The 67747-nt window shown below is 56.7% G+C and overlaps 4 protein-coding genes across 11 annotated transcripts; 3 read left to right on the top strand and 1 right to left on the bottom strand.

The window, feature by feature from the left end:
- Positions 1 to 11102: 11102 nt before the first annotated feature.
- ASB6 (ankyrin repeat and SOCS box containing 6) lies at positions 11103 to 16478 on the top strand. 3 transcript variants are annotated; one of them, XM_019971000.2, is made up of 6 exons: positions 11104 to 11360; positions 12414 to 12595; positions 13570 to 13676; positions 13772 to 13880; positions 14816 to 14902; positions 15129 to 16478. In XM_019971000.2, the coding sequence occupies exons 1-6, from the start codon at positions 11248 to 11250 to the stop codon at positions 15668 to 15670; spliced, it is 1140 nt and encodes a 379-aa protein (XP_019826559.1). In that variant the 5' UTR covers positions 11104 to 11247; the 3' UTR covers positions 15671 to 16478. The 3 variants fall into 3 exon arrangements, with proteins under 3 accessions (XP_070655511.1, XP_019826559.1, XP_019826558.1); XM_019970999.2 differs by having other exon boundaries at positions 11106 to 11360; positions 15003 to 16478; XM_070799410.1 differs by lacking the exon at positions 13772 to 13880 and having other exon boundaries at positions 11103 to 11360; positions 15003 to 15326.
- Positions 16479 to 17677: 1199 nt separating this feature from the next.
- On the top strand, positions 17678 to 18643 carry LOC139185962 (uncharacterized). Its single transcript, XM_070799841.1, has 4 exons — positions 17678 to 17706; positions 17768 to 17873; positions 17985 to 18163; positions 18325 to 18643. The coding sequence occupies exons 1-4, from the start codon at positions 17678 to 17680 to the stop codon at positions 18641 to 18643; spliced, it is 633 nt and encodes a 210-aa protein (XP_070655942.1).
- A 199-nt stretch (positions 18644 to 18842) lies between these two features.
- Positions 18843 to 31004, bottom strand: NTMT1 (N-terminal Xaa-Pro-Lys N-methyltransferase 1). 5 transcript variants are annotated; one of them, XM_070799411.1, is made up of 5 exons: positions 26362 to 26515; positions 21266 to 21430; positions 20920 to 21133; positions 19957 to 20209; positions 18843 to 19232 (listed from the first exon to the last, which is right to left on the bottom strand). In XM_070799411.1, the coding sequence occupies exons 3-5, from the start codon at positions 21079 to 21081 to the stop codon at positions 18976 to 18978; spliced, it is 672 nt and encodes a 223-aa protein (XP_070655512.1). In that variant the 5' UTR covers positions 21082 to 21133; positions 21266 to 21430; positions 26362 to 26515; the 3' UTR covers positions 18843 to 18975. The 5 variants fall into 5 exon arrangements, with proteins under 5 accessions (XP_070655512.1, XP_070655513.1, XP_019826555.1 ...); XM_070799412.1 differs by lacking the exons at positions 21266 to 21430; positions 26362 to 26515 and adding an exon at positions 30909 to 31004; XM_019970996.2 differs by lacking the exon at positions 21266 to 21430 and having other exon boundaries at positions 26362 to 26519.
- C11H9orf50 (chromosome 11 C9orf50 homolog) lies at positions 30183 to 37325 on the top strand. Of its 2 annotated transcripts, none has more exons than XM_070799409.1 (7): positions 30183 to 31012; positions 31322 to 31415; positions 31518 to 31631; positions 34441 to 34601; positions 36302 to 36467; positions 36621 to 36741; positions 37093 to 37325. In XM_070799409.1, the coding sequence occupies exons 1-7, from the start codon at positions 30493 to 30495 to the stop codon at positions 37195 to 37197; spliced, it is 1281 nt and encodes a 426-aa protein (XP_070655510.1). In that variant the 5' UTR covers positions 30183 to 30492; the 3' UTR covers positions 37198 to 37325. The 2 variants fall into 2 exon arrangements, with proteins under 2 accessions (XP_070655510.1, XP_070655509.1); XM_070799408.1 differs by having other exon boundaries at positions 30195 to 31012; positions 36621 to 36777.
- The last annotated feature ends 30422 nt before the right edge of the window (positions 37326 to 67747 follow it).

Here is a 67747-nt window from a genome sequence, read left to right as displayed (position 1 = left end):
TGGTCAGGCCTAACCTGTGCCCCGTGCCTGCCCCCCAGAGCACACTCCACTTATTACGGCGGCCACATCACCACCGCCATTACCCCCAGACCTAGAGCGGGCTTGCCTGGTGGCTCAGCAGTAAAGAATCCGCCTGCCAATGCAGGAGCCACAGGTTCCATCCCTGGGTCAGGAAGATCCCCTGGAGAAAGAAATGGCAACCCACTCCAGTATTCTTGCCTGGGAAATCCCATGGACAGAGGAGCCTGGCCGGCTATAGTCCCTGGGGTCACAAAGAACCGGACGTGACTTAGTAACTACCAACAAAAACTACAGGCCTAGAGCAGAGCCCGAGGGCAGGACCAGGCCTGTTTCCCCCCAGCCCCCACCCCACCACTTCCACCCAGCCTCAGCTCACAAGCTGGTGCATCCAAATGCAGGGCTTAGTACCTCTATCAACACATTTTCATTGATTGCCTTCCAGTACTGGGAGTCGGCTGGAGCACGGGGGATAGAGTGGTGACCCAGAGAGCCTGGTCCTGCAGAGACGTCAATAAGCCAATCTCAGTAGAGAAGTAAACAGATTAGAGCTCCGCGGGGGAGAGGGCTGCGGGAGGGCACCGGGGAGGGCTTCCCCAAGGAAGCTGTGTTAAACTGACTCTTGAAGCCTGCCTGGAGAATCCCACGGACAGAGGAGCCTGGCGGACTACAGTCCATGGGGTTGCAAAGAGTCAGGTACAACTGAGTGACTAACACTTTCCACTTTGCAGGTGACAGGGGACAGAATCTAGGGGCAGCCAGGTGGGAGACCCGGCACTTGCGAAGGACCCCCACAGCCTCCAACCATACCTGTTCCAAGCATCCTTTTTGTTCTTGCTCTGCCTTGCTTTCCCCTCCCAGCCAAGGGCTTGAGTGACCATTTTCAACTGCCCTGCACACACCAAGGTCATGAGGCATCCATTCCACAAGCAGGTGCCACCCTCCTCCCTGTGCCCTTTCTGGGCTGAACCTGGGACCATGGCGGGGACCAGGGTGCCCTGTGGGCTCACAACCTGCAGATGAAGCATGAAGATGCATACTGAACTCAGGGCTGAACTTCAGCCATCCTGGGCAGGGATGGGAAGGTGGGATCCGGGAAAGGACCCCAGGCTGTGCAGGCTAGTGGGGAGGTATTGGGTTTTAGGGGAGAAAGAGAATTAGCCCAGAGGTTGTCTGCCCAGAGTAGAGACCCAGCCCTGGCAGGGGACTCTGGGGCCTGGGGGTGGGGGGTGGCAGGCTTGGTGGAGTCCACGGGCAGGGTTTCTAACATGCAGGCATCTGGCTGAGAGGGAACTAGGTTAGTGTCAGATGGCTCAGCCACTGGGGTCAAAGCTGGGAAGCTGACCACCCATTCCCCTGCCCGTGAACACCCACACTGGCCTAGCTCGGGGCTGCAGCCTGGGATCTGGAGAGTCCTGCTCCACAGGGGTAAGAGACAGACCCCAAGGCCTCTGACCTCACCCCCTCTCTCAGTCAGCTCCTGCCCAGGAAAGCCTAAGCCTGTGCCCAGCACTAGCTGCCCAGAAAAGGAATCCCAATCACTGTGACCCATGCAACACATCTGGGCAGAATCCAGAAAAGCCTGGGATCAAACCCCTGTACTGCCAGCCGTGTGCTCTGCGACCCTAGGCAAGTCACTTCTCTCTCATCTGTACCTACACCTCTGGAGGATTCACCCACCATGCATTTCAAGCCGGGCGGGGCCTTGATAAATGCTGGCTTGAGGAGGGACCCTTGGCTGAGCGTGTGGATTTCTGGGATTTTCTGGAACCTACTCTCTTGGTCTGCGAAGTAGACCTTGACCTCTGGTCACTGCTGACTCCCCTGAGGCCAAATCCCAGGGAACAACTCCCCCGCTGCCCCCAGGCCTCTTCTGCCCTGGCTCTCTCGTCCCGCCTCTGCCTCGGTGTTCAGCCAGCTCTTCTGTCTCTGTGCCTCCTCCATGGTTTCACTGTCTTTGGTTTCCCTCCATCTTTGTCTGCCAGGAACTGTGTCCCGGAGGAACCAATACTCCAGGGCTTTTCTGTGTTCCCTTTTCCAAAGATGGGGAGAGGGAGGCAGGGAATGAGAGAGAAAGAGAGAGAAGAGAGGAGGGAAAAAAAAAAAAATCAAAGCCCACATATTGGTTCCAGATGTGGCTCTCTCTCCCAGCCCTCTCCAGCAATTTAATTAAATTCCCCCAGACAGCCAGGAGGGTTTCTTAATGATCAAATTTCCCGGCTCCCCTCCTAGAACGGGCCCTCTCTGTCTCCCTGACGGATGGCCGACGGGACTCTTCCTGCCGTCAGCTTTGCCAAGCAGGGTCCGTGGTGGTGGAGTGGGGTGGGGTGGGGGGCTTCCCCGGAGCACAAAGGACCCTGCTCTGCGCCCCACTCTGTCTCCCTCCATCCCCAAGGGCTCTGAGCCCTCCCGAGCCTTCGCTTGGCAGAGCCTCCCACTCAGCTGAGCTGCAAGGGGTGGAGGGGTCTGAGTGGTCCTTGCCCTGAGCTCCGCCTCTGGGCCGGCCTGCCAGGAACTGAGGCCAAGTGGGTGACAGTGGGAGTCAGATGGGGAGTCTGGATGAATCAAGACTCTGGGCTCACAGATCAGCGAGGCACAGGGCAGGCTCAGACCTCCTGGGCACCCTCCCCAACCCATTTTGGCAAGGGGATAGACCAAGGCTCATCGAGGGCAAGGCCTGGGCTGAGATTACACATACCTGCCTTCCAGGGATGGAGAAGGCAATGGCACCCCGCTCCAGTACTCTTGCCTGGAAAATCCCATGGATGGAGGAGCCTGGTAGGCTGCAATCCATGGGGTCGCTAAGAGTCAGACATGACTGAGCAACTTCATTTTCACTTTTCACTTTCATGCATTGGAGAAGGAAATGGCAACCCACTCCAGTGTTCTTGCCTGGAGAATCCTAGGGACGAGGGAGCCTGGTGGGCCGCCGTCTATGGGGTCACACAAAGTCGGACACGACTGAAGTGACTTAGCAGCAGCAGCAGCAGCCTTCCAGGGACAGAGAGGCAGACACAGACAGACTAGCATTTAGGTGGAGACGATGTGCCCGGAGGAGGCCTGGGATGCTTCCCGCATGTGGAGTTCAGTGTCCTCAGTAGCACCCCTGACTTCTGGAGCAGGAAGGAATCTAGGTGAGCCTCGAAACCACCATTTTTTGTGCCCATGAAGCAGTTAAGTTGAGAACAAGCCAGGCCAGACCCCAGGCCCCAGACCTCCTCCCATCTCGAGGTGGGGGTCCTGAGGGGCTCTGCGTGGACTGAACGTTTGTATTCCCCACCCCACAAATTCATACGTGGATGCCCTAACCTCCAATGTGATGGCGTTAGCAAGTGTGACTGTTGGAAGGCGTTAGCTTAGATGAGGCCATGAGGGTGGAACTCCCGCAATAGGATTAGTGCCCTTGAGGTCATCCCCCACAGGGGATGGCGGCCGCCTACAAGCAGGAAGAAGCGGCCTTGGAATGAAACCTACCTTGCTGGTGTCTTGATCTTGAGCTTCTCAGCCTCCAGAACTACGAGAAATGAATGTCTATGGTTGGAGCCACCTAACCTATGGTACTTTGTGCGGCAGCCCGAGCTAAGACAGGCTGCAGGTACCTTCTCTCCCTGTTCTCCTTCTGATCCCTAAGGACTCATCTCTTCTGGAAGAGGCTGGGGGGTCAGGTGAGGCCTCGGATGTGGGCACACATGATGGCAGAGAAAGGGGAGGGGTCCCTCAACATCCCCTCTGCAGCTCTGGGCTGCCCATCTCAGAGCTTCGTCAGGGGCTAGCCCAGCCCACAACTGGCTCTCACAGGCCCCACATCAGGACCACCTGGCAATGTCTGGATGCGGAATGTGGTGGGGACATGTCAGGGAGGAGGCTGCCCTTGGAGCAGGGGCTGCAGCCAGCAGGGCCGGATTTCCTGGAGGGGGCGGGTGCTGGGGAAAAAGTGGGGAGAAGATGGGGGCAGAGATGTCCCTAGGGGTTGGGGAGTCTTGAAAATGCTCCTGAGTGCTTCCTAGTAGAGACACAGAACGAGGGAGGGGACAGGGCAGTCTTTTCCCGGACCAGCCCAGATCCTTCCGGCCACTCCTGCTCCCGGTCCTCTGGTCCCTCAGCTGCCCCCTGAGTCCCACAGAGGGCCAGGCCCTTAAGCGTGGGGACTGCAGCCAAGCAGGCTGGGCCGCTTGTGAGGGTTGCGGGGGGTCAGGGTGGGGTCAGGTGTCGGGGAGGGGAAAGGAGACAGGAGTTTGTGGGGGGCGCACACAGGAGAAAGCCCAGGGTGGCGGCGGCGGCCCCATGGCCGCACCAGAGGGGGTCTGCCCAGTCCACCTCTCTGCCGGGACTGCCAGGCCTGTGGCTGGCAGCCCCACCAAGGAGAGGAGGGAGACTAGTCCTTGTGTGGACTGCTGTGTTCTCCAAGTGGTGGCTCAGACGGTATAGAATCTGCCTGCAATGCAGGAGACCCAGGTTCAATCCCTGGGTCCGGAAAATCCCCTGGAGAAGGAAAGGGCAACCTGCTCAAGTATTCCTGGTGGAGAATCCCATGGACAGAGGAGCCTGGCGGGCTACATACAGTCCATGGGGTTGTAAAGAGTTGCACAGGAGGAGAAGAGGACGACAGAGGATGAGATGGCTGGATGGCATCACTGACTCGATGGACGTGAGTCTGAGTGAACTCCGGGAGTTGGTGATGGACAGGGAGGCCTGGCGTGCTGTGATTCATGGGGTCGCCAAGAGTCGGACACGACTGAGCGACTGAACTGAACTGAACTGAGCGACTAATACCAAGTATCTTACTTTAAGGAAACTCTGCCAAATCAAAAAAGAGAGAGAAATAAAAGGGGAGGGGAGTAGTTTTACCAATTTCCCCCTCCAGGGCCTTATAAGGGACAGACCTGGCTGCCAACAGGGAGCACCGGGAAGGTGGGGTGCTGGGCTGGGGCCGTGACATTGGCCCTCCTGCAGCCTCAGCCCTGAGTGTGTGTGTGTGCACATATGTGAATGCGTGTGCATGACTGTGTCTCAGCAAGTGTTTGCATGTGAGAATGTCTTGCGAGTGTGAATGCAGTGTCACACGCACGTGTGGGTGTGTAAGGATGCCTGTGTGTGAAAGTGTGCGTGAACATGTGTGAGCGTGTAAAAGGGTGAGCAGGAGTGGGGGGGGGAGGGGAGCGGGAGGGAGTGCGGGGGACCATGGCTGGGCAGGGGGTGGGTTTCCAGGGAGATGCCGAGGGCCAGGCTCGGGCTCGAGTCCTGGGGAGCTGCTTGCTGGCTAGCTGGCCTGGAGCTGGTCAGTCCTCTCTGCAGGCCTTGGTCTCCCGACTATGACCCAGGAGTATTGCTACCGCTTCTTTCCTGGGGTGTTCTGACCAGTCGATGAGACATCCATGTGAAGTGAAGTGAAAGTTGCTCAGTCATGTCTGACTCTCTGAGACCCCAAGGACTACACAGTCCATGGAATTCTCCAGGCCAGAATACTGGAGTGGATAGTCGTTCCCTTCTCCAGGGGATCTTCCCAATCCAGGGACTGAACCCAGAACCCACACTGCGGATTCTTTACCAGCTGAGCCACTAGGGAAGCCCAAGAATACTTCCCAAGAATACTGAAGTGGGTAGCCTTTCCCTTCTCCAGGGGGTCTTCCCAAGCCACGGACTGAACTCAGGTCTCCCGATTCTTTACCAGCTGAGCCACAAGGGAAGCTGTGCAGAGCTTCTAATCTGATGCACGGGCCCAGGACGCCCTCCACCAGAGGCTGCCGCTGTACCAATGCATCATCCATGAAGTCAACCTGGGCCCTGTGGTACCAGAGGACTAGGGAGGGCAGCCAGGGGAGGGCGGCGGCCAGGGGAGCCGGGGGCATTCGGGAGGGCCTCAGGGGAGGTGACCTCTGTGCTGGGAAGGATGTCCCTAGGTGAAGTTGGGAGAAAGTTTTTTTAATTAATTAATTTATTTGGCTGTGCTGGGTCCCAGTCGCAGGATGTGGAATCTCCGATCTTCAGCTCCGATATGTGAACCCTTGGTTCAAGTGGGATCTAGTTCCCCGACTAAGGACCGGACCCAGGCCCCCTGCACAGAGTCCCGGTTTCTGGACCACCAGGGGAGTCCCAGGAGGAGAGAAGTTTTTGTGGACAGACCTTGCTCTGGTGCTCTATGGTCTTCCCTTCAACCCCAGGAGTAAGAGTGCTCAGGGCCAGATCCTGCCTCTGGCTGGTTTAGCATTTTGAGTCTCAGGTAAGACACAGTCCTTGGTAAGAAGGTGGAAAATCACAGAAGCCCAAAGAAGATCAAAGTTTCCCTGATCCCGGCCCCTAGAAATAATCACTGTTAACATCTCAGTATGGGACCACTGAGAATTACTCCCGGGACTTCCCTGGTGATCCAATGGTTAAGATTCTGTGTTTCTAATGCAGGGGCTGTGGGTTTGATCCCTGGCTGGGGAACAAGGATCCCAGATGCCATGCAGCACGACCAAAAACTTAAAAATAAATAGAAGAATTAGTCCTTCCCATGCGCACATGTACACACACACACTTTTTCCCAAGTGGGATCAGACAGCACCTACCGTTCTGTAACTTACTTTGCTGAGCTTCTGTAGAGCAGAATCGAGCATGTGGTAAGTCCCATATGTCAGCTGTTTTCACTGTTAGTGTTGAAAAGCTGGAGAGACTACACTTCTCTCCTTATTTTGGTCACCCTTTTTCATCCTTCGTGACATGGCTGTGCATGTCCTTTGACCATTCTTCTCTTAGGGTTTTCGTTTTCTTCTTGTTGATTTTCAACAGTTCTTTATATATGAAGGTTATCCCCCTCTGTGCGTTAGGTACTCAGAGTGACTCCCAAACTCCCTGGGGAGGAGGAGGCAGGGACAGACCCTGCTAGGGTCTGAGCACTGGGTGCTTGGCCCCAGGCCCACCGCCTGCTAAGAAGCCTGGAGTTGGGTGGCGGGAAGTGGCTGGACCGGCAGGATAGTGAGAGGCAGGCAAAAAAAGAGAAGGTTCAGAGCTGAAACGAGAGGCTCTGAGTGACAGAGCCTTAATGGGAGGCAGATGGAGGAAACAGGATTGCCCTTGCTGACGGGAAGGAGGTCATGGGTCACGGAGCTTTCTAAAGATAGGAGTCTGGGAGACGGGCAGGCGACAGGGCCTGTTCCATGGTGTGGTGCCCAGGGGCTGGGACAGAGCAGAGGTCAGCCCCTCCCTTCTGCATGTCCAGACCCTCTCAGGCCCAGAAGCAGAGGAGATGCAGGCACCCGACCCCTGGAGGCCAGGTATATGGAAGAGACCCCCAAACTTGGGTTAATGACCCAGCCCAGCTGTGCAACATTGGACAAGCACTCAAACCTCTCTGAGCCTCAGTTTCCTTGTTGAAAAGGGTGTAATACCAACACCTACTTATTGCTGTTCAGTCTCTAAGTCACATCTGACTCTTTGAAACCTCATGGGCTGCAGCACGCCAGGCTTCCCTGTCCTTCACTATCTCCCAGCATTTGTTGAAATTCATATCCATTGAGTCAGTGATGCCATCCAATCATCTCATCCTCTGTCACCCCCTTCAGGAGGGTATATTAAGATAAGTATGTCAAACGTTACTATAGAATGGGCTCAGTAAATAAAAGTTAACTTGGGATTGTTACTGTTCTAATCACTAGACAATTGTTCTTTTAGAGCCCATTGGCGACATCAAGGATCTCTTCATTGGCTCCAACTCTGTCAGAGCCAAAGGCCTTTGAGTTACAGGGGGGGAAACTGAGGCCTGGCGTCCAGAAGGGCCATGCCTGGGGTCATCCACTGGAGTGGCTGTGTATCCTCCAAGGAGATATTTTAAATCCTAATCCTGAGGAACCTATGACCGTGGTCTTATTTGGAAATAAGGTTTTTGCAAATGTAATCAAGTTAAAGTGAATTCATACTGGATTAGGGTGGGCCCTCAATCCAGTGACTGGTGCCATTTAGAAAGGACAGGGAGATCTGGACACAGACACAGATGTAGGAAAGAAAGCCACATGAAGACAGAGGCAGGCAGAGATCAATTCAGTCCAGTCACTCGGTCGTGTCCGACTCTTCGAGAACCCATGGATGGCAGCACGTCAGGCCTCCCTGTCCATCACCAACTCCCGGAGTTTACTCAAATTCATGTCCATTGAGTCAGTGATGCCATCCAACCATCTCATCCTCTGTTGTCCCCTTCTCCTCCTGCCTTCAATCTTTCCCAGCATCAGGGTCTTTTCCAATGAGTCAGGTCTTTGCATCAGGTGGCCAGAGTATTGGTTTCAGCTTCAACATCAGTCCTTCCAATGAATAGTCAGGACTGATTTCCTTTAGGATGGACTGGTTGGATCTCCTTGCAGTCCAATGGACTCTCAAGAGTCTTCTTCAACACCACAGTTCAAAAGCATCAATTCTTTGGCACTCAGCTTTCTTTATAGTCCAACTCTCACATCCATACATGACCACTGGAAAAACCATAGCCTTGACTAGATGGACCTTTGTTGGCAAAGTAGTATCTCTGCTTTTGAATATGCTGTCTAGGCTGGTCATAACTTTTCTTCCAAGGAGTAAGCATCTTTTAATTTCATGGCTGCAGTCACCATCTGCAGTGATTCTGGAGCCCCCAAAAATAAAGTCTGTCACTGTTTCCACTGTTTCCCCATCTATTTGCAATGAATTTATGGGACCTGATGCCATGATCTTAGTTTTCTTAATGTTGAGCTTTAAGCCAACTTTTTCACTCTCCTCTTTCACTTTCATCAAGAGGCTCTTTAGTTCTTCACTTTCTGCCATAAGGGTGGTGTCATCTGCCTATCTGAGGTTATTGATATTTCTCTCAGCAATCTTGATTCCAACTTGTGCTTCCTCCAGCCCAGCATTTCTCATGATGTACTCTGCATGTAAGTTAAATAAGCAGGGTGACAATGTACAGCCTTGATGTACTCCTTTACCTATTTGGAACCAGTCTGTTGTTCCATGTCCAGGCAGAGACCAACACAAGCCATGCCCAGAGATGCTAAAAACCTTCTCTATTGTCTTCAGAGGGAGCATGGTCCTGCTGACACTTTGAGGTCAGAGTTCTGGCTCCCAGGACTGAGAGAGAACAGATTTCTGTTGTTTTAAGCCACCCAGTTCCTGGTGCTTTGTTCTCACAGTCTCAAGGAATGAATGAAGCCAGGGTTGAGGCTGGCCTTGGGCCAGGCTGTGTCCACCCCTCCCAGTTCTGCCCTGGACCCTATAGAATGGTCTAGAAGATGGGCCGCCTGTCGTTACTGACCACGTGCTCTAGCCTTCTCCAGGCCCCTTAGGCCCCTCACCTGTGCCATGGAGCAAGTGACTCGGGATCACTGTGAAACCCGGGGGTCACCTGGGGGTGCCTGTGCCATTCAGGGCCCCGGGATCAATTGACGGGTGGGGTGTGAATCCTTCAAAAAGGGGCAGGCATTCCCAGACCCCCAAGGGAACTCCTGCGGAGACTGAGGTACACCAGAGCAAGGGTCCCATCCAGAGGGATCTTGTTGCCAGGTAGGAATTTGGGCCCAAGTGTCCAGTCTTCTGCTTTTACAAGACAAGCTGGAAATCTCCGCTTCTGTGTGAGTAAAATAAATTTCCCAGTTTCACTTAAGGAGAAGATACTTCTTCCTGGAGTGAGAACCAAGGCAGACGTGTGCTGGAAATGAGGGACTTTGTAGTCTGGAGCCCCTTCTGGCAAGCTTGCCGCGTGTGTGTGTGTGTGTGTGTGTGTGTGTGTGTTAGTCGCTTAGTCGTGTCCAACTTTTTGTGACCCCATGGACTGTAGTCAGCCAGGCTCCTCTGTCCGTGGAATTCTCCAGGCAAGAATACTGGAGTGGGTTGTCATTTCCTCTTCCAGGGGATCTTCCTGACCCAGGGATTGAACCCAGGTTTCCTGAATTACAGGCCGATTCCCTGCTGATCCCCCTACCACTTTTCTTGCCCCTTTAGGCAATGGAGGGGGAAGCAAAATTAGGTCTTCTGAGACCTGATGGGGATTTTAAAGGTTCATCCCTTGATCTGCACAACAACCTTATAAACTGAAGAATTATAAGCAAGCAATTGTCCAGCCCTTGCTGCATACTGGACCCTGCTGGGTCCCCATAGCTGGACCTGGAAGGCTTTGGATTGGGTTTTTCTTGGTGGACGGGGTCGGGGCGGGATTGGGGAGCCCTACTCTACCCATTTTTTAATGTTTAATCGTAGGCACATGGGATTGTCTTTAAATTCATCTCTAAACGTTTTCCACTTCCTTCAACAAGACTTGTCCCTGACACGTGTCAGGTGGGAGAGACTCCCAAGCCCACGTGGTGGAGGGTGGGGGGCGATGAGAGACCAAGGCTGCCACCTGAGCGGCTGGGACTGGTGCACCCCTGCACGACGGGCTTTCCAGAATCACGAAGACATCAGGGCTCCACCGTGGGCCTCAAGGTTGTGGACGTTTGAATGCGAGGCCCAAGGCCTGACGCTACTCCCTAGAAAAGTGGCCCCAGCCTTGGGCTCCTTCCTGTTAGATTCGACTGACAGTAACAGAGCTCTTGACCCAAGATCTTGCGTGGGTTTGATTATCCCCATTTTACAGATGAAGAAAGTGAAGTTCATTGAGTCCATCAAGGCAGAAAGTGGAAGAAGCCCCAGTAGGCTGCAAGGGCTAAGGAATCGTCCTCATCGCCCGTCGGGGTGGGTGTAGTTCAGTCAGAGTGGGGAGAAGGTGAAAGCCAGGCCCAACCGTGGTCCGACCCAACTCCCACCCAAGTCGGGGGCACCGGGGGTCCAGCCTTCCTGGGAGCTGGGAAAGGATCCGCCCGGTGTGTACTCGCTCAATGGGCGGAGCTCGGACGGCGCCCAGCGGCCGCGAGCGGGATAGCAAGGCGGAGCCGGGTCGGGCCGGGAAAGGAGTTTGCGGGCCTAGGGCTGGGATCGGACTTGGCTGCGGGTCTGCGCCCTCCAGTCCTGCGGGCTGCCCCCACAAGACACCCCGAGCTTGCTCACCCAATCGCACCACGATCCTCCGAACCCGCAGAGGGCGCTGTCGCCGCCGCCCGGTCCCTTCCCCGGGGCCTGAGCGGGCCGGAAGCGCGCGGATGACTTCCGGCGCGTAGCCCCGGGTTGGGCGGTGCACCGAGCCGGGCGCGGGGCGGGGGACTGGACCTAGCGAGTGGCCGAACCTGGTCAGGACTGCGGGCCCCGCGACGCACCCCAGTCGGCGTCTCCGCCTCGGTGGAAGGTGCGGCCGCCGCCATGCCGTTCCTGCATGGCTTCCGGAGGATTATCTTCGAGTACCAGCCGCTCGTGGATGCTATCCTGGGCTCCTTGGGCATCCAGGACCCCGAGCGGCAGGAGCCCCTGGACGGGTAACTCGCGCCCTCCCCCGCCTCAGACCGGCGCGGCACCCCTTTCCTTGTCGCCATAAATATGGCGGGCGGTGTCCTCATCTGTCAGATGAGACCGAGGGCGGGCGGGGATGGGTGGAGGCGGCCGCGGCCCGCTCAGGGAGGGCCGTGGGGCTGGGTGGCGGCAGGGCCTCTGCCTCAGCGCCCCACCCTGCGCCCTGCCTGTCCTGTGCCCTCTGCCTGGAGTTGCAGAGGGGCAGGGTGTAATCGGTAAACGCGGCGCGGGATGAGCTTTCTGTAGCCCCGAGTTTCCCGTTTGGTATAGACAGGCGCGGGTCTGTCATACATGAACCTGTGGGAAGGCTGTTCAGAAAGCATCGTTTAGAGGCTACATTGGCGAGCTAAAACCCTCAGCCTTCGTGGTGATCGTGCTCCCAGAGAGGAGAGGCTGACAGTGATTAAAGTGGTATATACTGCCTTACGTGGAGCGGAGAAAAGAGCCGAGGAGAGGGGGATCGGGGGTGTGTTTCGGGCATCAGTTGGAATTGGCGAGGGGGGTAGGCGGGTTGGGGCTGTGGAGCAAAGGGCTTTCTGGGTCCCTCTGCCTTCGGTGGACCGAACGTCTCTGAGTGTGATCGGGCTTCGGGAGGTCTGCTGACCGCCCTGGCTGCGGGATGGCCTGAGCTGGGGTGCAGCACCTTCTGCAGCCCCGGGTCAGTCGGTGTCTGGTTCTTGCCCTTGGCCGCAAGGGTTCCCTTCAGTGCTGACAGCGCAGGTGTATGAGGCTTTGTACCCAAGCCAGGGGCCAGGTTGTATGGGTAACTTGGAAGGAGGTTGATGACAGCCCCAATCCTTTCTCAGCAAACCTGAGGAGTCTGCTCCATTGAAAAGATCTTGCTTGGTCCTTTCTCCCACCCTTTTCGGAAGAGACTTTCTGCCCCATGGAGCCAGGGCCCTGCCTGGGGTGGGGGTGGGGGCGAAGTGGGGGGTGACTGCAGGAGACCAAAGGCCACCTACCCGCAGGGTGCCAAGCCAGCTTGTCCCACCCTCAGCTGGTCCTCTCTCCTGCCCCAGGCCCAGTTATGCCACCAGCGAGGAGAGCCGCATCCTTGTTCTCACCGAGCTGCTGGAAAGAAAAGCCCACTCTCCATTTTACCAGGAAGGCGTGAGCAACGCCCTGCTGAAGATGGCCGAGCTGGGGCTGACACGCGCAGCCGCCGTGCTCCTGCGGAATGGAGCCAACCTCAACTTTGAAGGTCCTCCGGAGCCTGGAGGGCTGGGGTGGACAGATGGCTTAGGTGTGGCCTGGGCGGGGGTGGGGGGTGGGGGGTGGGTGGGTGGTCAAGCCTCCAGGCTCTGCCCTCATCTGTCTCAGGGGTGATGCCCGAGGAAGCCCGCACTGGGTGGCCTCCCAGCCTGCAGGTTTCCCAGAGGCCCTTAACCGCCTCTGCTCGGAGCAGGTTTGTCACTGCTCCTGTCAGGCGATTGACTTAGCAAACTTTCCTCCAGCTCCCAGTTAAGTCCTTGCTTCCATTAATGCGAAAATGGGGCTGCTGGCGCTGTGCCCAGAGCTAAGGGAAAGTAATTTTCTGCCGCTGGTTCTGAGCCACGGGGAGAGGGGGGAAACAGATAACACACTGGGCATAAATCACAGACTGACGGTGTTGGTGTCCGGCTGGTGTGCCCGGGAGGTGCTGAGGGAGCCATCTTCCTTCCCTCTTTGTTTTGCCCTGGGTGGGGGGCTGGGGCGGGAGACAAGGTCAGCCAGGAGACACTCGGGACTGACTTGTTCCCAAATGGGGGTTTTTGTGCTGATACAGGACGTGCCAGGCGTATCTTTCCTCCCTTTTGGAGGACAGGCTCAGAGGCTGCTGGGCTCCTGGGAGGTCAAGGAGCTGGGGGAGGCATTCTGTAGTCAGTCACTTGGGAGACCCAGCTTTGAGCATTTGTGGGTGTTCCTCCCCACAGTTTTATTTTAGGTCCTATTTTGCAAAAGGGACTAAAACCCAGATTAAGTACTTGTCCGTTCATTGGAATGCCTCCCCAGTACCCGAACTTAGGCCTGACTCCGAGCACCCTAGCATCCGACGAGGACAGCTGTGTCCTGACCTCTTATGGTGCCAGGAGCCCTTGGGTTGGAGTGTTGGGGCTGGGCTGCCAGGCTGGTCCTGGGATCCTGTGAGAATGTGCTGATGGGCAGGACTGATGTGAGCTGTGTCTGCGCCTTCAGACCCCGTCACCTACTACACGGCACTGCATATCGCCGTCCTGCGAAACCAGCCTGACATGGTGGAGCTGCTGGTGCGCCACGGGGCCGACATCAACCGGAGGGACCGGGTAAGAGCCAGCCCTGCTCTGAAGGAGGGATGTGGCTGGGGCCCTGAGCCGCTCACAGGCCCCAGGGCCAACCTGGCTGTGCTTTCTCGGCTCAGATCCACGAGAGCAGCCCCCTGGACCTAGCCAGCGAGGAGCCGGAGCGCCTGCCCTGCCTGCAACGCCTCCTGGACCTCGGAGCAGACGTCAATGCGGCCGACAAGCATGGTGGGTGCTCCTGGAGAAAAGCAGGATGGGCTGGGGCAGGATAGACTGCCTCGTGAGGTAACCCCGGGCGTGCGGGGGTGACGGCTCGTTAGGCAGGCTGGAGGCAGCCCGTCTGATGGCAGAGCATGGCTGGTGCGCGCTGGTGTCTTCTGCTGACTCACAGAGGCTCGGGAGGCAGTGCATCTTGGCCCCACGAGGACGTCTGCAGGAGCTGGACCTGTGTGCTCAGCTCCTGAGTGATGGGGCTTCCTTCCACCCAGGCTGGGTCTCAGGTAGCATTTCAGGGTCCAGAAAAATCCTCCTTCTCCTGGCCCTTCTGGTCCGGTGTTTGTGTCGGTGGAGAGAAAACGGCCAGAAACTTGTCACCCTCAGCCGTGGCTGAGAGGTCAGTTTGGTGTTTTGTTTTTGGCTGTGCCAGGTCTTTGTTGGTATGTGGACGTCTGTCTAGTTGGCGAGTGGGGGCGACTTTCCGGTTGCGGTGTGCAGGCTTTCCATTTCGGAGGCTTCTCTTGTGGAACACTGGCCCTAGAGCATGTGGACTCAGGAGCTGTGGCTCCTGGGCTCTCCAGCACGGTCTTAGTTGCTCTTCGGATATGGGATCTTCCAGACCAGGGATCAAACCTGTGTCTCCTGCACTGAGGTGGATTCTTTACCACTGAGCCACCAGTTTTGGTGTTTTTTTTTTTCATTTGGCTGCACCGGGTCTGAGTTGTTGCACATGGGATCTAGTTCCCTGACCCGGGACCAAACCCAGACCCCCAGCACTGGGTGCACAGAGTCCTAGTCACTAGGCCACAGGGAAATCCCCCAGGTCAGTTGTTTTTAGCCTTCAGTATCTGGACCTGAGGGTATTTCCTCTCCCACCCCCAGGCCGTCCAGCCTGACCTCTGCTTCCCCAGCCCTCACTCCCCGCCTCACCAGCTCTCCCCCTCTAGGTAAGACGGCCCTGCTCCACGCTCTGGCCAGCAGTGACGGGGTGCAGGTCCACAACACCGAGAACATCCGGCTCCTGCTGGAAGGAGGTGAGCCCTGCCCTTCCACGCGGCTCCCCCTGGCCCGTGAGGCGCGGCTCCGCTGGCCGAAGGCCTCCTCCCACCTTCTTCCCCATCCTGGCTCTCCTAGGGGCGGACGTCAAGGCCACGACCAAAGACGGGGACACAGTGTTCACCTGCATCATCTTCCTGCTGGGCGAGACGGTGGGAGGCGACAAAGAGGAGGCCCAGCTGATCAATCGCTTTTGCTTCCAAGTCACGCAGCTGCTGCTGGCCCACGGCGCCGACCCCAGCGAGTGCCCGGCCCACGAGTCCCTCACGCACATCTGCCTCAAGAGCTTCAAGCTCCACTTCCCCCTGCTGCGCTTCCTGCTGGAGTCGGGAGCCGCCTACAACTGCTCCCTGCACGGCGCGTCCTGCTGGTCCGGCTTCCACATCGTCTTCGAGAGGCTCTGCTCCCACCCGGGCTGCGCGGAGGACGAGAGCCACGCGGACCTGCTGCGCAAGGCCGAGACCGTGCTGGACCTCATGGTGACCAGCTCCCAGAAGCTGCGGCTGCCCGAGAGCTTCGACATCCACCCCGTGGGCAGCCTGGCGGACAAGATCCAGGCCCTGCACTCCTCCCTGAGGCAGCTGGAGAGCTACCCGCCGCCCCTCAAGCACCTGTGCCGCGTGTGCATCCGCCTCTGCCTTCAGCCGTGGCCCGTGGACGCCAAGGTCAAGGCCCTGCCTCTGCCCGACAGGCTCAAGTGGTACCTCCTCAGCGAGCACAGTGGCGCCGTCGAGGACGACCTCTGACCGTCCGGGCTGCGGGGCGGGGTCTGGGCAGCCCCGTCGGCCTGTGGGTGATTCAAGTACCAGGGCAGCCCGAGGGGAGGGCCTTGGATCCGCCTGTCAGAAGGTGCAGGGTGGAGCCAGGTGGCCGCAAGCGCTCCAGCGGGGGAAGGCCTCTCTCTGCAGGGAGACTGCCCCCGCTTCCCCTGGGAGCGACTCCAAGCCTCGGCCCACAGTGGAACCAGGGACAGGGTTTAGGACAAGCACAGACCCTCCTGATGGGAGGGAGTGCCAAGCACTGAGAGAAGCAAGGGGGCTCCACGCCTGCGCCCTCCTGAGGAAGCCGGCCCGGCCCGCGTGGAGACGCCCGGAGGGGCCTGTGGGGTGCAGCCCAGCCGAGACCCTTGACTCTTCACTCAAGATTCTGTCAAAAACATAAGTGCTTCGGGGCAGGTAGGGAGAGAGCAGAGCTAACTCTGGCCAGCTTCTATAGCTCTGGGGCAAGCCACCCAGCACCCCGCCTACCAAGGGGCAGGGCTGTGCTCTGGTGGCAGCTGTTTGTGCCAAACCTGGGGTTTGGGGACCAAGCCTTCTAAAAAGCAATCATGCATGACCATGGGCTGTCTTTCTGAAATGTCTTATGTCGTGAGGGCTCATCTGATGGGAAAAGCTACCAAGGCTGAAAGCCAACCTCCGCCCTGTGTTGAGCCCTCACCAGGCCGCCTGCGGGTCCCACAGGGTGGTTATTGTGAATTGTGTAACCGCCTTGGAGATAAGCTGAGGGGACTAAAGGATATATTTATAAATTAAACTGATTTCTCTTGGCCTTAAAGGTCCTTGTGTAACATTCACACATATACGCCCACCACCTTCCCTGAATTCAGGGTAAAGGATCCCACAGCAGCCGGGAGGGAGGGGCGGCAGGTACAAGATGCTGCGCTTAGAGCAGTTTGCAAACCGCTCCACATGGTTGTCCCAGTAAAGACAAGTACCACTCCAGACAGGCGAGGGCCTCTCCAATATAGGCTTCACCCTTTTATTTTTGACTGAAAATGCCCCCCAAGGAGGAGCCACAGGCACAGCCAGGAGTGACACCCTGGCCTCTCCCCTTGCCGCAGGCTGCAGTGACCATCAAGTTAGGACGCCAGGGCCCCATCCCCACCAGCACCAGGAACGTGGACACGGCCCCATCCCCACCAGCACCAGGAACGTGGACACGGCCCCATCCCCACCAGCACCAGGAACGTGGACACGCCCCCATCCCCACCAGCACCAGGAACGTGGACACGCCCCCATCCCCACCAGCACCAGGAACGTGGACATGCCCCCATCCCCACCAGCACCAGGAACGTGGACATGCCCCCATCCCCACCAGCACCAGGACCGTGGACATGCCCCCATCCCCACCAGCACCAGGAATGTGGACACGCCCCCATCCCCCACGAGCACCAGGACCGTGGACACGCCCCCATCCGCCACCAGCACCAGGACCGTGGACACACCCCTATCCCCCACGAGCACCAGGAACGTGGACACGCCCCCATCCGCCACCAGCACCAGGAACGTGGACACGCCCCAGCCCCCACGAGCACCAGAAACGTGGACATGCCCCATCCCCACCAGCACCAGGAACGAGGACACGCCCCAGCCCCCACGAGCACCAGAAACGTGGACATGCCCCAGCCCCCACGAGCACCAGAAACGTGGACATGCCCCATCCCCACCAGCACCAGGAACGTGGACATGGCCCCATCCCCCACCAGCACCACGAACGTGGACACGGCCCCATCCCCCACCAGCACCACGAACGTGGACACGGCCCCATCCCCCACCAGCACCACGAACGTGGACACGGCCCCATCCGCCACCAGCACCAGGACCGTGGACACACCCCTATCCCCCACGAGCACCAGGAACGTGGACACGCCCCCATCCCCCACGAGCACCAGGACCGTGGACACGCCCCCATCCCCCACCAGCACCAGGAACGTGGACACGCCCCCATCCCCCACCAGCACCAGGAACGTAAACATGCCCCATCCCCCACCAGCACCAGGAACGTAAACATGCCCCGTCCCCCACCAGCACCAGGAACGTGGACACGCCCCCATCCCCCACCAGCACCAGGAACGTGGACACGCCCCCATCCCCCACGAGCACCAGGACCCTGGACATGCCCCCATCCCCCACCAGCACCAGGAATGTGGACATGCCCCGGCCCCCACCAGCACCAGGAACGTGGACACGCCCCCATCCCCCACCAGCACCAGGAACGTGGACATGCCCCCATCCCCCACCAGGAACGTGGACATGCCCCCATGCCCCCATCCCCCACCAGGAACGTGGACATACCCCATCCCCCACGAGCACCAGGAACGTGGACATGCCCCTGGCCCCCACCAGCACCAGGAACGTGGACATGCCCCCGGCCCCCAAGAGCACCAGGAATGTGGACATGCCCCCATCCCTGAGCACCAGGAACGTGGACATACCCCAGCCCCCACGAGCACCAGGAACGTGGACATGCCCCAGCCCCCACGAGCACCAGGAACGTGGACATGCCCCATCCCCCACGAGCACCAGGAACGTGGACATGCCCCATCCCCCACGAGCACCAGGAACGTGGACATGCCCCATCCCTGAGCACCAGGAACGTGGACATGCCCCATCCCCACCAGCACCAGGAACGTGGACATGCCTCCATCCCCAACGAGCACCAGGAACGTGGACATGCCCCATCCCCACCAGCACCAGGAACGTGGATATGCCCCCATCCCCAACGAGCGCCAGGAACGTAGACATGCCCCATCCCCCACCAGCACCAGGAACGTGGACACCCCCCCATCTCCCAACAGCACCAGGAACATGGACGTGCCCCCATCCCCACAATTCAGCAGGTGCCGCATGGGCTCTGGCAGCCAGGAGGTCTGGAACTGCAGGCCCCACAGCCCCAGCTCCCCTCCTACCCCGAGGCACAGTCCTCAGCAACTTCATTAAGGGTCATTCTGTTCCTCCTGAGGCAGCCAGGCCTGTGACTGGAGGGCCAGCCAGTGTCCTGGAGGTGAGGGACTCTCGCTTCTGATAGGAGCACAGGGGCCCCGGGGTCGCCCAGTCCCCACCTCGCTGCAGCCTCAGCGCCCCATCCAGCAGCACCCCTCCAGACCGGGTCTCTTATGCCTTTTTGAAAAACAGCCTGTTTGGCAGTAGACGGCAGACAGGTATATTTAGTGACCCCGCTCAACACTCCCGAACCATCAACGTGGCGCTTCTGGGCCTCGCCCGGCCGCCAGTCCCCGGCCCCACACCGGGCCCTCGCTCCGCCGGCCCGCTCATCTCAGGGCAAGGCTGTAGACGTGGTAGATCTCGTCTGGGAGGTTCTCCTGCCGCTCCTGGGCCAGGAGGCTGAGGCCTGCGCTGCGGACGATCCTGTGCACCACGTCCAGGGCGCGGCACACGCTGCTGTCCACGTCGTCCAGGATGACGCCCTCCTGGGCCATGTTGTCCTTGATGACAATAATGCCATTGGGGCGCAGGCCCCGCTTGCAGCGCCGCAGGAACTCGGCCAGATGCTGATCGGTCAGGTGGCCTGGGGGAAGCAGAGGCTGTCACCGGGGAGAGGCAGGCCCCGCTGGGCCCCTGCCTGGCCTTCGGCACCACTACTACCTTCCTGAGTGCTGACCGTGCTGAACACACAGGGCACGCTGGCTCTCAACAGCCCTGAGGGGGTTCACCAAACCCCACTTTGAGCGGAAATGGGCTCAGAAGCCACCTGCCTCACACCTGCCCTCCACCCTCCCCTCCTAACCTTTGCCAGCGGCGTGCACCCAGCCGAGTTCCTCACCTACATCACAACCCCAAACAGAACTCAGGGCTGGACCCCGTGGGTTCCTGGCAGGCCTGGGCCACCGAGCTTGCAGTGGGGAGGCCTGCTGCCAGGTGGGCAACCCGAGAAGAGCACCCCGATTGTGCCATCAGGCTAAGTGGGTGCAGGCCAGGACAGCAGGGCACGGCTCGCTCCCCACAGACAGCACAGCGGGCGGCTGAGGCTTCCACTTCTCCTAAAAACCCCTTCCTTAGAAAAACTCATTTCCACATTCTTTGAATGCAATTAAAACTTGAAAATTCAATATTTTTTTCAGCAAAGAACTGCCCCCAAATGGGTCGCAGCAGATACTGAGTTGAAACAAAATGTGGAAACAAATGAGCCTTTGAGGTGGAGCCCCGGGGAGGGAGGAGTTGAGGAGCCTCTGGCCCCCCACCCGCAGGAGCAGAGATGGGCAGGAAAGTGCAGAGAGGCGCGGCAGGCTCACCTATCACCCACTGGATCCAGATCACATCGTAGGACTGTGGCTCGGGGCTGAAGTCCTGCAGGCCGCAGCAGAAGAAGTTCCTCACTCTCTTGCCCTCCTCGCCCAGGTAGGTCTTAGCCTTGACCAGGAAGTCCTCTGTTACATCCACCATGTCCACCACTCCAAAGAGAGGCAAGAGCAGCCGCTTGGTGATCCTCCCAATGCCGGCTCCGCAGTCCAGGGCGTATGAGGTCCCCGTCTTGTTCGGGCCTTCCTGAAGCAGCAGAGAAGACAGACTGAAGAGAAGGGTTAGAAGCCAGAGGGACCCCTCTGCAAAGGGCCTTTCCTTGTGAGCCCCCAGAACTACTCAGATCAGCACAGGCTGGTGGCTGGCGTGGGTGGCGCCGGCGGTGGGCGTGAGCACAGCACAGCCGTTTTCTGGGTCACATGTTCCTGAGATGAAAGCCAACCTCCACTTAAAGGTGTTAACTTGACTAGATGCACTCATCTCCTCTCGCTCACAAGGGCCGTGGAGAGAAGCAGTGAAAGAAGGAAGAGGGCACTCGGTGAGCACACCTGGGAGGCTGGCACGCGGGTGGAGCAGGGGGCAACAGCAGCCACGGTGTGTGCCAAGGGAGAGGCAGGGAGGCGGGCCTGGGGAGGCTCTGGCCCTAGCGCTGCCAGCCTGGCACAGAGGCGGTGGCAGGACAAGAAAGTGGGAGTCTGTGTTCAGCAGACCAGCCAACACCCACAGCCCAGATATTTGCAAACATGGCAAGAGAGCAAAGGTTTCCGCCTCTGGAAAAATGGAACAGTCTGCGAGAAAGCTGCTCTGTTCCGGCACCAGGAGGCCCCAGCATGACAGCCGGCTCCTGGCTGGGGACCTTGCGGCAAAGCCTACGAGCTGGCCCGCCCCACCCGCTCGTCAAGGCCTGGGTGGTGGACGTGGGCTCTCCTCCTGGAGAGCACACCAGACCTGCCTACCCTCAGAAACCTCTGCAGGAACTTCCGGGAGCTGTTGATGTCGATGCTGGAGATGTGGCCATACCCCCCGAGCATGCCGTCCACGGTGGCAGGGACCTCCTTCCAGTACGTCTTGGCCTTGGAGTAGAACTGCTTCTCGTCCTCGATCACCTCGCTCGTCATGCTGTCAGCAGCCACGTCTCTGCCCAGGCACCAAACTCAGCACTGGTGGTTCCTGAGAAGGAAAGGAAAGTGGGTGAAGCAGCCAGGTTTCGGGCCCCAGTCTCCTGGCATGGCTGCTCCTGGTCACACGATCCTGTCTGATGCCGAGGAGTGGCTGCCCCCTCCAACCCCCGCCCGCTCCTACCCCTCGGAGGGCAGTGCCTCCTGACAAGAGCCGTATTCAAGTCATTTCACAAAGCTATCTTCATGTCAGAGCAGGAGACCCGGCGTCCTGGCTTCTCCATCTTTCCTTTCCCGACAAGACACCTGACCTGGCGGCTTCTGACCCCACGGTAGACAGGATCCCGATCTACAGTTAAAGAAGAGCAAAGCACGGAACTGAAGCCTCCTCTCTGGGACCCCGAGGACCCCGCCTCCCAGCTTCGGTCATGAGCACGTGGACAGGCTCGCCACGGGGTGCAGTGCTGCGAACAGGGAGAGAGGCAGGCGGACACACACCACTGTGCGTGAGGGCCACAGAGGGGCACAGGGGCGGGCAGACGACGGGCGCCAGGAGACGTGACACAGCAGCCGACACCAGGGAGGAGGACACATTCGCACAGCGACTGGGAAGACGCGAGGGCAAGGGGCTCCTCCAAGGGGAAGCTCGGGGTCCTCTAGGTCACGGCTGCCAACTCAGCCTTCACCCCGAAGGGCAGCGAGCTGCAACTACTCCGGGTTAAGCAGGAAGTGGCCTGAGACGTGAGATTCCAGAAGGCGGTGCTGGCAGCTGAGTGGACTCCCGGGTGAGAGGACCAGCAGATGGCCAGGCCCCCACAGCAGAACAGAGGCCCACAGCGCCCCACACCCGCCAGCTGGGCTGCGCCACACGGGGCAGGGAGGGTCACCTCTCCCCATGGACAACACTGGTCTACAGATGCTCTCCGTGCACAGGGCTGGTCCAGATACAGCCCGCTCCCCGAATGGAACCAGTGCAAACACAAGGCAGAAACGAGGCCTCTCGCTGAGACAGAAAGTGCTATGGGAACTCGAGGGATGAAGAAGTCCCTTCCGAGTGGCAGGCGGGGCAGCAGCTGAGAGAAGGCAAGCCCTGAGCCGGGCCCTGAGAACAAGGAACACTCTGGATGGTGACGGGGCAGAGCAGAGACGGCGTGGCGTGCATGCCACACAGAGGGCTGGCCTGGCTGGCTGCCATGTGTCACCAACGGGGAAGCAATCGGGTGAGTTTCTGAAGGGTGAGGGTGTGCGGGGACCCATCCTGGGGACGGAGCGGGGGCAGCGTGGGAAGGCGGGGCCAAGTCAGGGTCCCTACCCTAGGCCAGGAGGCCCGTGCACCTGCCAGGCCCTAGCCCCCCCGCGTGGGCAGCTCATTGTCACCTCAGCGTCGCAGCTTGAGTGCCATCTCCCCCCAGAGGCCTGCCCTGACCCGCCGAGGTGCCTTCCTCCCACGTCCTTACCCACGCCCCACGGCTGCTGCCTTCAGAGCGTGTGTTTCTTTCTGAAATGAGCTGTTGACTGACCGCCTGGCCTGCGAGGGCACACGGGTCACTCGGTGCAGGGGTGGCAGCACCCCCCGCCCCCGTCCTACAGGAAAGCTGTGCGCCTCTGAGCTCCGGGGGCTTCACTCTGCCCCCTTTACAGAACTCCACGGGGCTGAAGTTAAGCCCACCCCACCCAGCCGGTACAGTCCTGCAAAAGAGCTGAGAACCCCCTAAGACCAAGGAATGCCTCAAGGGAAGTAATGGGAAAGTGCCCTGCGGACAGCACGGGCCTTCAGGACGCAGCCTGGAGACTAGGAGGAGGGAAGGGAGACAAAACATGAGGCGTGCTGAAGATCTTTCACTCCCGTGTCTGTCGCCAGCCTCCAACCCAACACCTGTATTCTGAACTTGTCCCAGAAGGAACCTTCCAGAAGCAGCAGGCGTGCCCCGCGCAAACAACTCAGAGACACGGCTTCTCGATGCAGTTCCACTTCTGCCATGGCCAGCCCCTTCCAGAGACCCCACCAGCGAGTGCGGTCACCAGGGAGGGCCCGGCCTGGCAGGTGAGAGCTGCTGGGCAGGGGGCTGCCTCCTCCACGGATCCAGGCTTTCTCACACGCTGGCCTTCCGAGGAACAGAGGAGGGCCGAGAGATCTACTAGCACAACCGGGTTGGCCAAAGTCCCACCCTCGGAGGCCCCTTCTGCTCCTGGAGGCCCCTGCTCCAGTCCTTCCACGGGCTCCTGAGTCAGCTCTCAGACAGATCCCCCGCTTCCTGGGCAGGCGCAGGGCCTGGGACCGCGGTGACTTTGGCTCCAGTTACTGTACCCACCCAAGAGCCCTCTGGGGTAACAGGCTGGGGGGGCCTGGGTTCCAAATACTGTCCACCCACCCCAATCATGGCAGTGTCCCACACCCGTGTCCCAACCCCTGAAGCTACTACCCCCCCGCCCAATCAGAACGAGGACGTCGCATGCTGCTTGTGAGAATGGGCTCTTGTCCCCGCAACCCTGAGGGACACGCGAAGCGAAAGGATGCAGAGACCCCCCAGTCCCCAAGCACACTAGCTGCGGCAGTGGCTCCCTGGCAACTGACGGGGGGGGCCGCCAGCTTGAACATCACCATGTAACTTGACTGGGTTTGGGGGTGGCTTATGTGGGTGGGGTCGGCAAGGCCAAGTGGGCTCCCCGGCCCTGGCAACAGGGGCCACGGCAACTCTGTCACAGCGTCCCACCGGGCCCTGACCGCCACCCAGGAAGGACCACGCCAAAGCCAGCTCTTCCACACCACACAGCTTGCTCCCCCGCAGACAAACTGCAGGTGGTTCGACCCTGTCCCCCTCAGATACACTTCCGGTTCTGTGCTTGTCTCTCTCTCCCCACAGGACTGGGAACTGCCTGAGAAAGCACTGGTGACACCCTGGAATGTATCATTGTATTTCTCTTGCATTCCACACAGCTCATAGGTATTCAACAAAATTCCCTGCCGATCAAATGAACAGAATAATTGTGGGCCAGACGCCCCCGGGGTGCACTCTCTCCCTCTGCCTGTTGTTTGCCCTTCCTCCCAGCAGACAAGGCTCCTGGGCGCAGGGACACTGCCTCACACACCATTAGCCTCAGACCTGATACAAGGGGGCAATTTACTAACTGGTTGCTCAAGAATCAAAGAAGGACCTTTGTGCGGCTACAGCCATTCTGTACTTTTCAGAAAATCCTACAAAGATGTAACCGTTCCAATCTGATAACACTGAAGCCCTTTACTGACAGTATAATTTTTTGCTTTACCAAAAGCCGTACAACATGATTCCTTTAAATGTCAAGGTCCCCTGAATAATCTCATTGACAAGAATTCCACTTACAGGCAGAGTCTGGGAATAAGCCAGGGAGGCACATCCAGCCTGGGAAATGGCAAGGGTGACTTTGACATTTATTCTAACAGCTTAGATTCATTAGTAAACATGACTTCTGGGGCCCTGTCTACACTGTACCTCCTGGCATCCAGACTGGGGTGGACAGGAGGTCCCTAGGAGTCAGTGGGGACAGCAGTGTTATTGATCAAACTCCAAGAAGTCCTCCTACACTCAGTCCAGATCATAGGAAGGAGCCACGTGGCTGCAGGGATGCGAAGGGGCCTGGACACAGTCTGGTTTCGTGAGTGCTCTAAATGAGCTCGGAGGAGAAGAGACCCTTTGCTCATTATGGAACTTCTGCTTCTCAGAGTGGAATGTGTCTGGGCATCCTTCATGGTCATCTCCCCACCCCAAGGTGTTTAGGGCGACCCTGGGCAGCCGCCCCAGCAACTACTCTTCTTCCAGGATCCATGACAGAGAATGGTGTCTGAACTGTCCCTGCCTGTAAGTGGAATTCTTGTAAATGAGATTATTCAGGGGACCTTGACATTTAAAGGAATCATGTCGTAACGGAGGGAACAAGGAAGAAGCAAGGAAGAGGGGAGGGGATTAAACTCTGATGGTGAATGAACCAGGTCCGAACACTGGCTCTCCTCTCACTGGCTGTGTAAGCTCAGATAAGACACAACCTCAGTTAAGTAGCTGTCTTTATCTATAAAACGGGAACAATATTGACTTTACAGGAGGGCTGTGATGATTAAATGTGGATATAAAAGTGAAAAGTGATCCAGACACTGCTGGGCACATATTAATCTTAAAAAAAAAAAAAAAAACCCTCTGTCCAATGAGATGCTCATCAATTCTCTCTGCTAAATGTGAAGATCTAATGAGAAAATGTGCTGAAAGGCCCTATAAACTGTGGCGTGTTGGTCACACCTAAGGGATTATCACTGCTACTTCAGGGTGGTCAATCCAGTCACTCAAATGACTCTGCCAATGGCAGCAGAGGGGAGCGAGCCTCCAGCCACGCAGGCACAGAAACCCCCAAGGTTTTGGTGACTCCAGGGCTTCTGGTCGCCACCAAAGCATGCCACATGTATTTACTTCCAACCCTCCCATAGTCTCTGGTACACACAGAAAAACCATTCACTAAAATGGAGCAATGCACACACACAGGAAACCAGGAACAGAACAAGGACAGAATCCAGACTTCTGACCCCGCTCAAGGTCCCCTTTCTCCCAGGGGCTCAGGCCATCTCACTGAGCAGACTCTACATCCAGACCATGTGCAGTACAGCCCGGCCCCACCGGCAGGGCCTCTGACACCAGTTGTTTCTAACCCTTGTCTTACAGACGCACCAGATCCAGAGAGAGGTCGCAGCTGACTGGGCAGCAGAGCCTGGGCCTTCAGATTTATGGCAGCCTCTCTGCCAACAGGCTGACCTTGGCTCCAAGGGCTCGGGGGGCCGGCGGGCTGTCTTTTGAAATAGCACCTCTGTTGAGCCGTCACTGGGGTCGGGTCCAAGGTGAAATATGAGAGCGGCGCCTGGGTAACGAGCACGATACCCTGTGCCCGACTGTGATCCGAGCGCTCTTCCTGAATCCTCACACCCACCCTCCTTTGAGGGTGCGCGCCTTACCCGTCTGGCAGAGGGGAAACTGAGGCTCAGACAGGGAAAGGAACTTGAGGCGGCGGGGTTCGGCGTGGGGGCAGTGCCCTGATCAGGCTTGCGGGGTCTCAGCCTTCCTCCACCCCGGGACCCCGGGGGCCCAGGGCCGGCTGGCGGACCTTCCGCGAGCGCGCACGTGGGGCCGAGCCCGCTCGCGCTCGGGTCACGTGAAGAGCCGGGGAGGCTTCAGGGGACCCAGGCGGTTGGGGTCCGGGGCCTCCCCTCTCCCGGCGGCCGCTGTCTCCGCCCCCCACCCCGCTCCGCCTCGCGCTACTCACCCCGGGTGGGGGCTCCCGGGACGCGGGAGAAGAGGACGGGGAAGCGGAAAAGAGGGGCGGCAGGGCCGAAGACCCCCCACCTGCCCACGACCAGCTCCGTCCAACCTTGGCTGGAAGCGACACCTCGCGGCGCGCGCCGCTTTTGCCCACTTACGTCACTTCCGCGCTTCTGGGGGCGGGGCTGCGTCGGGCTCCGCCCCGCGCGCGGCTTGTCTCCGCGCGCGGCTTGTCTCCGCCCCCCCGCCCCCTTGACCCCTTGGGCTTCTGCCCTAACTCGAGAACTTCACTGCCTTTAAAGAGCCAAAACGCAGAGCTTATCCCGCCTCCGGCTTGTGCACCAGCTCATTTGGAGGAGGCTTGAAAAAAGCGTTTTGTGGGTCTTCCACTGGGTTACAAAAAAAAGAGGCGGGGGAGAGAGCCTTATTCTTGCCTTGACTCTACCCATAACAATTAACATCCTTAAAATATACAGATCCAAAAAAAAAAAACAAGTAAAGGAAAAAATACTCTTGACAGTGCCAAGGGGTTGCCACTCCAAATAAGCAGAACAAGGCCATGAAGTTTCCATTTCGAAAAGGTTGCCCTCTCCTAGGTTCCTCCCATACACAAATTCTGAATTGGTCCCTGGAGCAGTCGAGATGAACAAGTGAGTTTGCAGGTAGAAGACCTTGGGAACCTCTCCAAGCCTCAGTCTCTTCTTCCGCCAGATGCACAGAATAATTACTCATTTCTCAATGCTCGGAGGGTTACACCTGTGAGATATTGTGAGTTGAGACTTCAGCCCAGTGTTTGGAGCCGGCTGTCAGTAAATAGAAACTGATTCATAATATTCGTCAAGGTATTCATGTATAGCATAATATTCACAATATTTATCATAAATTCTTTTTTCCTAGACTGACACCCTGGCTTAGATTTACAGTGCCTCCTGGACACTGCACACAGGAGGAGCTTACAGTGTGTTTGCTGTAATGAAGTGAAAGCTATGGTGGGGCAGTGGGGTGCCCTGAAAAGCCCCACCTTTTTTTAAAAAATATTTATTTGGCTGAGCTGGATCTTAGTTGCAGCATGTGGGCTCTTAGTTGTTGCATTTGGGATCTAGTTCCCTGACAAGGGATTGAACCTGGGCCCCCTGCATTGGGAGTACAGAGTTTCAGCCACTGGACCACCAGCGAGGTCCCCCGACCTGCTATTGAGTCCCCAGATCTGTCCATATTATGTAGCATCCTCCCTTCAGTTCAGTTCAGTTCAGTCGCTCAGTCATGTCCGACTCCCTAGGGCACAGCAGTTTAGACTTGGTTCCCTGGCCTTGGACCCCTCTCCCAAGCTTCATTTTCCACACCTCTATGGCAGGAGGATAGATCTTGGGCAGCCTCAATCAGGAAGTTTCTATAATCTTTGTGAGTGTGGCTCCGAGTCTAGATCTTTGCGGGGGGTTGCCTAAAAATCCACCTCTACCTTTTTTTTTTTTTTTTTTCTTTCCTGTCCATGGAAGACAAAGTCCCTTCCCTGCATCTGGACTCCAAGACTTTTCCAGGTCTGGCTGGGCCACTGAATTCCAAAGCCTCTTGCATCACTGAATTCCCAGGCCTCGCACGTAATAGATACTCAATAAATGTGTTCAGCATATATGGGCTGGAGGCTTTCTTAGAAATCATCTAGGTAGTCTGGTGTTCCTCATTCATTTTCTAAAAATTCACATACCCTTAAACAGAAAAAATTTCTCACCCTCCTCACTCAATATTCTAACTTCCTAAGGAAGGATGTTCTTCCATCCCTGGTTGAGGAGCCTCTGCAGAAATACATTACATTGGGATTTCCCTGGTGGCCCAGGGGTTAGGAATCTGCCTTGCAGTGCAGGGGACATGGGTTCAATCCCTGGTGGGGGAACTAAGATCCCACATGCTGAGGAGAAAAATGAGTCTGCATGACCCAGCTGGAGGGTTCGTAGGTCACAACAAGTCACAACAAAATATCGTACATCTCAACGAGAGATCTCGCTTGAGGCAATGGAGAGCCCGCATGCTACAACCAAGACCTAACACAGCCAAATAAATAACTAATTTCAAAAAAAAAGAAAAGAAATCCATTATATTGTCTGGGATGCCTCCTCCAGGCAGACATCTTGTAATGTGAATTCAAAGTCATCTTTTTCTCCATTTTCAAATTGTAAAATCCTATCAGGCCAGCGAAATCACTGCCCAAACTACCCTTGTTCCTCACTCTAGTTTTACAGTACAAGCTTCCTCCCTGCCCTCTCCCAACTGAGAGTCACAGATGGAGCCCAGCTGTCCATTTTATCATAGAGCCCTGAGAAAGGAGAGACTTAACCAGCCTCACACAGCATGCAGAAGCAGAGCACAGGCTCAAAGCTGGTTCTCACAGCTTCCAGGCCCACCACATTCTTACTGCCCAGACTTCCGAGTTCTAACTCCAGAGTCACCCCAGCCCAAACCTGACCCACCTGAGCCTCCCAGGCCCAGAGAGGGTAACTGAACCCCCCAGCCCTTCATCCCTGCCTTGGGCCTGGTTGCCTTGGCAGGGAGTCCCACACCCCTTTATGACTGCAGCCTTGACATCCTGAGCATGACAGCCCAGCCCTCTGCCCCGCACCCAGCCTACTTGGCCCTGAGTGCCAGGCGGGTCACAATTACTCTGGAAAGGCATGGAGGCGGCAGGGAGGGGCCAGCAGAGGGACCAGGCCGGGAAGATGGGCTCTCCCAAAGACCAGCCCACCTGTTAGGGGGCTCTAAACTCAGGGAGCCGTCTCTGGCCCCACCCCCCAAAGCCCCACTAGGGTGAGTGTGACACTAGCAGCTGGTCAGTGCACGTGTGCGTGGGTGCACACTCAGTCATGTTTGACTCTTGGCGACCCCATGGACTGCAGCCTGCCAGGCTCCTCTGTCCATGGGATTCTCCTGGCAAGAATACTGGAGTGGGTTGCCGTTTCCTCCTCCAGGGGATCTTCCCAATCCAGGGATTGAACCTGGGTCTCCTGCTTGGCAGGCGGATTCTTTACCACGGTGCCACCTGGGAAGCCGGTTCAGAGCTGACAGCAATCTGGGGAGTGGGGTGTGGTAGGGAGGAAGCAGGCTCAGATCCCAATGTCAGAAGCTGGGGCGGGTGGTATGTGTGTGTTTGTGGCGGGGGTTGTTGGTGGGTGCGGGGTGGGTCTGGGGCTCTGTCTCCAAAGGGGAAGTTTGTTAAAAATAAGTGTCTTGACCTGCCCCCAGTGAATCGGAATCTGGGGCATCTGTATTTTCAAGAAGCTCCCACCCAAGGGACTCGGGCTCCAGCAGGAATGGGCAACTGCAGGGCAAGCCACCCCTGTAAGCTGGTTCCAGCTTTCCCGATTTCTACCTGAGAGCTAGTAACAGCAGAGCAAGTTGAACACTCCAGGTGTTAAGTGCTTTCCACATGGTGCGGTTTCATTCTCACAAAAGAGCAGGCCCTGGGTTATCCCCATTCTATAGATAAGGGCGTTGAGAGCAATTAACTGGCTCCCGCAAGGGTACAGCTAATAAGTAAGGGCAGTGAAAGTCGCTCAGTACTGTCCGACTCCTTACGGATGCCATGGACTGTAGAGCCCGCCAGGCTCCTCTGTCCACGGACTTCTCCAGGCAGGAATACTGGAGTGGGTAGCCATTCCCTTCTCCAGGGGATCTTCCCAACCGAGGAATGGAACCGAGGTCTCCCCCATTGCAGGGGGATTCTTGACTGTCTGAGCCACCAGGGAAGCCCCAATAAGTAATGGAGCTGAGAGTAAATCCTAAATAATAATTTTAAAATAATAATAGCAGTTAGGCTTTGTTAAGCACGTACAACGTGCCTGGCATTATTCTAAGCCATTTACATCCGCTGGCTCATTTAAACGTCACAGCAACTTGAGAATGTGAGTGCTCTCACCGTCACCGTTTTTTCTGGTGAGGAAACAGGATCGGGGCACTCTAGCCTGAAGCCACTTTTACTGTCTGGCGGGCCAGTGGTGGAACCCCCCCGAACCACACTGCCGCGCTCTGGGCGCTATGGCCTGGCGGGGGTGGCTGGTCTACGCCCTCCTGTCCACTTCCCACGGCACCCGCCCTCCGCCCCTCACTGGCGTGAGGATGCCCTGAGCTGAGCGCAGGGCCAGACATGCCCCGGCGTCGCCCCAGCTTCTGGGCCCAGCAGGTGGCGCCCAAGGGACTCCCCGGCGGTGGCGATCGCCGGCGCAGAGACCCGCTGCTGCCCAGGCTGCTGCGGCCCGAGCTCCGAGCAGCCTCGGACGCGGGGGTCTTCGGGGTCTCGAGGGCCTCTGAGAGCGGCGCCGAGCGGTGGCAGGCCCCCCAGTGTGAGTCCTTGCACTCCGATCCCGGGCTGGGCTTCAGGCGCTCCCGGTCCCGCCTGCCGGTCCTGCCCACCGTGGCCCAGCGGCCGGCGAGGAGCCGGACAGGGCTGAGGTCGCTGCTGCTGCCGCCCCTGCTCTTGGCCGGCGAGCCCCCCGAATCGGCGCCCGCATGCCCCGAGCTCGGACAGCGCAAGGACCCTCGCAGGGGCTCGGCCAAGGAGACCTCCGATTCCTTGGGCTCCCTCCTAGGAGAAGTTCTCCCGGGCCGGTTCCGGCAGTTCCTGCGACAGTTCAGGGCTGACTCTGCGGAACGGCTTCTCCCACCGAGTGAGGCCCCTGTGGCTCCTCCCCAGGGGGCGGGGCAAGGCGGGGCTGCGTCATTTCCGGTGGTGAGGGTGGTCGGAGTGGGGGTGGTTGGGTGGGGGGGTCACACCACCTGGCATAGAAGGATGCTTGTATTAGTGAAGTAGGGCTGGCAGAATCCTGACAACCACTGCTTGAGGGCGGCCCTGCCATTGTACAGATGAATAAACTGAGGCCCAAGGCCATGCAACCAGGAAGACTCTAATAAAGACTGTCCCCAAGCGAAGGCTCATAACTCTTTCTACTTCATCCTGCCCCCCACCCCCACCCCAGCACCCTCAGCATCTCAACATCAAAGGCATTCTGCGTCAGAGTTCAACGGAAGTCCTCCTCGGTGTTCCAGCTCCCACTTCCTCCCAGAGCTTGGGTAAGCGTCAGTGACCTCTTCGTGGGGACAGGGTTGTCATCAACGCTCTGACCATGGAGGACCCTGATCACTCATATGAGGTGTGGCCTGTTTGTTTTCAAGGGGCCAATCATCCTACCTCAAGAATAGCCTTAAGAAGATTTTGCTTCATCAGATACCTGCCCTGGGGCCCTTGAGTAGAGATTACCCGCAGTTCACCACGGTCAAGGCCAATCAGTGAGTTGTGGGAGGATGGGGGCAGGGGGGTGGGGAGAAAGAACATTTCTTTCCTTCCTCTGTCTTTCCAGAATTTATCCATCTGTCCACCTGTTTATCCATCTATATGTCCATCCATGAATCAAGTCTTCTCCCAACCTGTTTAAGGGTCATCCATCAACATCTATGAATCCATCCACCCATTCATTAATCAGGTCTTTTACACACATTCATAATTCACTGATGAATCCATTCATATAATCATTCTCCTATTCACCCATCCACCATTGCATACATCTGTGAACCAGGTCTTTCACAGTCTATTCACGAATCTCTCCATCCATCCATCCACTCATGAATCAGGTCTCCTGTTGATTCATTAATCCATCTCTCCAGCCAGCCAGCCAGCCAGCTACTCACAAACTCCCACAATTCTATCCACCTATCCATGAAGTCAATGATTGATCATCTACCAATCCTTCCATCCACTTGTAAATCCAGGATACTATCCATCACTAATCTAATCATGAAGCCAGTCTATATACCCACCTGCATAATCATTCATCCACCCATGTATCCATACATCTACTTATCCTCCTAAGATCCAAACCTTATATTAAGACCTTTGTGGGAGTTCCCTGGCAGTCCAGTGGTTAAGACTCAATGCTTTCACTTCTGTGGCCTGGATTCTACCCCTGGTTGGGGAACTAAGGTCCTCCAAGCCAAGTGGTGTGCCAAATAAAAAAGACCTTTTCACTATTTCATCCATCAGTCCATCCACCCACCCACCCACCAACCCATTCTTTCACCCACCTGCCATTCATTCATCCATCTCTTCCTCTAACTTTGATTCACTTTTACTATATGTCAATGGAGAAAGTGAAGTCGCTCAGTCGTGTCTCTTTGCAACCCTGTGGACTGTAGCCCACCAGGTTCCTCCGTCCAGGGGATTCTCCAGGCAAGAATACTGGAGTGGGTTGCCATTTCCTTCTCCAGGGGATTTTCCCAACCCAGGGATTGAAGCCAGGTCTCCTGCATTGCAGGCAGATGCTTTAACCTCTGAGCCACCAGGGAAGACCCAGGGAAGAAGCCACCAGGGAAGAAGTCAATGGAAAAGGAAATGGCAACCCACTCCAGTATTCTTGTCTGGAAAATTCCATGGACAGAGGAGCCTGGTGGGCTACAGGCCGTGGGGTCACAGAGAGCCGGCCATGACTGAGTGTCTGCGCACAGCACATATGTCAAATATTGGAGGGAATAAAATAAGGATGGAAGTAGGAAGAGCCCGGGCACTAGCACTTAGCTGGACCTGGATGCAGTAGCTCTAAGGGAGGGAGAAAATAATGCAGAAGTAGTTCCCCCTGCTTAACCGTGGATGAAAGGTGAAGAGCATCGTCCTTGAGTTTAAAGACCGGGACAGTACATACACCAGACACGCCATTCCTTCTCATCCTGGGCCCATGGCAGACATTGCTAATTGAGCACAGCACTTTCCCCCACTGAGCCTCAGAACCCTTCTTGACTCAGTGCTCTAGGAAGACACCGCCTATGAATACGCACCACCGTTGCGTAACTAGGTCCCAGTGCATGTAGCCGACTCTGTCTTGGTCATCTCCTGGCTCCCGGACTCTTTAAGGGACTCATGAAAAGTGTCCTCTCTGTGTCCACATGGACATAAAGATGTGGTCAGATAAATGGAGACAGGTATAGCCATAGGCATGTACTTAAGATCGAACATGGCATTTCTGAATAACAGAGCCATTGATGGATCAAGCACACCATCCTGCAGCCTTGCTCTGGTGGCTGAAATGAATAACAATAAATGTAATAATCACAGATCCCCTTTACTGAGCCCAGGCCCCTGGCCAGGCTCCAAACTAGATGCCTCACATTTTATCTGATACTCAACAAACTCTTAGCGCACTTCTAGGGGGGATGTTAGTGTAAAGAAGCTGCCTATCAATGCAGTTAGACAAAAAAGATGTGTTTGATCCCTGGGTCAGGAAGATCCCCTGGAGAAGGGCACAACAACCCACTCCAGTATTCTTGCCTGGAGAATCCCATGGACAGAGGAGCCTGGCGGACTATAGTTCATAGGGTCGAAAAAGAGTCTGACATGACTGAAGAGACTTAGCACATACTCATGCAAACTCTTATAAGGATGTTGTTATCCTGCCCACAACACATAGTACATAATTTAAAGGGGAAATCTGCTGGTGGTCTGCCCAATGTCACAGGACTGGGATGGTTCATAGTTGAAATTGATGACTATGAGGAACAGTTCTCAGAGATGTTTACCCTTGGCCCTGCAGACCCTGGGGGTGTGGGGGGTGCTTTGCAGTCTCTTTCACGTCTTCCCGGCCCTGTACTGTGGGCATGATGATCCCATTTTACAGACAAAGAAACTGAGGCTCCAAGAGTTAGAATTGAAACCCAGGGACCGCCCAACTCCTGAGTTCATATCCTTCTTCTCTCTGCTAAATTGCTTGATATACAAGATTGCCTGCTCTTGAACCAGGATTCATAGCCCAGTCCCACCCCTAACCAGCTGTGCGATCTTGGGCAAATTGGGGGGAAAAAAAATCAAAAAACCTCTGTGCCTCAGTTTCCTCATCAGTAAAATGAGACTAATAATCGTGTTTCACAGGGTTGTGTGGGTTTGGTGGGCTGATGCCTGTTACGTGCTTGATCCATTGCTTTGAGGGGCAGGAAGTGCTCAGGAGGGACCTGCTCTGATGGTCAGGATCCCACAGAGAGCTCTGGTGGACGTGTGTTGCCGGGGTGGCATGCCGGGGAGGCTGGTGGCTGAGCCTCTCATCTCTCTCACCAGGCCCCAGGCTACACAGGCCCCCAAGCTCAAGGCTGTGCTCACCCACAACTCCTCGGGGGAAGGCTCAGGGCACCGCAGGCGATGTTGCCCTTTCCGAGTGCGATTCGCTGACGAGACGCTGAGGGACACAGCACTCCGTTACTGGGAACGCAGCTGTGCTGGTGAGCAGACAGGAGGGGGAGCTCCAGGACTCCAGAAAGTTCCAGCCTGAAACCTGGCCAGCAGAGGCTGGGCCCTGGTACTGCAAAGGCCAAGAGGCCACTGACCCTGCAGAGGAGGCCCCTAAACTGGCCTTTCCAGAAGCTCTTAGGGTGACCTTCAAGGACGGTGTAGAGGGTCTGAGGTCCAGCAGAGGTGGCTCAAGGCAGATGGTGCCAGGGAGCAGCTGGGCCCAGAGAGCAGGGTCTGCCCAGGCCTGGCCACCACGCAAGGATTGCTTACTACCAAGGGTTCCCACACACTGTATCCTCTGCCCACCCTGGACCCGCACCCACAGCCCGCAGACCCCGCACCTGGCCTCCAGGGGCTGGAGAAGGTGGGAATTGAAATACCCAAAGCGTTTCCCAGATCCATGAAGGCAGACCTCAGGGGCCTGGCTGGGGAGGTGTCCAGAAAGTTCTAGAAGATCACACCTCTGCGGGAGGCTGGCACTGCCTGGTCCAGCAAGGAAGCTCAGAACCAACCATCAGTCCCAGTTTCCCCGGGGAGAACTGTGCTCTTGGCTCTTTGGGTGATGGATGTGGTCATATCGGTGGTGGCAGTCTCCACTGTTTTCTGAAGTGGGTGTCACAAGAGGCAAGCAGGAAGAATACACATCCTCGCTCTAGTATGAACCCTTCCCAAGGCCCCCTTTCCCCATCTGCCCGGCCCTTTCTCTTCTCAGGATCCAGCAATCCAACAGCCTCATCTATTTATTAAGCATCAACTGTGTGCACTTTCAGAGAACAGCTGCTCTAAAGCCTTGCTGGGGATTTTTATTTTTCAGTTGCTTAGTAATGTCCGACTCTTTGTGACCCCATGGACTACAGCACACCAGGCTTCCCTGGTCTTCACCAACTCCCAGAGCTTGTTCAAATTTATGTCCATTGAGTCGATGATGCCATCCAACCACCTCATCCTCTGTCGCCCCCTTCTCCTCCTGCCCTCGCTGGGGGTAAAGTCCTCAAAATCCAGGACCTTGGCCGATTCAGGAGGAGCCTGACCCAGCCCCCTCAGGATCACAGGAAGTTGGAGGTGGAAGCTGAAATTTTGCCCAGTTTTGTTTGATGGGGGAAGCCAAGGCTCCAAGAGCAGATGACAAGCAGCTGAGAAGTCAGAGTCCACCCCAGCCACTGCTGGGAATCCCAGGAAAAGGAGGGGACGGGGGCTGGAGAAAGTTTCTTGGGAATGGCAGCTGGCTGGCACGGGAGACACTTCCTGGGAAGTTGCTGGGCACAGGGGCTGTGGCCATCCCCTTGGGGCACCAGAGCGGGGATTTCAGGCTTCCTGACCAGCCAGAGGGGCAGCTGTTGGGCAGGAAAGACTCCAGCCCTGTAGGATTCTCAGAATCATTGCTTGGATTCCCTGGTGGGGCCACTGGGCTTCCCATAGTGGGAAAAGGGGAACCTGTTTGGGGCTGGAGCTGGAGTGGGTGTGTGGGGAGAGGGTGGGGGGCAGTGCAGAGCTTGGATAAGAAAGGCAGAAACAGTCATGCAGGATAGTTTTAAAACCAGAGCCTTCTCTGGAGGCAGCCAGAAGGCGCTGGGGAGCCTTGGGTTGCCATGGAGACAGGGCTCTGCCTGTCACAGGGAAGAGGGGGGAGGGTGGGGTACAGGTGGCCCCGCCCGGGGAAGAGATCTCACCCATGTCCTCTCTCCTTCAGCCCGGCAGGGCATCTTCGAGAACAGGACAGCCAACCCCCGGTCAACAGCATCGGATCGGGTGTTCGGGAGTGTCGGGAGATGGCTGGAGAGCTTGCCCAAAGCCTTGTACCCGAGGGCCAAGGAGGAGGCCGCGGCCAGCCCCTTCAGCTGGGACTTCCCTGGCCTGTGAGGCTTTGTGGAAGGGGGCGGGATTCACGCGCCTCCTCCCCCTGTAAACCACCCTGTCCAGCGGTGGTCTGGGCCCTGGAGGGTCCTGCCAGCCATGCATGGACCTGGGACTCGGGGTCCATGCAGCTCATGGGCGCCTGTCCCCCTCAGGTCCACCCTGGAGCCGAATGGCCACCTCCCTGAGGACACTTCCATGAGCAGCAGCCTGCCCTTCATCCCCAGGGCCACCGCCCAGAGGCAGCGGGGGGACCTCAAAGCCTTCCTGGAGCAGGTGGGCAAATCGTCCTGTTCCTGGAGCCAGAAGCTGGTGAGCACCTGCCGGTGGCCAGCCGCGTGGAGCGCCCTGCCTGGTGGGAGGGTGCCCAGTGGGGTGGCTTGGTCTCTGGGTAAAACCTCTGTATGTGCTTGCCTAAGGGCTGGGCTTTCAGGCTGGACCGCCTGGGGTCAGATTCCAGCTCCTACCCTGCTATAGGTGGAGGCTTTGTTATGTCAGTTTCTGCATCTGTACAGTGGGGCCCACCGCGTGTCTGCCCCCTCGAGGTGCAGTGTAGAACTCCCTGGGCCCAGGAAACCCCATCTCCTGCCCAGAGGCCCCTGAAAGTGGCCCTCCTTCTTGCTCTAGGAGTCCTTCCTGCCCAGCTTGGTGCTGCACACGATCCTGAAAAGAGGCCGCCCTAAGGGGTACCAGCTCCTCCTGCCTTCAGCATCGCATCGCACCCAGAGGTGAATGGTCACTGGTGTCCAAGCCCAGCCGTGGACATGGGTGAGGGGTGAAGAGAGGCCTTCCCTAACCCAGAAATAAAAGCACATCCCAGGTGGCTGGTATCTGCTGCCGGGTCTCACCCTGCAAACCTCTCCAGGTGCCTGGTTGCTAGTCTTTGGGGGTCCTGGACCAGGGGGTGTGGAAGGGGTAGGGTCACAGAAGATGAGGAAGTGAGGCATCTTTAGGGGTCAGGCTTGTTCCAAGTGAACCATTCTGGGAGGTGGGAGACCCTGCCATACACCTCAAACCTAGGGCCAAGCCTCTGTCAACCTAGATCAGCCCACACCTGAACAGCCGCCTGCTCTGAACCACCACCCCCCCCAGCATCCATCTTTGACTGGAACCAAAGGCTGCTTGTTGTTGGAAGAGGACCCTCTTCCAACAACACAAGAGACGACTCTACACATGAACATCACCAGATGGTCAACACCGAAATCAGACTGATTATATTCTTTGCAGTCGAAGATAGAGAAGCTCTATATAGTCAGCAAAAACAAGACCAGAAGCTGACTGTGGCTCAGATCGTGAACTCCTTATTGCAAAATTCAGACCTAAATTGAAGAAAGTAAGGAAAACCACTAGACCATTCAGATATAACCTAAATCAAATCCCTTACAATTATGCAGTGAAAGTGACAAGTAGATTCAAGGGATGAGATCGGATAGACAGATGATCTGAAGAACCGTGGATGGCGGTTTGTGACATTGCACAGGAGACTGTGATCAAAACCATGCCCAAGAAAAGGAAATGCAAAAAGGCAAAATGGTTGTCTGAGGCGACCTTACAAATAGCTGAGAAAAGAAGAGAAGCGAAAGACAAAGGAGAAATGGAAGGATATGCCCATCTGAATGCAGCGTTCCAAAGAACAGCAAGGAGAGATAAGAAAGCCTTCCTAAATGATCAGTGCAAAGAAATAGAGGAAAACAATAGAATGGGAAAGACTAGAGATCTCTTCAAGAAAATCAGAGTACCAAGGGAACATTTCATGCAAAGATGGGCTCAATAAAGGACAGAAATGATATGGACCTAACTGAAGCAGAAGATATTAAGAAGCGGTAGCAAGAATACACAGAAGAACTATACAAAAAAGATCTTCACCACCCAGATGACCACAATGGTGTGATCACTCACCTACAGCCAGATATCCTGGAATGCTAAGTCAAGTGGCCTTAGGAAGCATCACTATGAACAAGGCTAGTGGAAGTGATGGAATTCCAGTTGAGCTATTTCAAATCCTAAAGGATGATGCTGTTAAATTGCTGCACTCAATATGCCAGCAAACTTGGAAAACTCAGCAGTGGCCACAGGACTGGAAAAGGTCAGGTTTCATTTCAATCCCAAAGAAAGGCAATGCCAAAGAATGCTCATACTACCGCACAATTGCACTCATCCCACATGCTAGAAAAGTAATGCTCAAAATTCTCCAAGATAGGCTTCAAAAGTACATTAACCAAGAACTTCTAGATGTTCAAGTTGGATTTAGAAAAGGCAGAGGAACCAGTGATCAAATTGCCAACATCCATTGAATCATAGAAAAAGCAAGAGAATTCCAGAAAAACGTGTTTCATCGACTACACTAAAGCCTTTGACTGTGTGAATCACAACAAACTGTGGAAAATTCTTAAAGAGATGGGAATACCAGACCTCCTTACCTGCCACCTGGGAAATCTGTATGCAGGTCAAGAAGCAATAGTTAAAACTGTTCAAAACTGGGAAGGGAGTATGTGAAAGCTGTATATTGTCACCCTGCTTATGTAACTTATATGCAGAGTTCAGTTCAGTTCAGTCGCTCAGTCGTGTCCGACTCTTTGCGACCCCATGAACCGCAGCACGCCAGGCCTCCCTGTCCATCACCAACTCCCGGAGTTCACTCAGACTCACGTCCATCGAGTCAGTGATGCCATCCAGCCATCTCATCCTCTGTCGTCCCCTTCTCCTCCTGCCCCCAATCCCTCCCAGCATCAGTCTTTTCCAATGAGTCAACTCTTCACATGAGGTGGCCAAAGTACTGGAGTTTCAGCTTCAGCATCATTCCTTCCAAAGAAATCCCAGGGCTGATCTCCTTCAGAATGGACTGCTTGGATCTCCTTGCAGTCCAAGGGACTCTCAAGAGTCTTCTCCAACACCACAGTTCAAAAGCATCAATTCTTCGGCGCTCAGCTTTCTTCACAGTCCAACTCTCACATCCATACATGACCACTGGAAAAACCATAGCCTTGACTAGATGGACCTTTGTTGGCAAAGTAATGTCTCTGCTATTCAATATGCTATCTAGATTGGTCATAACTTTTCTTCCAAGGAGTAAGCGTCTTTTAATTTCATGGCTGCAGTCACCATCTGCTGTGATTTTGGAGCCCCCAAAAATAAAGTCTGACACTGTTTCCACTGTTTCCCCATCTATTTCCCATGAAGTGATGGGACCAGATGCCATGATCTTAGTTTTCTGAATGTTGAGTTTTAAGCCAACTTTTTCACTCTCCTCTTTCACCTTCATCAAGAGGCTTTTTAGTTCCTCTTCACTTTCAGCCATAAGGGTGGTGTCATCTGCATATCTGAGGTTATTGATATTTCTCCCAGCAATCTTGATTCCAGCTTGTGCTTCTTCCAGCCCAGTGTTTCTCATGATGTACTCTGCATATAAGTTAAATAAGCAGGGTGACAATATACAGCCTTGACGTACTCCTTTTCCTATTTGGAACCAGTCTGTTGTTCCATGTCCAGTTCTAACTGTTGCTTCCTGACCTGCACACAAATTTCTCAAGAGGCAGGTCAGGTGGGCTGGTGTTCCCATCTCTTTCAGAATTGTCCACAGTTTATTGTGATCCACACAGTCAAAGGCTTTGGCATAGTCAAGAAAGCAGAAATAGATGTTTTTCTGGAACTCTCTTGCTTTTCTGATGATCCAGCGGATGTTGGCAATTTGGTCTCTGGTTCCTCTGCCTTTTCTAAAGCCAGCTTGAACATCTGGAAGTTCATGGTTCACATATTGTTGAAGCCTGGCTTGGAGAATTTTGAGCATTACTTTACTAGCATGTGAGATGAGTGCAATTGTGCGGTAGTTTGAGCATTCTTTGGCATTGCCTTTCTTTGGGATTGGAATGAAAACCGACCTTTTCCAGTCCTGTGGCCACTGCTGAGTTTTCCAAATGTGCTGGCATATTGAGTGCAGCACTTTCACAGCATCATCTTTCAGGATTTGAAATAGCTCAACTGGAATTCCATCACCTCCACTAGCTTTGTTCATAGTGATGCTTTCTAAGGCCCACTTGACTTCACATTCCAGGATGTCTGACTGGATCACACTAGGTCAGTGATCACACCATCGTGATTATCTGGGTCATGAAGATCTTTTTTGTACAGTTCTTCTGTATATTCTTGCCACCTCTTCTTAATATCTTCTGCTTCTGTTAGGTCCATACCATTTCTGTCCTTTATCCAGCCCATCTTTGCATGAAATGTTCCCTTGGTATCTCTAATTTTCTTAAATGCCAGGCTGGATGAAGCACAAGCTGGAATCAAAGATTGCCGGGAGAAATATCAATAACATATATATATGCAGATGACACTACCCTTATGGCAGAAAGTGAAGTGAACTTGCTCAGTTGTGTCTGACTCTTTGCGACCCCATGGACTGTAGTCCACCAGGCTCCTCAGTCCATGGAATTTTCCAAGCCAGAATACTGGAGTGGGTTGCCATTTCCTTCTCCAGCTTCGGGATAAGGGGCTTGCTAAGCGTTGCTGACAGAAAGTGAAGAGGAACTAAAGAGCCTCTTGATGAAAGTGAAGGAGGAGAGTGAAAAAATTGCCTTAAAACTCAACATTCAAAAAAACTAAGATCACGACATCCAGTCCCATCATTTCATGACAAATAGATGGGAAAATAATGGAAACAGGAGAGATTTTATTTTCTTGGGTTTCAAAGTCACTGCAGATGGTGACTGCAGCCATGAAGTTAAAAGACGCTTGCTCCTTGGAAGAAAAGCTATGACAAACCTCGACGCATATTAAAAAGCAGAGACATTACTTTACTGACAAAGGTCTGTATAGTCAAAGCTGTGGTTTTTCCAGTAGTCAGTTGGATCATAAAGAAAGCTGAGTGCCAAAGAATAAACTGTGGTGTTGGAGAAGACTCTTGAGAGTCCCTTGGACTGCAAGGAGATAAAACCAGTCAATCTTAAAGGAAATCAGTCTTGAATATTCATTGGAAGGACTGATGCTGAAGCTCCAATACTTTGGCCACCTGAGGCAAAGAACTGACTCATTGGAAAAGACCCTGATGCTGGGAAAGATTGAAGGCTGGAGAAGGGAACCACAGAGGATGAGATGGTTGGATGAAACGGTCCATCAACAACTTGATGGACGTGAGTTTGAGCAAGCTCGGAGAGGCGGTGATGAACAGGGAAGCCCAGTGGTCCGCAGTCCGTGGGGTTGCCGAGTTGGAGAGGACTGAGATACTGAACGGAGGGGCTGCTTGTGGGACTCCCTGGTAGGGTAAGGGCGTCCAGACTGTGGAGGAAGGGAGCATTCCCCAGGCCAGGTTTTCACCATCTGGTCCCTGGAGGGCAAGCATCTGGGTGGGCAGGGGCCAGATGTTTCTCTCCTAGTTGGGGCGGGGGGTGGTCCCGGGAGTGGGGGAGTGTTTGGAGTCACGTCAGGAGGTGGTGAAAGACAAGAGGGCAGGAACCGCCTGGAGCCCTCCTGACGCTGCGCTGACCCAGCGGCTCCACCTCCTTCTGCCTATGTGCCGGGCTTGGCCCTGCCACACACCTGCGTGCCTGCCACTGGGCAGAGTTCAGCCCCCTCCCCTTCCTGAAGCCGTTGTGGCTCCAATCCCTCGCCAAGGCCAGCGTCGAGGTCTCTTTCGCCACCTCCTGGCCACGGAGGAAAGAGCCACGGAACCCACACTCAGCGGGTGCACTGCTGAGGGGGAAGGGATGGGATTTGGGCTGGACGGGCCGCAGGGTTCGTGGGACCAGGACAGGTTGTGGATGGAGGAGGGTGCTGTTTTTTTTCTTTTTTAATTTTTTTTTTTAAATTGAAGGATAATTGCTTTACAGAATTTTGCTGTTTTTCTGTCAAATCTCAACATGAATCAGCCATAGGTATACATATATCCCCTCCCTCTTGAACCTCCCTCCCACCTCCCTCCCCATCCTACCCTTCTAGGTTGACACAGAGCCCCTGTTTGAGTTTCCAGAGCCAGACAGCAAACTCCCCCTTGGCTGTCTATTTTACATATGGTAATAGAAGTTGAGGGCGATGTTTTGAACGACGGCTTTGCCTCCACAAAGGGGTCAGTTCGGTTCAGTTCAGTCGCTCAGTCATGTCTGACTCTTTGCAACCCCATGGACTGCAGCACGCCAGGCCTCCCTGTCCACCACCAACTCCCGGAGTTTACTTAGACTCATGTCCATTGAGTCGGTGATGCCATCCAACCATCTCATCCTCTGTTGTCCCCTTCTCCTCCTGCCTTCAATCTTTCCCAGCATCAGGGTCTTTGCCAATGAGTCAGTTCTTCGCATCAGGTGGCCAAAGTATTGGAGTTTCAGCTTCAGCATCAGTCCTTCCAAGGAACATCCAGGACTGATTTCCTTTAGAATGGACTGGCTGGATCTTCTTGCAGACCAAGGGACTCTCAAGTCACGGATCTACAAACCCTGTAGGGGATGGGACCGGAGGGGGATTGCAATCCTTGGAACGACTTAATCTCTCCCATCCCCACTCTCTGACTTGCACGCCCTCCCACTCCACCAGCAGTAGTTCTGTTTCTTGGAGAGCCTGCGAGTCCAAAAGGAGGCTTGCTTCTAGTACACCTCCTCCTCTTGGCCTTTGCGCAGGCCAAGCTCACCGGCTCCGAGCCTCAGTGTGTACCCCCCGCAGAGTCGCCGCGGACCACCGCCCCACCCCAAGGAGGCCACTGGCTGCAGCGCCGCGCCGCGCCCACGCGGGGGCAGTGTTGGCCTGGCTTTGGCGCCGCCCGGCGCGGCCGAAACTTCTCAAGCTCTCGCTCCAGGGTCGGAAACTTTTCCCCTCGCGCGGCGCTGGCGCCTGGCGTCCTGCCCCCTGCGCTAGCTCTCCGCGCCGGACCGCGGACGGGGACCTCGGGGGACGCTCCCAACCCCCTCCCCCAACCGGCTCTTTCTCGTTTTTTGTCGTTAAAGCAAAAAATCTGCTTAAGCTTGCAACAGCGGGATCAGCCGGGAGCACTGGAGATGGAGTCCAGCGTGCAGAGCACGGGGGCGGGAGTCGGGGTGTCGGGGCCCCCGAGAGCGGGCGGCGGGGACCCAGCGGGCGGCCACGCGGGGTCCCGCAGCCCGGCTTGTAGGGGACCCCTCCGCTCCTCGCCCTCATCCCACCACGCCCTGCCTCGCATCCCTTCCGCTCGCATCGTCCCCCTCCCCCGGGGCCCCCACCCCAGCCCTCCATTTCTTCCTTCCCTCTCCGCGTTCTCGTCCTCTCTCCTGTCTCCCTCCTCGACAGACACGGATTCTGTGTCAAGAGGACCTTGAGTGGCCCCGAGCCTCCCCTCTCGCCACTCCCAGCAGAAACGCAGGGACACACGGGGACAGCCGCGGACAGGCGCCTGCGCGCGCGCGTGCGCGTGCACACACACATGCACATAAGCACACGCATCCCACACACACAGACACATCATACACACAGGCACCACATCCCAAGACCCACACCACACAGTTAGAAACCCCACATAACAGAGAACACCCACATACCCTCCCATGGTCGGGGATCTGCCCGCGACCGCACCCCCCACCTTCTGGGTGCACTTGTTGCCGGGGAGGCCGCAGATGCAGCCCCCACCGCAGTCCTCTGCAGACCTTTCCAGCATGCCCCTGCCCCTCTGCACACAGAGCTTGGACATGGCGCGACTAAGAAGGGGGACGGAGGGAGGGACTTGCTTCAGGGAGGGGAGCGACCCCTCCCCAGGGTCCCCAGCGGGGTCCTTCTCGCTGGTACATTTCCACTCAGGGCTGGCACGTGGCCAGTCCCTCCTGGGCTCCAGGGAGCCGCATGGCTGGAAGGCCCTGGGAAGCAGCTGTGGCTGGAGCTGGCCGCCCCTCCAGCTCTTGCTCCCCACTACCGCAGACCCCCTGAATCTCCGGAGGGTGGGGCGAGGCAGGTGGACCACCCTCCGCCCCATGCACTGGTCTCTTCCAGTTCCTGTCTGCCCTCCTCAGTCTGAGCCATAGAAGCACCCACCCCCTTCCACCCCCTGCCCTGGACCGCCTGCCTGGGCTGTGGGCAGACCTGTGCCAAACCAGGGCTGGCAGCTGGAGCTGCGGCTAGTTTGGAGGGTGGTGGGGAGGGAGGAAACGTTCCCAACGCAGCGCAGAAGGAAGTGATGGGAGAAGCAGGAAAAGCGCCTCTCCCTTCTCCCGGGGTCCCCCCTCACTGGGCCTCTCCACCCCCTGGAGGGCATCTCCTTAGCTCCTTAGCAAATAAGGAAACTGAGGGCCAGGGAAGTTACCGGGTCTTGTCCAGGCCGTGCCTACCACTGGAATTGGAGCCAGGTCCGGTGTGCCCCAGACCAGACCCCCCTCCCCCCACCCCCACCCTCCCCCACACCCTTCTCCCACCCCCACCCTAGACTGTCTCTCACAACCATTCCTTGTTGGGAAACCAAAACCCAGAGAGGCTCATCGCTTTCTCAAGGTCACTTTGTTTTTAAGTGTTGTAGTCAGGATTCAAATTCAGCAGGAAGAGAGGCCAACATGGGATCCTGGGCCGCCTTCTCCCAGGGGCAAGCAGGGTGGTCTGGAGCCCCTTCCTGCCCCAGGGTCTGTCCTCCAGCTCTGGGGCCCCGGGGAGGCATGGAGAACCCGGGGAAGCCCAGGGCGGGAGAGATGTATTGGAAGGTGGCGTTTGGGGAGGCTGTGGAGACTGGCTAGTGATAGGGCTGGAGCAAAGGGTCCTGAGAGCCGGAGTCTCAAGAATTCCCTCGAAGGCGGGGCTGGGCCCACGGGGAGGGGGGACGGGAGTGCTGACTCCAGGCAGGGTCAGAGAGGCGCCGCTGGGAGGCTGGGTGTCAGTGTGGAGCCACGGAGATGCAGGACCCGAGACAGCCGGGGCCCCAGGGATATGAGCTGTCCCAGGGGCTCTTTCCCTTTCATCTGCAGGCAGTTCGTCGAGCGCCTACTGTGTGCCACACTCATGTTGGGCCCCGAGCACACAGTGGGCACCACATGTGCAGCCCTGCTGTCCGGAGGCTACAGTCTGCTGGGGACATGGACTCAAGTGGACGATTGCAGGACAGAGTGACAGATGCAGGGAGGCCCGGGGCTTTGGGGGCACAGGAGGAACCTAACCCACTGTTTAGGGCACTGGGAGGACACCTGGGCCCTGTGACAACAGGGAGGTAGAGGAGTGGTCAGACCCAGACGGAGGACCAGGGGAGGGGCAGGGAGGCAACTGCTGTGGGCCCTGCATCAAGGCTGGTGGGGCTCTTCTTAGCACAGGCTAGCGGGGGCCAGGGCGGGGCCAGGGGCCCAGGAGGGCTGTTGATGAGGCAGGGGGAAAGCCAGATTTCCCCAGCCGAGATAGACACACCCTCCCCGCCCCCCCACCCCGGCAATGCGCCAGTCGCTGCCCACTGCTCATTCCAACTGCTTTTGTCTCTGCCATTTATCCTAGTTCACCATGTCCTCCCATCCCCTGGTATTCCTGTCTTTTGGGGTCCTGTTGTCATTCCCTCCCAAATATGCCCCAACTGACAGATGGTCTGCAGCTTCCAGGGGCTCCTGCCGAAGGCCATCGAACCCTTCCACGGAGACAATGCATGCCGCCACCTCCAAGCCGCCCCCCAAGCCTCAACCTTCCCCTGTAAACAGCCTCAGGAAAAGGGGTGATGCTGATAATGGTCACTGTGCCATTTGGGCTCATCAGAGCCAGCTTTGGATGCTGGGTGGGGTCCGAGCCAGAAGCAGAGACTGGACGCATCAGATGGGGTTCTGGAACCCTCTTCAATAGTGGAACTGAGACCCAAAGAGCCAGGGGCAGCTCATCTGCCGTCTCCCATCATGAGGCCTTGGGGACCCTTAATGACTCGCCCACCAGGGTTTCCTGGGTTTATTGCCTGCACCTGGCAGTCCTGGGGACTGCGGTGATGCCCGCGAGTTCCCAGGGAGCCCCCATCTGGCTCTGGGCTGGCTTCCAGTTCCCCCAGCTGCAGGGCCCAGCAAACCTTGAAGAACCCTCTTCCAGGAACCTGCTGGCCCAGGCAGCTCGGAGCCCCTGGAGCATGTTCTCCAGGGGACAGTGCCTCCCACAGCCATTCCACAGTGTTAACCAGGGTGACCAGGAATCCACGTGAGTGAAACAGACCTGGGCCCTGCCCTCATGGAGCTCAGAGGCCACTGGGGACCCCAGAGGCATAGTGACAAAGCTGCTGAGCAGGTCCTTGTACAGACATTGATCCAAAGACTGCCATGCTTCGAGCTTCCTGATCCGTGGAGGAGGGTGCCGCTCTCTGAAGTAGGCATGCCCTTAGCTCCGTATCTGTGTGTGTTCGTTGCTCAGTCGTGTCCCACTCTTTGCAACCCCATGGACTGCAGCCCACTAGGCTCCTCTGTCCATGGGATTCTCCAGGCAAGAATACTGGAGTGGGTTGCCATTCTCTTCTCCAGAGGATCTTCCTGACCCAGGGGATCGAACGTGGGTCTCCTGCATTGCAGGTGGATTCTTTACCGTCTGAGCCACAGGGAAGCACCCATAGCTCCATATTAAAGATGAAAACACCAGGGTACAGAGAGGTTAGGCCACTTTCCCAGTCACGCAGCTGCGTCCAGATAAGAGGTCCGTGAGAAGTGCTGTGATGAGGGATATACAGGAGGGTGTGCAGGGAAGCCCGGGGCAGCCACCGCCTCGAAGTAGAGGTTTCCCTTCCAGAAAAACTGGCCCCAGCTTTCTTCTGGCCCAAAGGGGAAGGCCCAGGAGGGCAGGGCTGCAGCCAGTGTAAACAGGCTGCCCTATTGATGGTAAACTCTGCCCACACCTCAGTTCTGTTCTTTGTCCTGAATTCACTCACAGAACACATTTATTGAGCATCTACTGTGTGCAGGCTCTGGAAACAAGACAGAGGCACTTCGGCCTCAGGGAGTTCACACCTTAGGCAGCAGACACAGACGGGGGCTGGGCTCGCGGGCGAGTGACTCCTGCACTCACTCAGGACCCTTTCCTGAAAGGGCCCTCGGCTGGGTTTAACGCCAACATCTGGAGATGCGTAATCAATTTTGAGCAAGGAGCCCTAGGTTTTCATGTTGCCCTGAGCCCTTGCAAACTGTGAACTAGTCCTGGACACAGACATTAAGGAGGGCTGGCCGGAGGGTCCACAAGCTTTCTTGGAAGAGGCAGTCATAGATTGGCCTGGGTGTGGGCTTTGTCCTGACCCCAAATCCCATCCTGGGCCCCCAGATCACTCAAGGCAGCTCCCTGGGGACTGGGTCAGTCAGCATAAGGCAGGGGGTCAGGACCAGCAAAGCTCCCAAGGGACTTTAAAAACACCCCTGCGTATCTGTATCGACTCAGTGATAATGCATGCCCAGCATCGGTAGGCATAAGCTGGAGCGGAAGAGAAGAAAGCCCCCCCTAGCCATCCCCCACCCAGCCCTGGTCCCTCCCACTGGGTAACACTGTTTCCTGGACACCCTCCAGAGTTATTTGCACCGTACAAGGAAGTGCGTACATTCGTGTATTTTTGTATTGTCACACTGATTTTTTTTTTTTGGTGTGGTGTCGATTTTATTAATATATATGTTCTGTATTGCACACACTTTCTGCTGTTAGTGTTCCCACTTGACAGTCTAACTAGGAACTCAGAGAAAGCTCTTTCAAGGTCATTGAATTGGAGAGATGGAGAAACTGGGACCCAGAGTGTCACGGCAAGCGTGGGGTGTTCTGGTGGCCCAGGCACTGCTCCTGGCCATGGCACCGTGATGCCCACGGTCCCTCCACGTGCTCATATTCGCCCAGGCGTCGCTGACAGCCAGCCCCTCTCCTGTCCTAATTTCAAGGACTGCCATGGAGGGAGCCAAAGCTCTATTCTGTGAAGGAGTTGCTGCGATGATCCGAATTTCTACATGGGGCTCAGAGAGGTGCGGCCACCATCTTGGGGTCACACAGCTGAACAAAGGCTGAGACCTGCAAAGCGGCAGTGCCTCCCATGAGCAGGATCACGTTTCCCCAGGTGGCAGGGCGCTGCCCCTTGCCATATACTCACAACCTCCCCTATGCCAGATGGGAAGGCCTCGACTTCAGCAGGTGAGAATTGGGCAAAGGACCCTGCCAGTCTGACAAAGCCGCCAGGAGGGAGCTGGCGGGAGTCCCAGCGAGGCCTGGAGGGTGGGGCTGGGCCAGGTGGCCTGCTGGGGGGGGTGGGGCAGGTGTGGGTGCCTGCCCCCCAGGCCCCAGCTGCATGGAGGCTCCTGGCACGCACCCTTGGCGGCCTGTCGCCCGAGAGAGCTGGCATCAGCTGGTTGAATGTGCCTGGGGCTGCGATTCAGCATTTGGGTTCGAAGCCTTATTTTTATTGTGTTTTGTTTATTCGAAGCTTGCCTTTGAAATCTGTTTTCATGCCTCCCATCCCAGAGAAGGGAACCTGTTTGGGGACAACGCGCAGCAGTTTTCTCAGCCTTTAAAATAATTCCTCCTGAGTTGAGGGCTCGGTGTCCCTGGGCACATAAGGCCCCCGAAGCGTGTGCGCCATTGGTGGGTCTGCAGGACAGCTGGACACCCACCTGCCCGGCCAAGCCGCCCCAGGCAACAGGCAGCCCCACAAGTTGGGGGCCCTCCAAGCACTAGGGTGTCGTTGACGCTGGCGAAAGGAGGCGCCACTTTGTGGGGGTGCTCATGAGACCTTCTGATGAAAGCTAAGGACGTTATCTGTCCAAAAAAATGTACCCACACACAAAGCTCTGCACTCACTTCTGGGAGCTTCCAGGATCTTCTTTGGACCATCTGCAGACCCCTTCCTCCAGTTTAGAGCCTGTTCCTAGAGGAATCTCACCCTCAGCCTTTTTGGAATAATAGGGAACAACAATCAGTAGTAGCTAAAATTCAGCAGTTACCGTTTCGGGGGTTGTACCGCGGGGTTCCACTGATGAACTCACATATGCCCCAGGACTGAAGGTCATTCACCAAAGATCTGACAGCTAGTAAAGGGCTCAGCCTGGATCTAAGCCTCACCAGTCCAACCAGTCTGTCCTCTCAGCCTAACATATACACGTGCACAAGCGTGCACATACGAATGCACGGTGCCTGGCCCCTCAGGACACCTGTGGATTACGCGAGCCCGAGTGGAGAGCCCCAGGTCGCACCCGGGCCTGGGGATCTGACCAGGGTTGGTAGCTGGGGGCCAGTCCTTGTGAAGATCAGAGGAGATCCACCTGGAGATTTCTTTGGCTCGAGGCCAGCATGGGGAGGGCTCCACCATCCAGGGAGCTGATAGTATTGTGAGGGAAGGGACCAAAGTGGGAGTCCCCCAGTGCAGACACCCCTGAGGGCTGCCATCCCAGCACAGACAGGCGCCTCCCTTCCCTATCCTCTTCTCTCCTTCCCTTCCATCCTCCCTGCATCCCTTCTCTCTGCTCTTCTTCTCTTTCCCTCCCGCTTCTCCTCCCACCCACCCCCCCCCCACCTCCACAAACAAGGCAAGACCGGGTACCGCTCTGCTCTGGACACAGCCCATTTCTGAGAAGCCGGACCCCATCTGCAGGAGCCACGCAGTTTGCAAGCTGGCTGAGCCCACAGACTGGGTCAGGCCGCCCACTCCCCATCCCGGGCCTCTAGCTGCCCCGCCCTCCTCGCCCCCAGGGCAGGCAGGACAGGCCTGGGGTCTCCGTGGGCCTTCCAGGCTGGGATTTCCAGCGACTGTGGAGTTAAGACCCTAATACTATTTCCCAACAGCTTGTGGTGGTTTAATAGAATTGAGGGTAAATCTAACTTGCAAATTTTCCCTTTTGATCTCCCTTCTTTTTTCTCTTAGTAGCTCAACAGAACTGGGTTTAGAACAGGGCTGCAGACAGCTCCCTTCTCAATCCTGCTCCCAGCCAGCATTCTCCTGAGGAGGTCTGAAGTCCTGCGGTGCCACGGAGGTGGCTATCAGCCTCCTATCCCCGACCCCACATGGCACTGACCTGGCCCAGGCAGTCTTCTCCAAGCCCCAACAAAGGTCCTGCCCTTCAGCCTCCCCGCTGGCTTCTCCCCTCCTCTGCAGCAAGCAGGCTTTCTTCATGCCCTCAGGGCCTTTGCACTTGCTTTCTCCTCTGCCTGAAACGCTATTCCCACTAGCTTCACTGACTCCTATGTAACATCAGGTCTCAGCTTGGAAGTCTCCTCCTCAAGGGAAGCCCTCCTGGATCAGCCCGAAACCACGGTAACATTGCTGGGACACAGAGGACCACTCTCAGCAGACCCCGAGCTCTAGGAGCCCAGGGACTGAACATGTTCCTGCCCAGACCCTGCCCCTCAGGAGCCCCCCAAGGGGCTCCCCGCTGTGTCCTGCACCTCAGTCTCCCTGCCTATAAGATGAGGGGGTGGGTCACACTCTTGCACTTGCCGTGTGATGATTCTCTGCGGCTCCCTGTGGGTTTCTGGCAAGGATCACACTCATTTCACGGTATTTGACTTCCTTGATTATCTGATTTTCCAGGGAGGAATTTTAAATCTCCGGGCTGGGGTGGCATCTGCCTGATCCCCGGGCACCCATCCCATCCCACCAGCCCGAGTACACCTGACATCCTGGGGAGGCCCACGCAAACTGCCCTCTTGGCAGACGAGGTCCCGCACTGAGAAACCCTGCCAGGCTCTGTGACCGTGTCGTTTGGCCCGTGGGGTCAGGGAAGGCGGTGGTGACAGCCCCACGCCCTGGGGCCAGTGCTATCAAGTCAGGCACCGTGGCTCAGGAGCCAGACAGGCTGGGTTCAAATTGTGACTCGGTCAGTTTTCGTGAGACTAAGGCCCACCTTTCACTTCTCTATGCCTCAGTCTCTCACTATATAACATAAAAACAGAACTTCCCAGCTGGGGTTCTTGGATTGACCAAGATGGTTCCCTGCCTGGGCTCTGGGATTAAAGGGCTCTTCTCTTCTCATCCCAGAGGCAGCAGCTAAGCTTCAAGTCTCTGGAGAAAAACAAACAGGACTTCCCTGGTGAGCCAGCAGTTGAGAGTCCACCGGCCAGAGCTGGAGACACAGGTTCGGTCCCAGGTTGGGGAAGATCCCACATGCCGCTGGCGGCTAGGCCCTCCTGCCATGGCTGCTGCTGCTAAGTCGCTTCAGTCGTGTCTGACTCTGTGCGATCCCATAGACGGCAGCCCATCAGGCTCCACCGTCCCTGGGATTTTCCAGGCAAGAACACTGGAGCGGGTTGCCATTTCCTTCTCCAGTGCATGAAAGTGAAAAAGTGAAAAGTGAAAGTGAAGTCGCTCAGTCGTGTCCAACTCTTAGCGACCCCATGGACTGCAGCCTACCAGGCTCCTCGGTCCCTAGCTACTGAGCCCCAACTCTGGAACCCAAGCTCTGCAGTAAGAGAAGCCACGGCCTTGAGAAGCCCATGAACCAAGCTGGAGAAGGGGCCCCAGCCTGCCGCAACCCGAGCAAGCCGGAACAGCGACGACCCAGTGCAGCCAGACAACAACATAAAGTCTCCGCTACTTAGCTGGCTGTGTGAGCTCCTAGTGCCAAGGTTTTCCCATCTGTAAATTGGGGGTGCTAGATACAGCCGTCTCTTAGGATGGCTGCCCGTCAAGGTGAGCCCCAGCTTCCTGCTCTGGATCTCAGTAAACCAAACACTAGGGAATCTTCCCAGAATCTTACGAGTGCCAGGGCTTCCTGGGCAGGGAGGAGGGCTGCTGCGGAAGCCGAGGCACAGAGGAGGGCAGCGACAGGGCCGAGGTCACACAGTCCGGCCAGGATGGAGGCTCTATGTCCGCCGGGCCCCAAGGCGCAGCCTCCCGGGCACCCCGCCCCCCCGCAGCCCCTGCCTTCCCCGGGCGTCAGGCCCTGTAGGGACACGCCCCGCAGGGGCTGCAGGGCCTCCCGGTGGTCTGCGCCTGCCCGAGCCGGGGGATGAAAGGGGAATCCGCCCAAACCTGCCTCCCTCCCGGCTCGCCCGCCCCTCCCGCAACCGGATCAGGCCCGGGCGGCAGGCTTTGATGTCGGCGGAGGAGCTGCGGCCCCTCTGCCGGGCGGCTTGGAGCCTCCCGGAGGCCGACTTGAAAGGGCAGCCGCGGGTGCAGCCTTCCTGGGATCGCCCGGCGGAGTGGAGGAGGCGGGGGAAAGGGGGGCGGAGGGGCCAAGCCCCTCCCAGGGGAGCGAGGAAGCGGCTTGTCGTCGGCATTCAAGGCCCTGCAGGCGGGTGCCCAGCCTGCGCCACCGGTTGCGACGGCCCCACTCAGCGCCCCCGGGCCGGACCGTGACTCTGGCTCCCAGGTGTCGCCGGATCTCAGGCCCTAGCAGATGCCGTTCCTCCTGCCTCAAACGCCCTTCCCAGCTTTTCCTCCCAGGCCTCAGTGTCAGGCCTAGGGTTGGCGCTCTATCTCTTCTTCTGGACCTTCCCAGAACCACTCCGCCCTCCTGCCTGGTGCCTTCCTCCTGGTCCGCTGCCACCGCAGGTGGGGCAAGGGGCATCCCCCACCCAGGGCAGCACACGCTCTGATAACCCCCCACCCTAGGCCTCTGGCTGTGAGCTTCAGGACCAGCATCCTTTCATTCCCCACGCCCCCCACTCCCCACCACCACATTGCCCCCTGCCCGGGTCCCCCCACCTGCTTGATCAGCTGTAGGAACGTGCTTGGGAAACAGGGAGAAGGACTCTTTCAATAACAGCAGCCATAATAATAAGCTTAGGGGCAGCCAGTCTGGTGCAAGGGTGGAGGGTTGGGGCGCCCAGAGGATTCCAGTCTCCTCGAGCACACCCCAGGTTCCTGATACACCTTGTCTTCCCATTTCGAAGCTGGTTGGCCTTTCTCCCCAGTTCCAGGCCGGGCCTTGCCCTCATTCACTACACAGGAGCTCAGCCATATCCGACTCTTTGCGACCCCATGGAAGCAGCACGCCAGGCCTCCCTGTCCTTCACCGTCTCCCCCAGTTTACTCAAACCCATGTTATTGAGTCGGTAAATGCCATCCAACTATCTCATCCTCTGTCACCCACTTCTCCTCCTGCCCTCAGTCTTTCCCAGCTTCAGGGTCTTTTCAAATGAGCCGGCACTTCCCATCGGGTGGCCAAAGTATTGGAGCTTCAGCTTCAGCACGGGTCCTTCCAGTGACTATTCAGGGTTGATTTCCTTTAGGATGGACTGGTTCGATCTCCTTGCTGTCCAAGGCACTCTCAACCACTGACAGCGACCAAAAGCTCCAGCCTGCTGACTCCCTGCCCAGAGTCCCATGATGTTCTGCAGCTGCCTCCCAGACCCGAGGCCTCTGCCCACGCAGAGGACTCCCTCAGCCTCTCCCAGCCTCCCAGAGAGGCAGGCTGGGGACAGAGTTTTAGTTCCAAGTTGCAGATGGGGACACGGAGGCCCACCGAGGGGTCTGGGTCCCGGAGCTGGGGAGATGGAGCTGGCAGTGCTAGGCCTCAGGGAAGAGAGGGAGCCCCTCGCTCAGGCTAGATTCAAACGTAGGACTCCGAGGCCGTCTGGGAGCCTGAGAGGGTCCAGGCACCATCCTTTTTTTTTTTTTTTGTAGGGGGGTGGATTCTCACATACTAACACAGGAACAAATTGGCTGCAAGCCTCAAGACAGGCTTCAGTGTTAGTCTCAGGAGCTGACGCTTAGATGCATGCACGGCACCATGGAACTGGCTGTACGTGCACACAGATCCCAGGGCGGCTCGAAAGGGCCCTCCAGGGCTTCCCCAGGAGGGGGAGAAGGAGGGTTGGTTAGGGGGGCTGTAGGCGTGGATGTGCGGCCTGGGTGGGCCACAGCAGATGTGAGCTTCAGCCTCCGCTCTCCTCCAGCTCCAGCTTTCTGCCTCCCCAGGGGATGGGGTCTTCTGCCTGCAGCTCCCTCCCACCCCTCCAGCTGCTCCCACCCCAACCCCAGGGTCCTCTTGCTGCTGGGTTAGGCCGACAGAGGGAAGAAGGGAGAGAGAATGGAATAGCTCACCCCAGGGGCAGGAGACCTGACTCCTGCCTGGGCCAAGGCTCTCAGCCAGTTTTCTCACCTTTACTGGAGGTTTGGACTAATTCTCCTACTTCCTTACCTTAATAAATGTCTGCTGAGCGCTTACTCTGTGCCAACCCTGTGCTGAGTGCTGTGGATGCCTCTGTGGACAGGAAAGAGTCATCATTTAGTTGGTGGTGGGGAGCAGACATGAACAGATAGACCCATAAAGACAGGCTATGATGGTGGAACTACAGACAGTTTTGAGAAAGGGTTCTAAGACAGATATCAGGGAAGGCTTCCTGGAGGAAGTGGCATGGATGAATTGAAAGCAAAGGCCGGGGCAGTGGAGAGTGAGTGGTGGGAAGGGCAGAGGGTGAAGTAGGTGGCCTGGATTGTGTGAGTGGCAGAGAGAGGAAGGACTCACTAGAGGAGGGAAGGGCAGAGGGTGGGGGCACCAAGGAGTCTGGGCAGGGCCCTGGTTGAGTGGGGCCTTGCCACACCTGGGAACCCAGAGGATCCAGCCCAAAAAAGGACTGGAGATCCCTCAGTGTGGGTTCCCCACTTGGGCAGGCTCAGGACCTGAGCTATGGCCTCCGGGACGGAACCTGGCCTGAGGCAGGGGGACTCGGCAAGGCCAGCTCTTGGGCAGGACGGGGGTGTTGCCCCTGGGAAAAGAAGAAGGGGCAGAGACAGTTGTGATGGAGGGTTCCAGAAAACCAAGGGGGAGGGAGGAAGGCGACAAGACAGCAACCTCCGGCCTCCTTCAAAAACTGAGACTGAATCCGTGTGAAAAGAAGATCTTCCTAGAGCAGTGCATTAGCTGGGATGCCCCGACCCAAACTTCTGGGTCCTGGGATTGGTGGGGCGGGGGGAAATCCTGATCCTGGGGAAGCAGGCAGGAGAGCCTGAGGGGGTGGGGGTGGTGGTAGGCTTTTGCCTGGCCCTGCAGGAACCCAGGGATGTTGTCTCACCAGCATTTTCCAGCATCTCCCTTGGGTGGTGGCTGCTTCCCCACAGAGTATCTCTGCCAAGGAGCTCTTCCTGGGGACATTTTCCTACGCAGTCCATCTGGGTTTGGTGCAGAGAGAGGAGGCCCTGGAAAGGTCCAGCCTCAGCCTTGAGGTTCCATCCCTCAAGGAGAGAGGCCCAGAGAACCAGACAGACTCGTTCTTCCCCCACCCAACCCCACCTGGACACCAGCCACCCACCCACTGGGTCCCTGCCAATTCTCCTGCCCCCCCCCCACCCCTCCTGCAGAATTCCTGGCTGCACTCCTGGCCCTGCTTCTTCAAGAATTCAAGGTCTCCATCCTTTTCCCTTGGGGCAGGGGAGAAGGGGCAGGGGCAGGTGGTGACTTTTTCTGTGCCATGGGCCACCACGGCATTGGGTGACACCGCCACACCCTGTCTTGTTTGTAAGTGTAGAACAAAATACATAAGATTACACTGGAAGCCAATTAATTTGAAATGCAGATATCAAGGTATTTTTTAAAACCACATTTGTGATGAAACAATAAATATGCTACTTTATTAACCATTAACAAGATCTAGCAGCAGATCTAAAATGGAGAAGGGACGAATGAGATTTTGAGAAATCTGCATCAACTTTGATGTGGTCTGAAGATATTAAGGATTCCTACTGGAAACAAAGCCGCAGGTACTGCTGAATACAGGGCATGTTGGGTAAGTTCCTCACTGAAGGAAATGCTAAATTGTATAGTTAAAGGGCAGTGGAAATGAAGATGTAATTTTTTTTTCCCACCCAAGTTCATGATTCAGTCACCCTGAATTCTAAACATGCTGCACCCCAGCTTAAGGTTTCTTATTGTGCTCCAGTTGAAGGAGGCAGGAGAAGAAGGGGATGACAGAGGATGAGATGGTTGGATGGCATCACCAACTGGATGGATATGAGTTTGAGCAAGCTCCGGGAGTTGGTGATGGGCAGGGAAGCCTGGCATACTGCAGTCCATAGGGTCGCAAAGAGTCAGATAGGACTGATTGACTGATCTGAACTGAACTCTGCTCCAATAATTGGGGTATGGACAGTATACCACCAATACCACCCTCCCACCAAGTAGGGAGGGGCCAAGTAGCTAAGGGGAGGAGTCCTAGACGCCAGGGAGAATCACTCGACCCCAGTAACCAATGAAATGTGGAAACAGGGGGAGAGGGAGGAGCCAACTTACTTCCTGGTTTCTCCAGCCTCGGATCCTGGGTACTAGGGTTCCTGATAGAAGAGGGTGGTCAGAAAGAGGAGAGAGTGAGCAGCTCAGCTGGAAGTGGATCCAGCGGGAAAGAGAGAGTGTGTGTTGTCAGCTCTTGCTTGGTTATGCTGTGGTAACAAACAGCCTCCATTTCTCCAGGGTCTCATAACCACAACGCTTTTCTTGCTCACCTGCAGCTCCGCTGTGTATCACCTTCTCCAGGATCCAGGTGGAGACATTGCTGTTTTCACAGTAAACCAGGGCCCCTCGAAGGCCCATGTCTGGCTGGTTTGCAAGTTTGAGCTATTCTTTTTTTTTTTTTTTTTGCCGCACTGCAAGATATGCAGGATCTTAGTTCTCCCACCAGGGATGGAACTTGCTCCCCCTGCAGTGGGAGCATGCAGTCTTAACCACTGGACCATCAGGGAAGTACCTGAACTATTCTTAATACTCAGTATTCACTCAAGCAGTTGCCCTGAATCCTTACACAACCCAGGAGGAGGGCTCCAAGATGAGCCACCCCTGGGGCTCGGAGAGGGAGCAAGACTCCCCATGGGTGGCCCAGCAGGGATATAGCAGAGTAAGGACTCCTTGCTCCAAGTTCCCTGGAATGTTCTTGGTTCCAGGTATTGAAGCCCCTCCCCGCTCTTTGCCTCCTGGAACCTGGTGAGGCCTAGCTAATTGGCTGCTGGCACTGTTCCCCAAAGCAGGAGATACCAGTCAGGCCCAGGGGAATTCGTACAGGACTTGTGGGTCCTCACCAACTCAGACTGCAACTCCTCCTTAGCCAGCTGTCTCTGGCAAGGGAGAGGTGGGGCTCTGGTTTGAAGCCAGAGAGCCTGAGACCTCAGGAGCATCTTGACTCCTTCCCAAGAAGCCTGGATGGGGCTCCCTGTCTTCTAGGCAGCGGTGAGAAGCCTCATACCTATCCTGGGCCCTGTGTGGGGGCTGGGGGAGGAAGGATGTGGGAGAAGCCCTGCTGAGCCCCCCCAAAGGTTTATAGTTAGGCTGGGAGAGGTGGGCCCGTTGTCATCATAAGCGAGGCAAGAAGGCAGAATCGGGAAGATATTGGAAGGTGCTGTGCTGCTGGCTTTTAAAATTTTTATTTTATTAATTTGGCCGTACTGGGTCTTGGTTGCAGCACGTGGGTGCAGAAGACTGCCGCAGCAGTCTTCTATGCGGGATGTGAGGTCTTTAGTTGTGGCACTCAGGATCTAGTTCCCCGACCAGAGATCAAACCCAAGCCCCCTGCACTGGGAGCTGGGCATCTTAGTCACTGGACCATCAGGGAGTCCCTGTGCTGCTGGCTTTGAAGGAGAAGGATGAGACCACAAGCCAACAAATGTGGGCTGCCTCTAGAAGCTGAAAGAAGCAAGGAAACAGATTCTTCCTAGACCCACAAAAGGAACAGGTTTCTGACCCCAGACTGAAAGAGAATGACTGTGTGTTAAGCCACTTGCCCCTTTCCAGGTGGCACTATAAAAGAACCTGCCTGCCAAGCAGGAAACGTAAGAAATGCAGGTTCGATCCCTGACTTGGGAAGATTCCCTGGAGGAGGGCAACTCACTCCAGTATTCTTGCCTGGAGAATTCCATGGACAGAAGAGCCTGGCGGGCTACAGTCCACGGGGTTCACAAAGAGTCGGACACGACTGAAGCGACTTAGCACACACACTAAATCTGTGGTTATTTGTGGTGGTAGCTACAGGAAGCCCAAACTGTGGGGTTGCACCAGCTCTTCTCCCAGGTCTTAGCAAGCCCTGCTGTTCCAGACAGACAAGAAGTAATACGCGTGACCGTGCTTTACAAAGAGGCAGGGGTGGGAGCTTCATGAGGTCACGGGGTCATCTATAGTTTCTCCAGGAAAGGAAACCAGCCCTTTGACTGGGGGTGGGGTGGGGTGGGGTAGGGGGCTGCAAGGTGAGCAGGAGAAACAGGAGAGCGCCTTTTCAGAGCAGAACAGTGGGGCCCACTGGGCTGCTCCCTGCAGCTGCCCGTTTTATCATGAGTCCTCCGAGCCCACGAGTCACGAGCTGGAAAGGGGTGCCCAGATGCTGCTTCTCCGCCCCGCTGAGTCATCACATGGTCTCTGGGCAGGTCCCCCCCACCTCTCCAAGCCTCAGTTTCCTCTTCTGTAAAATGCAGAGAATCAGTGGGACTTAGCTGTACTGCCCACCTGGATGTCATGTGTGTGTGTGAAGAGCTCAGCACCGGGCCAGGCACACAGGTATAACCCTGCATGTGTCCAGGTGGGCAGGCGTGCATGTCCAGGTGCGCATGTACAGGTATGCCTGTGCTGGGACCTGTGTGCAGTTATATATGCAGCCTGGATGAGCATTCTGAAATTCAACTTGGACTTGTCTCTCCCCTTTTCATAGTCCCCCTACTGCCCCAGGGAGAAGGTCACATCTTCACCGTGGCCTCCAGGACCCAGCACTGTCTGGCACCTGCGGCCTCTCTGCCTCCCCAAGTCCCCAGCTTGCACGCGGAGATCCAGCCCTGCCTGCCTCCGCTCTGCTCCTTAAGTGGGTCATGTTCCCGTGGGCGTCCAGGCCTTCGCACATGCTGTTCTGTGTGAAGTATTCCTTCGTTTGGAATACTTCTCTCTTCTTCCTCCTCACTGACTAGCTCCTACTCAGTCTGGGTTTTGAGATGACCTCCTCCAGGTAGCCTTCCCTGACTGCTAACCCCGCTGGGATGATTACCCCACTTTGACCTCACGGGCACCTCCTTCCTATGTGCTCCCCTGGCCTCAGCACTAACCACCGGGTTGGATAATTGCTTGTGAGCATCCTTTCTCCTTCTGAGGGCCTGTTCTGAGGGCAGAAAGCTAGAACGCCTTGCTCTCCCCTGTCACCGGCACTCCGCATGGGGTCTAGCCCAGAGCAGGTGCTCAGAACTTTGTTGAATGAATGAATGAGTGGGTGAATGCACAGGTCTGGGTGCCTGAGCGAGGAGGCTGCTATCACTTCCCTGTGCACACGCGTGCTTGCTCACTGCTGGAGGGGTGTGCAGCATGTGTGTTCCTGCAGGGAGTGATGGTGGTGGGGTCACGACCGTGCCCTGGCGTGGGGGCTGGAGCAGGGGGAGGCCAGAGCGTGCTCCCCTTCCCTCCCTGGTCCCCTCTCCCCTGCGCAGACCTGGACTCAGGGAGGTGGCTTAGCCGTGGGAGCGGGAGGACAGAGCAGAGAGGTAAGAGGAAGGCAGACCCCTGCAGCCTTCAGCACAGAAGGCATTCCGCTCCTTTCTTCCTCCCCGACCTCCCCGTGACCTCCCTCCCCCAGCCTGGGCCCTCCACTGAATGGGGGGAGGGCAGAGACCTCCCAGTGTCCCCAGGGGACACCTAGCCAGGCAGTACTTCTCCAGGTGGGCCCCCACCCCACCCCCACACCACCCTCGCCAGCTCTGGCCAGGGTCCTGGGGAGGACCTGGTCAAGCCAGGAGAAGGGCAACCTGGGGTGGGGTGTGTGGGGGCGAGGGCTGGCTGGGCCTCTTAGCCCAGACTGCCTGCTTGCCGGGTCCCTCCCTCATGCCTGGGTGAGGCAGATCATGCCACCTCTCTGACCCTTGACCCTGTCATCTGCACAATGGCACCTCAGTCCTCCCTGGCAGTGCTGTAGCAATTAACGAGATCTTGTTTACAGAAGGCTTGACACGGTGTCTGGTGCTGGAGGATGCTGAGCGTGTATAATTTTGTCATCATTGACATCACCCCCGTCCTCCCCAATTCCTCGCCCCCGGCCGTGGTCATCCTGCACTGAGAACCATGCAGGTCTGGCCCCAGCACACCCCTGGCACAGTGGGACAGGTCTGTCTGGCTCATATTTATGTCCCCTACCTCTGGCACCAAGTAGGCACTCCAAAAATATGTTAAATGAATAAACCAGCAGACTCAGTTGGGGTAAAGCCTTACTGTCTCCGGGCCTCAGTTTCCTTAAGTGTAAAACTGCATGTCCACGAACTAAGACTCTTCCAGGTTCCTCCTGGAACCTTGTCGCTGCTGTGCTGAGTTTTGAGTCTTTTTTTAAAATATTCATACTAGCTCACACATCCCCAGGCCCTCTCACCTGGACACACTGCCAGCCTCTTGCTTTTCTGCCTGTTTCTGTGCCTTGATCCCATTCTCCATCCTGTGCAGCTGTGCAGAGGTCTCGAAACACAAAGATTGATGGCAGGAAGAGAAGGGGACAACAGAGGATGAGATGGTTGGATGGTGTCGCCGACTCGACGGATGTGAGTTTGAGCAAGCTCCGGGAGTTGGTGATGGACAGGGAAGCCTGGCGTGCTGAAGTCCATGGAGTTGCAAAGAGTCAGAATTGAACCGTGATAGACTAGAGTGTGACGTGGCTCACAGGGCCCCACATGGCCCAGCCCTGAGAACCCTTCCAGCCTCGTTGAAAGCTCCTCCAGCCCCTCTACACAGGCCTTCTCTCTGCCCTCCTCTACTGGCCCTCCCTGTGCAGACCCTTTGAGCACAACATGCTGTTCCCTCAGCTGCCATGCTGCTCCCTCTCTCTTTAACTGGTGACTGGCACTCAATCTTCAGGTCTCCTCTCCAGGGCCCCACCCTCTGGGAAGCCCTCCTTAACCTCTCCTGAGACTGGGTCAAATTACCCCATTATTTCTTTTAAAATATTTATTTGTTGACCAACCCAGACAGCATATTAAAAAGCAGAGACATTACTTTGCCAACAAAGGTCCGTCCAGTCAAAGATATGGTTTTTCTAATTGTCATGTATGGATATGAGAGTTGGACTATAAAGAAAGCTGAGCGTCAAAGAATTGATGCTTTTGAACTATGGTGTTGGGGAAGACTCATGAGAGCCTCTTGGACAGCAAGGAGATCCAACCAGTCCGCCCTAAAGGAAATCAGTCCTGAATATTCATTGGAAGGACTGATGCTTATGCTGAAAGCTCCAATACTTTGGCCAGCTGATGGGAAGAACTGACTCATTGGAAAAGACCCTGATGCTGGGAAAGATTGAAGGCGGGAAGAGAAGGGGTCGACAGAGGATGAGATGGTTGGATGGCATCACCGACACAATGGACATGAGTTTGAGTAAGCTCTGGGAGTTGGTGATGGACAGGGAAGCCTGGCGTCCTGAGGTACATGGGGTCACAAAGAGTCGGACATGACTGAGCGACTGAACTGAACTGATTTATTTCATTTTTGGCTTTGCTGGGTCTTCCTTGCTTTGCGTGGGCTTTCTGTAGTTGCGATGAGCAGGGGCTACTCTGCTGCGGTGCACCGCCTTCTTATTGCAGTGGTTTCTCTTGTTGCGGAGCACGGGCTAGTTGCAGCTCGTGGCTCTAGAGCTCGGGCTCAGTAGTTGTGGTGCAGGGCTTAGTTGCTCCGAGACATGTGGGATCTTCCCAGCCCAGGGATCGAACACACGCCCCCTGCATCGGCAGGCAGATTCTTTACCACTGAGCCGCCAGCGCAGGCCCCACTCCATTACTGACTGCGTCTCTCTCCCAGCGTCTGTTGTGATCAGAAAGGTCCCCTGTTTGTGAGATCACTGTGTGTGTGTGTCCCCCACTGGGACCATGTGTTCCTGGAGGTCAGGCCTGGCCTGGCTCCTTCTTACGTTGCTACAAAACAGTGACGAGCCTGGCACATAGGAGTTGCCCGATAAAGGGTTGGCATCCTCCCCTCCACAGCGGGAGCCTTTGAGGGGCTCTGCAGAGCGCCCGTACCCAAAGATCGGGCAACCACATGGGAATAGTGTGGGCTGGGTGGAGGTCCATGCTTGACCTTGGGGGAGGGGAGCACCCACTGGGGGGTGATCAGGACAGTGGCTGGGACGGGGATGGCCTCTGGATGCCCACACCCAGTCCCTGCCTTCTGCCTCGCATCATAGCCTGCTCTCAGGGAAGGGCCTGCGTTTGCCACATTTTGGACTTCATCCCATTCTCTGAGTTTGGCCTCTGCTGGAGATACCTGGGTCCTGAGGCCCGGGATGAACCCCAGTGCCACCACTCATTGCTGTGCATCCTTAGGCAGCGCCCTCCCCCTCTCTGGGCCTCTAGTTCCTCATGTGGGAGATGGAGGCAATACTAGTCCCTGCTGCAGAGGGCAGGAGTTAGGGAGGTGCTCTGTGCCCAGCGCCCCTGCTGGGACAGGAGGCACTCACTAGGGAACTGGGACACAGGGAGCAACAGGGGCGTGGTCTTCAGGGGGTGCCCCCGAAACTGCTGTGTGGCTGGTCTGCAGCAGGCATTGGGGAGGGTAATAGAAAGAGCCTGAGAGTGGCTGCTGAAAGACGGTGAGTGCTGAGTGCACACGTGTGTGTGTGTGTGTGTGTGTGTGTACAGCTGCTGGAGGAGAGACTTCAGAGGAGAGGAGGGAGGGAGTGAGCTGGCAGAGCTGAGCGCTGCAGCAGCAGTGGGACCAGAGGCCCAGAGGCGGGAGCTGAAAGAAGCCTCCCAAGGCCACTGCAGTCAAAGCTGGAGAAGGAGGGGTGGGCCTGGCTGGAAGGAGGGGCTTCCCAGACCTGGGAGGGGAGGCTGGGGACCCTGGGCTGGGGGTCTGAGGACTCACAGGGTTCTTAGCATCCCTGGTGTGCAGAGCTTGCACTCTGCCGCTCAGAGGCCCCTGTCTGCATTCGAGCTCTGCTTCTCACTAGCTCTGTGATCCAGGGCGAGCCCTTTGCCGCTGGAAGCCTCCGTTTCTATGGCTGCAAAATGGGAATGATGATAGACTATCCCTGAGTATTTCCTGGGGCTACCATAACAAAGCGCCCCAGGCTGGGCGGCTTAAACCACAGAAATTAGTTTTCTCCTGTTTCTGGAGACTGGAAACCAAAGCAAGGTATCAACAGAGTTGGTTTCCTCTGAGGCCTCTCTCCTTGGCTTGTAGACAGCCGCCTTCTTGCTGTCTTCATGTGGTCCTTGCTCAGTGCGTGCCTGTGTCTTAATCTCCTCTTCTTAGAAGGACACCAGACATTGGATCAGGGCCCACCCCAGTGACCTCATTTTAACTTAAGTACCTCTTTAAAGACCCCGTGTTCAAACACAGTCACATCTAAGGTACTGCGGCTTAGGACTTCAACCTACAAATTTTGGGGAGGGGCTTAATCCAGCCCATAATACCGGGCTGGGCTCGGTATTTGGTCTGGGCTCCCTGCACACAGGCTAAAATAAAGGCTGAGGTATGAGTAGTTTGTCAGGGGCAAGAGTGAGGGTGGGAGACTGGAGGGTGAAATAAAAGAGTAAAGAGAACTAACACAAACCCGCATTCTCCAGTTCCCCGAGCTCCCCGTTAGGGCCGCCTGGGTGCCCAGGCCCCGGGGTGGTCTGAGGTTCCTTATGAGACTCACCTCGGAGGAGGCATCCCAGAGTTCCTGCTCCCTGGGATCAAGGGTTGCCTCGAAGGTGTTACAGCTGATCTCCTCCGACTGCTGAGGGGGTTCGGGTGGGCGGAGGGACATCCCAGACAGGCAATCCTATTCCCACAGCTTGTTTCTGGCCCGGGTGTCCTAGTTCTTGGGAACACAGCACCACCGACTGGCTGTGGGCTCTGGGCACATGGTCTGCTTGCCCCCGTGTTCCATCAGGCCCTCGCTCCAAGGTCAGACAGTGGCTACCACGCTTGTGCCCTTCTCTTGCCATAAAGTCAGGCCCTTGGTCCAAGCCCCAGGGAGGATGGGACCCCATGTCTCCAGATGAAGAATTGCGTAAGGCCTAGGATGTGACCAGCTATGGTGTTCTGAGAGGTGTGACAGATGACGGAGCACACATCTCCCTAAATAGGGAGGCTTGGTCTCTGCCTGGGCCAGCTCAGGGAATGGTGTGGAGGCCGAAGTGACCCTGCATGGCCTTCCAGGGCAACAGCCACCACTGGGTGTGGGCAAAGGGGCAGTGCTAGGCTGACCCACGGAGACCTTTCTGGAATAACTGGCAGCCATAACCACCCACTGAGGGGCAGGACAAAGTGACTGTGATCTCCTAAAGCCTGATTTCTGCCCAGGATCCCTAAATCCTTCCTGACAGACCATCATTCCTCCTAGGCTCAGCTTCCCAGCTGGCTCAGTGGTAAAGAACACGCCTCCAAATGCTGGAGACGGGGGTTCAATCCCTGGCCAGGAAGATCCCCTGGAGAAGGAATCCAACCACTCCAGTATTCTGGCTCAGGAAGTCCCCTGGACAGAGGAGCCTGGAGGGCTGCAGTCCACGGAGTCGTAAGAGTCGGACATGACTGAGTGACTAAACAACAACCTCCCAGGCTCAGGACAGGGGGACCAGGCTCTGGGTCAAACACAGCCTTCTGGATGCGCAACCCCGGGTGAGTCCTGTCTTCATCCCCTCATCGGGCCTCAGGAGGACTGAGGGGCTGAACGAGATGCTGGGGGCCTGGCCCTCAACGGGATTGTTAGTCCAGCCAGGGCACAGAGCGGCCACCCGGTGGGCCTGAGTCCCACCTTGATTGCCAGTCCAGTGTTCCTTCCACCACTCCTCAAGAGAAAGCATGGGGGTCGTGGGAAGAGCGAGAGGATGGGAAATGCCCCGCACATAGTAGGTGCTTACTAAGTACGTGTTGAATGACTGAATGACTGGATGCAAGGATGGATGGACAAATGGATAGACAGGTAGGTAGATGCGGCCTAGCTCTGTTTTTTCCAAATCCCAACCACCCAGTCCAGCCCTTCCCTCCTCTTGCTAACCTCATTTGGTTGCTAGCAGTCTCCTGCTTTCATTTCTGCCGAGTCATTGCTCTCAACCCCGTGATGGGGCTGGGCGTGCCAGGAATCCAGAGAGAAGGAAACAGAACCTCAGAACTTCACCACTAGCTCCATTTTCGAGATGAGGAAACCGAGGCAGGGGGAGGGTCCTGAGGGTCCTGAGGTTTGGCTCAGCCCCAGCACGGCCCACCTCCCCAGCAGCCAAAGGCCCCCACCCTTGCCTGGCTCACCCACCACCATGGGATGGCTTTAGGCCTTCTCTGGCAGATTTGGGTAACTGGTTGGAAGGGGGGGGTGTAGGGGAGTGGGGGGAGTTTGGTCAGCAGATTGGGCTCCCTGAGTCATTCCCAGTCCTCCCAAAGATGTCCTAACTCAACCCACGTTGCTCCAAAGACGCGCCCAGCCCCCCTCTGGGGCCTATGGGCTGCCCCCAGCGACCTCCCCTGGGTGAGTCTCTCCTCTCTTCTTCTCGGGCCCTTCTTACCCTTCTGCAGGGTCTGGAGCCAAGACCCAGGGACTCGCCTCCGACCCGGCACAAGTACTATGGCCTTAAGCAGGCCTCTGGCCCTCTCTAAGCCTCCATGGCCCCAGCTGGGGCAGCTGGCTATCTAAATCCCTTCTGACCTTGACCCTCCAGGCCTCCTGGCAACTGGAGCTCTGCTCTCCCGTCTCCTGCCCACCCTCCTCAGAATGCCAGGTCTGCAGCTTTCCCTGACCTTGAGCAGACAGCAGGCTGGGAGCCCGCAGCTCAGAGCTTTGCAAAAGGGCCTCCGGTGATGAGAAGCCTTCCAGCTTTTCTGGTCCTGGGAGGCTGCACTGTCCTTGCTGGCCCCCTCCCCACACCCTATGCCGCGCCCCGAGTTTACTCTTCTCCTTGGCTTTTCTCATCTTCTCACTAGTTACTTCACTTGCCTGTGCGTGCTAAGTCGCTTCAGTTGTGTCCGTATGTGCGACCCTATGGACTGTAACCCCCCAGCGGCCTCTGTCCATGGGATGCCTCAGGCAAGGATACAGGTGTTGTTTGTTGTTCATCCCCTCGTAAGAAGGTCATTTTTGCCTCTTGTCACTGCTGGGGGTCCCCCAGCCCAGAACTGGCGCGCGGCACATAGATACACAGATATGGTGCTCAGCAGATACTTGATGAATGAAGATTCTGCTCTCTAATGACAGCGGCTATTTATGGAGGGTGTAATACTTGCACACTGCCTCTGATTAGCAAGCCCTGCATGCCCAGGACTGTGCCAGCCCCTTTGGGAAGATGGGGAAACTGAGGCTCAGAGAGGAAGAGCCCAGAGGGAAGAGCTAAGGTCACACAGCGGAACCGGTGGAGGCTGGATTCGAACCCACAGGTCCAGCCCACGGGCCTGCGCTCTTGGTCCTCCCTCCCAGCAGGGATGGGGGTGGCGGGAGCGGTTGCAGTTGCCACCCCGGACCAAAGGGGAAGCCGAGGTCAGTGCCGGGGCGGGGGCGGGGGGGTGGGTTGTCAGTCCGGCCCCCAGGCCTCCGGCCACGCCCCTTACTTATGGACCGGGAAGACCCAAGTACTCTACCTGCCTCGGGTTCCCTGGAAGCCTCCCTCCCAAACCCGAGTCAGTCTGGGAACCGGCCCGCGCCACCCCACAACCCCCACCCCGCCCGAGGCGGAGCTTCGCCCGCGCCCACCGGGAGCCGGGGAGGGAGAGAGAAATGAGTTTTCCTGCCGCCCGGTGGCGGTGTCAATTGATCAGGCGCGGGCGGGGGCCGCGCGCCGGGCTGGGGGCCTCGCTCGCAGCTGCCGGCGCACAATTATCGGGAAAAAACTGGGGCGGCCGCTGCGGTGAAATTAGTTATCGATCCCTCGGCGGGGCCGCGGGGCCGCGCTCGGCGCTGACTGCTGCAGACCCGGGCCGGGCCCGCCGGGCGCGTGCAGCAAAGAGGGGGCAGGGATGGTGGGGATGGGGGGGGCCTCCCCCGCCCCTCCCCTCCCTCTCAGTCTCCCCGCGGCGCTCCTCCACCCCCTCCTCCCCGCACCCTCCTCCCGGCCTCTCTGCCTCTCTCCTCTCCCATTCATCCACCCGCCGTGGTATCGACCCAAAGTCGACCCCGAGCTGACGGGCGTCCCCCGCCCCCAGCACTGGCCGCCCCGCCTCGTGAGCTTGGCACCCGGCGCCCCGTCTGAGTGCTGAGAACACCCCCAGGGTGGGCCCTGCCCCCCGCCCCGGAGAGCCCCCGCGAGCTGGCGGGGAGGAAAGCATGTTCCCGGTAAGCCAGGGTTTGGAGCCCTGTTGCCTGGGAAAGTGTTTGATCCGAGCCTCAGTTTCCTCCCCTATAAACTGGGTAGTTCCTACATCTTGCTTGTTGAGAGGGTAAAATTGGAGGCTTCAAGGAGGAGTGCCTGCGCTGGTCGCCTGGAAGGAAGCATGTTGGGGTGTTGATTTCACGTTTATACCGCCAATTCTTTTCAGCGACTCTAGATGTGTCACGTCCTCATGTCCCCATTTTATAGATGAGTAAACTGTGCTCTGAGGGGGGAAGT

Source organism: Bos indicus, chromosome 11, assembly GCF_029378745.1.
Source record: "Bos indicus isolate NIAB-ARS_2022 breed Sahiwal x Tharparkar chromosome 11, NIAB-ARS_B.indTharparkar_mat_pri_1.0, whole genome shotgun sequence".
NCBI classification, from domain to species: Eukaryota; Metazoa; Chordata; class Mammalia; order Artiodactyla; family Bovidae; genus Bos; species Bos indicus.
The sequence above is the reverse complement of the archived record's forward strand: the minus strand, read 5'-3'. Positions and strand labels throughout refer to the sequence as shown.

Coding starts and splice junctions, on each gene's coding strand:
- C11H9orf50 (XM_070799408.1), top strand. CDS start 30,493: ATGCCCCGGCGTCGCCCCAGCTTCTGGGCCCAGCAGGTGGCGCCCAAG. Junction 31,632..34,440: donor ACCACGGTCAAGGCCAATCA/GTGAGTTGTGGG, acceptor CTCTCTCACCAG/GCCCCAGGCTACACAGGCCC. Junction 36,468..36,620: donor AGCTGGGACTTCCCTGGCCT/GTGAGGCTTTGT, acceptor TGTCCCCCTCAG/GTCCACCCTGGAGCCGAATG.
- NTMT1 (XM_070799412.1), bottom strand. CDS start 21,081: ATGACGAGCGAGGTGATCGAGGACGAGAAGCAGTTCTACTCCAAGGCC. Junction 20,210..20,919: donor TCCTGCAGAGGTTTCTGAGG/GTAGGCAGGTCT, acceptor CTGCTGCTTCAG/GAAGGCCCGAACAAGACGGG. Junction 19,233..19,956: donor CTGGATCCAGTGGGTGATAG/GTGAGCCTGCCG, acceptor TGCTTCCCCCAG/GCCACCTGACCGATCAGCAT.
- LOC139185962 (XM_070799841.1), top strand. CDS start 17,678: ATGCCCCATCCCCCACCAGCACCAGGAAC. Junction 17,707..17,767: donor CCCCCACCAGCACCAGGAAC/GTAAACATGCCC, acceptor ATCCCCCACCAG/CACCAGGAACGTGGACACGC. Junction 17,874..17,984: donor ACATGCCCCGGCCCCCACCA/GCACCAGGAACG, acceptor ATCCCCCACCAG/GAACGTGGACATACCCCATC.
- ASB6 (XM_019970999.2), top strand. CDS start 11,248: ATGCCGTTCCTGCATGGCTTCCGGAGGATTATCTTCGAGTACCAGCCG. Junction 11,361..12,413: donor CGGCAGGAGCCCCTGGACGG/GTAACTCGCGCC, acceptor CTCCTGCCCCAG/GCCCAGTTATGCCACCAGCG. Junction 13,881..14,815: donor CAATGCGGCCGACAAGCATG/GTGGGTGCTCCT, acceptor CTCCCCCTCTAG/GTAAGACGGCCCTGCTCCAC.